This window comes from Rhinolophus hipposideros (genome assembly GCF_964194185.1).
Source record: "Rhinolophus hipposideros genome assembly, chromosome: 15".
NCBI classification, from domain to species: Eukaryota; Metazoa; Chordata; class Mammalia; order Chiroptera; family Rhinolophidae; genus Rhinolophus; species Rhinolophus hipposideros.
The window spans coordinates 56,070,008-56,137,462 of record NC_138061.1 but is presented as its reverse complement, the minus strand read 5'-3'; the positions used below and the strand labels follow the sequence as shown (position 1 = coordinate 56,137,462).

Genomic DNA, 67,455 nt, shown 5'->3' with positions numbered 1-67,455 from the left:
GGAAGAACATCTGGAAGAACATCTGTGTTGATGGCTAGCATTGATATACTCTTGCTCCAAGTCCACGTGGTGCATTTACGGGTGGTGATGTCATGCCTTCCATTCCCCACTCAGCCACCTGGATGTTTTCCATAATCAGGGCTCTGTCGAAGGCCTCTGTGAGCCATCTCAGTCTCAGGTCTGCATGGACTGGGACCGTGCCTCCATGCCCCAGGGCTGTGTGGAAATCAGATGGTGTTCCTACTTGCACGAGGAGGCAATCACATATTTGTCCCATCTGCAGAAAAGCCCCCACTTCTCTCAACTTCACATCTTTGAATGCTCTTCCTCAATGCATATAATTCTTTTGTTGGACAAGAGAAGACTGTGGATTAAAACCCATAAATCCAGATGGGAATGAGCAGAAATACTGATTATTTCATGAATGGTAATTTTTAATCTAGTCCCTTGCCACATGTGTTTAGGGCCCAGCACAGAAATTATTCATCCTTCCTCAAAACTCAAAACAGCAAGAAGGAGAAGAATCTTTTCCCTGTTTTGTAGATAAACAGTCTAAGCCTCCAAAAATGGATGTTTTCTCATTTCTTGATAGGTTTATTTTTACTTTATAATTTTATTTGCTATTATTACTATATTATTTTATCACATTTAAGTTAATTATAGCTGATTTATAAGAAAACTATTGATTATTTTTTGTTGAGCTCATATCCAGCCATCTTTTTGGAATCTCATTTATGGCCTAATATTTCTAATATAATTGATTCTCTTATGTTTTATAAATATATGATTATATTTACAAATGACAGAAATTGTTGAACACACTCAATAATTCATGTCTTTTGGGGGCTCTGAATGTATAATGGGAAGACTTCTAATAATTCGCCATTGAAAATGTTGCTTGTTTTAGGTTTCTGATAGATACCTTTTTTTTTTTAAGGGGAACAGGACTTTTTTGGGGAACATTGTATTTCCAGGACTTTTTTTCCAAGTCAAGTTGTTGTCCTTTCAGTCTTAGTTGTGGAGGGTACAGCTCAGCTCCAGGTCCAGTTGCCGTTGCTAGTTGCAGGGGGCACAGCCCACCATCCCTTGCGGGACTTGAGGAATTGAATTGGCAGCCTTGTAATTGAGAGCCCACTGGCCCATGTGGGAATCGAACCGGCAGTCTTCGGAGTTAGGAGCACGGAGCTCCAACTGCCTGAGCCACCGGGCCGGACCCTCTGATAGATACCTTTTATCAAGCTAAAGAAGTTTCTTCTTTTTCCTAGTCTGCTGAGATTCATTTTAATCATAAATCTGTAATGAAATTTATCCGATGATTTTTTTTTAATTTCCTTAGTCTGTTTACCCCAAAATGGTGTCAAATGTGGATTGAGTCATTTACCATTCCTGGGTGCTGGCATCTGGAGCCCACAGGAGAGAACAAGAGTCTTTAAGTGCCTTATCTTTTAAGGTTGAAGAAATGCTGCAGAGACCCCACCATGGAACGTGAAGGAGGGGACTGACTGAGGGGACAGTTCAGTATGAGTGGTTTAATAATTCCCATGTCTTTGGTCAGTATAAGGAAGATGGAAGAGGAGAAAGGAGACTGAAGCGCTTGGGTAGAAATGATCCCTTCCTCTCCTCTCCGTGTGGGGTGGGAGAGAAGGCTGGTCTATTCTCCTCGTAAACTTTGCAGGTAGGGATACCCCAGTTACTTTGCCTTTCCCATTAAGTCCCCCAATGCAGGAATAGGGGGCCTATCTCTGTTCTATAATTGCTGAGGTACCTAACCAGCAGAGGGCCTGATCTTGCTAAGGCATGGGGTCATGGAGAAAGGGGAGAATACGACTGGGAGCAGGAATGTTTTGAGGGCAATGTGGATCTCCAACACTTGCATGGAGTTTCCCAAGGTCTGTATAAATGTCATTGTCATGGAAGCTAGCTGAGATTTAAACCCTACTCATGAGCAGGTTGCTCCCTGGAACACAGGGACTCGAAGAACGAGAGACTAAGAACTGAAATGTCCACTGACATGATGTTGAGGGTAAGGAATGTGCAGCTGAAGGCTTTTACAGAGTCCCTTGTCTGAAGAACCAGCTTCTGAGAGGGACTGTCAATTGTAATCAGTCATACAAAGGGCCCCAACAACCTATCAAGGTGGGCTGAGAAGCAGCAGTGTCCTCACTGACATGTGGTTCCTCCTGTGAGAAGGTACGGTCCACCCTTGGTGCCATCATTATTTCTACCCCCCACATATGCAAATAAGTAAGAGAGAAGGCCACTGCCCACCCTGCACTTCAAGAAGACACCTCTCTATGGCCAAGGTGGTGATGAATCAGAGATTAAGCTGAGATCTCAGTGACAAACAAAGGAGGACAATAATTATTCATTTGGGCTATGTTTTTATTCAACCCTAGAAAGTTTGCATCGCAGTGGTCTTGGAAGAAAATATATGAACAACTTTAAGACCTTGTATAGTTTTGAGAACAGAGTGAGTGTCAAGATTGCGTATGTCTGCATTCATATTTTTATACTTTTATATATTAAATTAGTTAATTACATGAGTTTGTTTGCTGTTTGTTTGGTTTTTTTCATGTTGAAGCATCTTTGCATTCCCAGGATATACCCTTCTTGGTCTAATGGCTGATACTCTCATCACACTTACTGTGCAGCAGGCACTATACTTGTATTAACCTATATCATCCTCATTAACCCTATTATGTAGATGCTATAATTATCCCCAGCCGACAAATAAGAATATCGATGCAGGGGCTGCCCGGTGGCTCAGGCGGTTAGAGCTCCATGCTCCTAACTCCGAAGGCTGACGGTTCGATTCCCACATGGGCCAGTGGGCTCTCAACCACAAGGTTGCCTGTTCAATTCCTTGAGTCCCACAAGGGATGGTGGGCTGCGCCCCCTGCAACTAGCAATGGCAACTGGACCTGCAGCTGAGCTGCGTCCTCCACAACTAAGACTGAAAGGACAACAATTTGACTTGGAGAAAAGTCCTGGAAGTGCACACTGTTTCCCAATAAAGTCCTGTTCCCCTTCCCCAATAAAATCTTAAAAAAAAAAAAAGAAAAGGAATATCGATGCAAATAGAATGAAAGTATTGGTCAAAGTTCAAGCAGCCATGTCATTGTAGAACTGTGCTGTGAATACAGGAAGGCGGATTCCAGAGACTGTGTTATGGACCATTCATGCATGGCTGGACTTTAATAGCTATTTGTTACTTCAGGTTTTCTGGTGGGTGAATGTCAGGTCCATGTCAGATACTTATTCTGATGTTACTGGTTGCCAGGAACATATCCTTCCCATGATTGGAAAAAGACAAGAAGAGGCCAGATTGAACCTGCAAGTACGTTTAAAGTGGCCGCTCCCCGCATGTCTCTTCACTGCCACACGGCCAAGCCAAATATGAAAGGAGTTGGGGTGTTTACTCCACATACTCTAGGGCAAAAGTCTGCAAAGTATCACGGCAAAGGACTAGGATGTAAAATTCTATGATAAGAAGAAGTTAAAGTGAGGAAACTAATTCAAACTATCATGGCCGCATTTGCCACATGTATTATTTTTGGCAAAGAACCAGTTTTTTAAGTTATTATTAGCTCTATAGTTATTACCTGACTCATTTCATTATGTAATTTTTATTTTATTTATATATTATTATTTCATTTCCTTGTTTGTTTATTTATTTCTTCCTTATTTATACTACCTTTTGAAAATATCAATTTATCTGTTTTGTAGTGTCCACAGTATTGAAAGTCTGCTTTTGAGGCTTCTCATATCAGTCAACTTTCCCTCCGCTTATTTTTCCTCCTGGGTTTAGTAATTTTACAAGGTGAACTTTGATTGATCTCCATCTGAGCAAATCCTGAGATGCCTGGGAAAAGAATAAGGTCCTCCATTGCTTTTACGTCCCCACAGTGCACTACGTTGCAATGAGCTGGGACACTTCAAAAAACAATTTTGTATCGTGGCATAAACAACAACATGTATCAGTAATAATCATAGTAAATCATAATAATAGCATACATTCAGACCCCAGATCTATGAGAAGACAGACTTGCAGACACGCCTGCTCAAGGGAGGGTCTTTTCCCCGCCAGAGTCCAGGCTTTCTTACAGGCACTTTGCTCACCGTGCACAACTCTTCCTCCTCCTGCCTTATAGCCTCTCCCTCCATCCCAGCCACTCTTCCTCTAAATCTGAGCATATATAGGGTCCTGGTTTTATGTACATCCTCCACTTTCCGATTTCCACCTTTCTGGGAACTCTGCCCATTTGCTGTATGGGTTTAATTCCCTTGTCCTCTGAACCTATGGGTCCTTGAAAATTGTGTTGATGGCATCAGGAAAGAGAGCCTGAGAGGTATCTTCTTTACAAGGGGCCCCTCATGGTGCCTAGCAAGCCCTTTCTCAACAGGAACCTGGGAGGGCTGCTGAGCAGGACATGGGAACTTGAATACACAGAACTGATGACTTTGAGAAGTCAAAACTCCAATCACACAGCAGAGTGAAAGACAAGTGGCCCGGTATTCACTCCCCACTAGGGAAAAAGCAAACCTCTTGAGTTGCTGGATGAGACCAAGTGTTTCAAAGAGTGAGTGTAAGTTATGAGGAGGACAGGATTCAAAAGCCACGTCAGGGACTTGAAAAAGGTCACTTGATGAGGCTCTGATGGTAAGAACTGGACAGCCCTGGAAACCCAGGCTTGGAGGAGCCACAGACTGCTCTGGTATTTGCCCAGCTCATGGTCTCTGCTTCTCTCTGCACTCTTTCATTGGGTCCTTCCCTTGTGCCCAGCCCTGGGTTGCTGGAAACAAGGTGGTGAGTCAAACGCAGCTCGTGCCCTGGAAAAGTAAAAACACTGGGCAAGTGGGCCCAGATGTTCGCTCTAGCTGGAGACAAATCGAGCAGGCAGCTTAGAGGACATGATGCTGGAGGAGTCGTTTGTTCCATTAATGTCTATTGAGCTTTGATTCTATTTCCAGCCACTCTTCTAGGTGGGGTACAGTAAGTGGGGAACAAGACCTCTGTTCTGATGAAGTTCTGTTCTAACGGAATAGGTTGGTCAATAAGTACGCAATCAAATAAAGAAGACATTGTTACATAGAGATCTATTATAGGCAGAGAATTCAGACAGAGAACTCCCATTTCATGATAGAGTGGCTGCTGAAAATTAAATCGTTAGAGGAAGCGCTTTTGCCAGAGATAACATTGGAGCTAAAAAGTGAATGACAACAAACAACGATGCAGAGACAGAGCTGCATGTCTTAGCTAGTGCAAATGACCACAGTCGGCCTTGAATGTCAGATATCTACAAATACTTCTCCCGGTGCCTAGCTAGCCCTGTGACATGCCCAAAGAAGATATTTGAGAAAAGTTCTGAATGAGAAGGAGAAATGAGGTGACTTCAGGTTGTCAGTGTTGTGTTGAGTCAACTACACAATAATAGAGGGGTGAACTAGTCAGAATGATGGATATAGAAGTAGGTCCTATGCATAGATCTATGTGAGAGTGTATGAGACCTGTGTTTTTTGGTAGAATGCCTATACATTTCTAGAAATTTCTATACATCTTCTAGAAATAAATATCTGCAGAGAGCTAGCCTGAGAATCTGCAATTCTGGAGGATCAATTGCCTGTCGCTAGAAATGGATGCATTCTAGGAGGCAGTAGAAGGAGGAGTCTAGGGCATTAAAGTTGAGAGCTGCCCAGTGTTATGCTGGAGAGCCCACCAGCAGCCATGGAAAACTGCCTGGCATACAGCAGTTCTAAAGATGGTGGGTTGTTTATTAACCTGGGGTTAAAGGCCAGTCCAGCACTGCCCTTGGTCCCCAGGCTAACAGGGCCTGACATTGCTGAGGAATCTGCCAGAGGCCTGGCTGGAGGACAGCTTCCCTGCTACAGCTTCTGTGCTCTGAGGAGGCCCTAGTAAGTCATTTCTGGAGGACAGAGATGGGTTCCTGGGCCAAGAGTCGGATTACTTGGCTTGATCCTGGTGAGATCCAGGCAAGGGCTTTGGTGGGCTGGTCAGGCCCACTCAGGGCCTCCGTGTTTCTTTGACCTGTGACATTTGCACCTTCCTCGACCCACTTGACCATCTGCAAACTGAAGGGTGGTCTTTTTAGCCACAGAGAAGAATAGCAGTTCTTAACAACAAGTTCAAGCTTGACCTTGGACTCAAGCATAATCAGGGAAGGGGAAAGGAAGAAGGAGAAGGAGGAGATAGAAAGAGGAAAAGTGGAGAAGAAAGTGATCCAGAAAGTTTCCCTCCAACTTACTACTTCCCATTGAGTCCTGGAGAATGGGAATGATTAAGGTAGCTCACAGGCCAGAGTAGGCAAGGGCAGATGAGTAGTTATGCAACAAGGGCCAACGACATTGGGATTAGTGGCCAGAGAAGAGCACAGGAAGAGGCCCATGGGGGCGGGGCTGCCAGGGCTTCCTGGAAGAGGGGCCAGCTTGAGAAAAGGCTGGAGAGGAATCTGACAGCTGGTTGGGGGCACAGAGCTGGGGAAGCCTCTAGGCAGCATGCAGAGAATCCTGTCAGAGAAGAAGCATGAACTGAAATCCTGCCAGGCCCAGAGGAAACAGATTTTTAGGAGCGTGGGTTCTGGCTAGCAGAAATGGCCTCTCAGTGGAAAATCGCAAACTAAGGGAAGGAGGCAAATTCAAGTGTCACGTGGCCAGGATCGATGACCAAAGATGGTCTCATTTGAGGGTCAGAGCCCTGCCTCAGGGCACTCTGAGTCGTGAGCCCCCCAGCAAGTGCCTGTCACAAAATAGAGACTTTATACAAAATGGCTGACAGGCTCTCAGGGAAACAGCTGTGGTCTGATGGTGGTTGGAGCCCCAGAGTATGAAACAGGGATTTTTTTTATGTAAAAATGAGTGAATGGATGTCATAAACTAGGTCCCACCAACAAATGGGCTTTGTGGGACCTGAGGTCACCTCCTAGAGTTTGAGTCTAGCTGTAGGGCCCAGAGGAAGGGAAAGAAGGAGGAAACTGAGGCTCACTTGGCTTTCAAGAAATGGAGGTGAGAAAGAGAGGAAGAAAGCTCACCTTGGCAATGAGTTTGTCTTTGTTCCAGGCCACCAGGAACAGGGCTAGTTTGTCATTTCCAGACCCTGTGGGCTGTCATGCATAGGGTCTGCCTAGCCCCCTAAGCCTTGTCCCCACAGGAGCACTGGAGGCCCCAGGAGAATGGGCCCCTATTACAGTCCTCCTGTATCTTCCTTTGTTTCAGCACTGATCTAACTCTAATACGTCTTACTTGTCTGTCTCCCTAGTAGCCTGGGGGTAGCTCAGAGCCAAGGTCTGTGAATTCCCCCCTGTGTCCACTGTCCTGAGCACAGGGTACAACACACTAGAGCTGGTAGAAACGTTGACTACACAAGATGAGATGGAATTATTTTCCTTGACTTTCTTCACGCTAAGGTAAGGACCATGTTCCGGTTTTCACTGCTTCCTGTTCTTCTGTGTGTGGTGACAGTGTCCTGCTCAGAAACAAAAACCTGTGACGATGCCCAGAAGACCTGTTCTGTGATTACCTGTGGCATCCCTGTCACCAATGGCACCCCAGGCAGAGATGGGAGAGATGGACCCAAGGGAGAAAAGGGAGAACCAGGTACAGGACAGGCTGGTCTGCCTTCTTGGGTCTTTTTACCCCCAAAAGGAGACTATTCCTATAGTAGGTCTAGCACAGAGCCAGGAGAAGGCTCACTTTCGTTACGACGGATGGTGAATCTCAGACTAAGTTTTGTATGCGTAAATGTCATTCTCTGCCAACCAAAGATGCTTCTGTGGTTCTTCAGGATCCCACATTTCCACACAGGAATTGGTGATGTGTGGTTGTCCACAGAGAAGGAGCTGGCCCTTGGGACAGGCTGTCCCTTGGGATGCAGGAAGATCTTTCTTCTCTGGGTCACCCGTAGTTCACTGGTGGTTTCTGGGGTCAATGTGAATCGCGTATTGAGCTTTTGGAGGAAGAGAACGAACGATAGCCACTGGGTCACATTTTTTCCGTCTTTCAACAGGACAAGGGCTCAGAGGTATACAGGGCCCTCCAGGGAAATTGGGGCCTCCGGGAAATGAAGGTCCTCGTGGGTTGCAAGGACCAAAGGGCCAAAAAGGAGATCGTGGAGACAGTTCAGGTAAGGCCCTCCCCCCAGCATGGTGTGGGCTGAGGGGACCCAGGGACCTGAGCACTCTAGGGCCAAGTGAAAGGCGACCCTTCTCCCGCTGCCCCACTGCCAGACGCTTACCTCCGCCTCCTGCCCCAGCACTCTTGTTCCTCTCAGTCTTACCTGGGGCCTGAGGGGACTCCCACGGGTGCCTGAGTGCAGACTTCCCAACCCTGCCGGGCACCCCCTCCACCGGCTTCTGCAGGAGATGGGCCCCTTCTTCAACTGGAACAGTCCAATGTGAGGTCCCGGCTGTCGGGTTTATGCGTATTGTCACAAGAGTGCCATGAAAACGGTCTGCCTCATAGAACCTCTGGATAACAGTGACCATCATAGCAATTTATTCAGGGTGAAATGAAGTAATTCAGTAACAACAAAAGAAAAATGGTGACTTCATATTAATATTTGTCCACTGGCCCAACAAAATAATGGAAACATTAAAGAGGTCGTCTAGAATAAGAAATGAAAGAGAATGATGAAGGGAAAAATGACTCGAGCCCATTCTCATAAATAATTATAATATTTCAATATTTAAGCAATATGTGAAGAAAAGGATCCAGAATTATAGTTTATAAGTCATTATTATTATTATTATTATTACTATTACTATTATTCATTTCAGAGTTATAATTCTCAAGAGTTATGAAGTATATCTGAGAAGGGAGAAATAGGTTATATTTTTTTCTTTTTGCTTCTTTTTGTTTTCTTATTTTTCTGGCATAAGTATACTTTTTAGTAAGCTATATTTTTTTCAAAATACCATGTCTCCAGTTTGGGGTCTTCTTCTCAATAAATGTCTTTCTCCCTATTGCTTTGTAGTAGCTGAGACTAAGCTGGCTAACTTAGAGAGCGAAATAAGGAATTTGAAGTCAGAACTGGACCACACCAAAAAGTGTAAGCCTTCTTTCTGCCCCATGTACACGTGGATCTCACCCTTTTCTTCAGGGCGCTCTAGGTTTTCGGGAGGGTGGAAGAGAACAAACATTTGTGAACACTTATTGTATAGCAGGGCCTGTGCTAGATTGGCACTTTCTCATAATATAGCTTCTCATTCAACCTCTCACCAACACTACGTGTGGGTATTATACCTATTTTATTTACAGGTGAGTCAACACAGGTCCAGGAATTGTAGATATTCACTCATTGGCACACAGCTGGGAAGTAGCAGGGGAAGCATTGCATGGAGGTCTGCTGGGTCCAGAATCTTTGCTCCTTTCTCAGCATCCACTGTTCTCAGATGGTTGCCCATACCTCTTTCTTGTCCTGGTGCCAAGCCTGAAGTGGGGCCCAAGCATGTTTCCCTATGTCCACCTGCACTGCGACAGTGTGTCACAGATGATTGTTTTGAGGCTGGAATGTCCCAGGAAAGGCCAGGCTCTCCTTCAGGGCCTTGCTCTACAGCAGATGAGTGCTTCCTGACTAGGAGCGGGCCTCAGGCGATTGAGAGGGGGCTGTTTTCCAGAGTCCTCAGTTCCCAGACAAGGGTGTTTTTCCCTACTGCCCTGAGCTGTGCTCTGAGCCAAGTCAACCTCAGCCACCATTTGTGATTTCAGTGCTGACCTTCTCCTTGGGAAGAAAGTCTGGGCAGAAGCTGTATGTGACCAATGGTGAAAAGATGCCTTTTTCCAAAGTGAAGGCTCTGTGTACTGAGCTCCAGGCCACTGTGGCCACCCCCAAGAATGCCGAAGAGAACAAAGCCATCCAAGATGTGGCCAAGGACAATGCTTTCCTGGGCATTACAGATGAGGCAACTGAAGGCACATTTATGTATGTGACAGGAGGGAGACTGGCCTACAGTAACTGGAAGGAGGGTGAGCCTAATGACTATAACTCAAAGGAGGATTGTGTGATCCTTCCAAAGGAAGGGCTCTGGAATGATGTCTCCTGCTCTTCCTCTTACCTGGCCGTCTGTGAATTCCCAGCCTGAAGAAGTAGGCTCCTCAGCCCGTTCCTTGACTCTCTGCTGAGTTCTCTGCTATTCTTAAGGAGAAGACAATGATGGTTTCCCTATGCCCAGTGTTGTCTCATTCTTTCATGGGAATCAAAGAAAAATGAAGGGGATGTATTTGATTGTGGGCTGAAGAAGTGAGAAGAGGCCGATGGTGGGGCATGAGGGTTTCTGGTCCAGTTCATCTCACAGGACATGCTCTGTCTTGCATAAGAGCATAGCATGGGGTCACAGTCCACCATGGAACGGGCCAAGTCAAGCCCTTCCCTTTTTCAGTAAGGACACTGCAGCCCACCAAAGGGACGAGTGGGGGGCCATTTCTGTGTCAGAGTTAGCAGCAGGTCTCAGCCTCCAAAAGATCCAATTCCTTTTTGTTCAAGCATTGCCACTCCATGATGCCAAACTCTCCTGCCCTCAATTCCTTCCCACGGCTAGCCCAGCCCTGTTTATGACATGGATGTTGTATTTACTTGTTCATAAGCCTCACCAGAAAACCTTTCACCAACTGACTGTAACACCTGGCAATACCTAATGTTGATGTTAGAACGTCCAAACCAGTAGAGAATTTTTATAAAAATTTATTCGAGCCAAACTGAGGATACACCTGAGAGCAAGATCTCAACAGACAGAGAAAGCGCTTCTCAGAAAGACACTTGCAGCTTCTTTTATGCATTTGGAATTCGGGGAATGTAGGGAAGATTACATAAAGGTGGAAGAAAGCAAGGGGAGGACAAGATAGTGTGCTCTCTTAGTGTGGTTTCTCTTGAGAGGTCTGAAAAGAGGCATTTCAAAGATATGTCAACTAAATGCCCGGAAACAATGGACAGGGCTTGCTTAAGGCAAAGATAAACTTTTTACTAAAGAAGTGATAGGCCTGGAGCACGACTACCCACCATGACGTGCCCAGTTAGGAATTTATGATCCGATCACCCTGTGAAGTTACTTTCTGTAAACTTTTTTTTGTCCACACAAGCACAGGTAACAATGATTAATCCTAGGAATCCCCTCACCCTGCCCAAGTGGCTGTGGCCTCCTGAGAGTCACTGAGGTGACCTTGAGACAAAGGGCAGCCTTTCCTTCCTGCGCGCTTTTGGCAGACTGATTCGGTTCTGTGGCACATGCTAGCACCGCTGGGGAAAGCAAACGGTCAGGCAGGCTCCTGACCTCCCTCTCTGGAGGACACCAGTGGACTCAGTCCCTCCATGTTCCGTATCCCCTTCCTTTTGTGACATCCTTATCCCATCATAAGTCAACGGGTCCATTACTGGTAGAGGCAACAGGAAAAACTCCCCAAAGGTGAGTTGCACACCATGTGGGGCAAAATATGCAGCGTCATCCAGTCAGCAAATCACACCTCCCTCGGATGCTGTGTTGGCCCACAGTCTTGCCCACAACTGGGCATGATTTCTAGCCATCTCAGGATCAGTGGAGTGGAGATTCTATAGGGCCCTTGCAGCAAACTGGGAAAAGAGAGTGAATGCCAGCTCCAGCTCTATGCCATTCACAAAATGAGATAGGAAAATATTTCATGAATGGACCAAGGGCCACTTTACCTTAATGAAGTATTTTTGTGAAAATTAATTTTTTGTTGTATTTTTTCTTTGTATCTGAACTACCAGAGCGAGCACTTCATACTGAGTGCTTGATGAGTATTTGCTGAATGGGTACACCAAAATAATTCCCAAATGGATGAGCAGGTTGTATATTGAGAAATGTATATAGGGCAGCGCTCTCTCTCAGGTGAGCTCCTTCTGCTGGACGGTCAGGGCAGGGCCGACAGTTGGGCTGGGACATGCTAACGGCGCTGGGGCTGGTAGGGTGAGGGTGACAGGACCTTTGTCCTAGGTCTCCTGCACACCTCGACTGTCACATCACTGACCTTTAATCCCACGTGGCTCTTATTTAAGTACTGCCCTTGGGGGCAATTCAAAGAGTATTTTTGTGATGTAGAGCAGGACAATTCACTATTTTCAACTCAAATCCAGACTGCTTGCCAAAGGAGCAGGAAACTGCTTAAAATTTAGAGGCACATATGACACCATAAGTTATGACAAGTAGAAAAAGGAAAGACCAGAAACTTCAGAAGAAAAGAAGATACACATGAGATGACTCAAAACAAAACAATTACTGTAACCAAGCATGAAAATTACGCCTGAATTTTCTCATAGCCAAGTCAACCATGAGAAAATGAGCAGGTAACCATTATACAACTCTTTCTATTTTATGTAAGAGGGGCAGGGATCATGGTCTACCCTGAGAGGTATGTCTCCTTTGCTTATATTGTGCACAAAGAACAGTATCTTTAGCTGTAAAACTGAAGAAGACAAAGTCATGTGCTTCATGTGGATTGTTTCCCCGTATGTAATGATTGCCCCTCATCAGGAAAACATAATAAAAAGCTACAGGACAAGCTCAAATTCTTCCATTCCCCTCTCCAGCTTCTCCTTTGCTTGTTCTTCCCCAGATCTCACACCTGATCATCTTTTCAGAGCTCCTCTAGATGTACCCATTTGACACCATTCTTCCCTCAATCTAGAATTGAGGCAACCTCCTCCCTACATTCACTTCCCGATTCTGATCAGCAAGCAGTGGGGCCTATGCAAGTGAGTTTAAGAGAAGGAGATGTTAATCTGAAGATACAGGATTCTCATGAGAGATAAGATAGAAAGATAGAAACTGCAGTTCATCCAGGCTTTCCAAGACCTGAAACAAGAGGCAAATTATAGATTCAAGGTCACTCTCCAGATAGTCTCTCACTCTCTCAAGAACTGAGGGCAGGCAGTTTCCTTCAATCAAGGGACATACGATGATTGCCATCTCTTACACAGGGAGCCGTATGAAGCTAGGGTCTCCAAGAACAGACCTTTGGGACCTCAGGCAGCACATTCCCCTTGGGACTTCAGAAATGGGGATGACTCTGAGTGACCTCTTGAGCCATATCATTTCCCAGGATGTCTTTTGGAACAGAAACTGGCAGACATATCTGAGCTGCAATCTTCCTTTGCTGCCTCCTGCGAAGAGTAAGAACCTGAAGGTCATACCCCAGAGCATTGCTGGAAAGGCAGCTGGTGTTTAGAGCTCTGTGGAGCCCAGGCTCTGAGTCCAGGGTTCTGCCCAGGGGAGAACAAGGCCCAGGTCTGTGTGTGCCATGTTAGGGCTGACAGAGAGGCAGTTTGGTGGGTGGGAAATTCAGGATTTGGAAGTGTCTCCCTGACTAATACACTGAGTGGCATGCTGGGTCCCTGGGCCTCCATCTCCCTATCTGTAAATTGGTCTGTCAAGTCTTCCCGCTTCTAAAGCTGGATGAATCAATGGTCACACACAGATTCAGGCCTGCAGGGCCCATTTCAGGAGCAAAAGCTGCAGGATCTCAGAACTGTTTTCAGTTTTTGTTACCAGTTTTTGTTTTCAGTTTTGTCAAGTTTGTCCAAGGTAATTGTGGCCTGAACACTTATCACCTATCTTCCAAGTCCATAGAAAGCCAGTCTGAGTAAGTTAGAATGGCAAATACACCTTGCTCTCGAGGTGGGAATTTTGAATTTAAATTGCGCCTGTAGGAGTATAGACACAGCCAATGTGATTTCCTTCCTCTGCCAGAGTGAACACAGGTACCAAAGCTCGCAACATTCAAAGCCCAGGCTCCGGCCTGGGTTCTGGATCCTGGAATTGCAGGCCTTGTTCCTGCAGGATAACCTTCCTTTGGAGTCCTGCAGCTTTGCTAATGTCACTTTTAGCCATGCCCAATCCAGAATATGGGGACTTCGGGTACCAGCTAAAGGCCTGGTATTCACATCCCTCATCCTCCTTCCTACCAGGACCAGCCTGCCTCCCTTCTCTGTGGCTGCCAGGGATCAACCAGCACCAGGGGACACAGTCAGACCCTGAACTACGAATATGTGCGTAACAGAGAGCCTCTGACCTGGAAGGTTGTTTGCTCACAATTGTGTAACTGATCTGTGCTTTGGAACCTGCCAGGAATCAGGGATTTTTTGATTTTTCATTAACCAGGAAGTGATCAAATGTCATCATGGGGCCTGGGCTGGAAATGTCAGGAAGTAGACTTTGTAATGTTGTCGTAGTGACCCTGGGTGTCAGAACGTGTGCTGGGAAGAGAGGAAGAGGAGGTCAGGGCAGGGGTCCATCTGGGAAGACATGCTTCCAACCCTGGTGGCAACCTGTGTACGGAGGAGACAGCGTCTCCAGCCATGGACCAGTGATTTGTCCAGGTCAACACGCGTGTCACGCTCAATAGAAGCTGGGTGCAAGTAGCCATTTATTAGCTAAATAAATGCCTTGGGTTAAGCTAGCCACTGCCAACCCATGGTCTGGCCTGTCGTGTCCTGCCAAGCAGAGTGTTTGTGCCACCTTGTGTGTATCTTCAGAGTAGTGACCAGCAGAATTGCCTGAAGGTTGGACAAAATCATAGGGTCTTGATTCCACAGTGGACCCAGTGCATCAAAATATCAGAAACCTGTCATCTTTGGGAGGCTCCTAGGTGATCAGATGTTGGGCCAGTTTGGGAAACCACTGCTCCAAAAACTAGTCACCATAGCTCCTTTCTGCCTGCTTCTCACTTCTGCAGGGAGGCCCTGCAGCCAGAAAGCCACAGCTTCTCCAACCTTGTGGCCCTTCATGAGGTCAAGGCGGTCCTGCTTAACTCTGTAGTATCAGACCCCAAATAATCTCCTTCAGCTGATCAGTGCCCCTGCTAGGAAAAAGCAACTGCTAACCCAAATTCTTCCCTCTGCATTTCCAGGGTCTTACTGTCTCCTGTGACTTCAGGCTGGGGTCTGGGCCTGGTACAGCTCTGGGGAGTGTCAGAGAAGATGAGGCCCTGGGCAGGGGAGACCCTGAGTGCAGAGTTGTGTGTACATGGATTTGAGGGTCTCTGTACATGTGTGAGTGTATCAGTTTCTATAGACCCAGTGCTTGAAATTCCCAGCATCCTGTTGTTAGGGAGCTCAGCCCCTATCGTTCCCCAGCCTGTGTCCAGGCCTCTCTCCCTGCACATCCCTTCCTGAGCAGCATTGGATTCGGGTGGTTCCAAAGGCTCTGGTATGTGGGTGGTTGGTCATGGACAAAAGGGTCCACAAGTGGCCCTGAGCTGTGTGCTGAGACCCCCTAGGGCTCAACAGAGATTGAGCAATGGATAATATGATACCCTCCTATGCCAGTTCTTGGCTCATATGTCACCATTTTCCTTCCTTCTAAAGTCCTTACCTGACCACTGAATCTAAGGTTGCCCCAACCCTAGTCACCATCACAAAATCCTGTTTTATTTTCTTATTAGCAGTTATAGTCATCGGAAATCATCTTGACCATTCACTTGTTTAAGTTATGTCAGGGTGGCAAAGTCCTTAAGAGGACTCCAGAGCCAGACTCGCTCCACCACTTTGCCGCTGTGTGGCCCTAAGCAATTCACACACTGTCTGTGCTTTAGTCCCCTTCTTGGTAAAATTGGGCCACTCACAGTGCCCACCTCACAGGACTGATACAAGTAAGGCACCCGGGACAGCGCCGGCCTGCAGTAAGTGCCGTGCAGGCATTCGCTCTCACTGTCATTGTGATTAGGATGACAAGACCATGCCATTCACCTCTGCAGTCCCTAGAAAAGGACTGGGAATCACTTCACATTGAACAACTGGTGACTGAATAAATGAATGAATGAATGAATGACAGTCTCCTCCAAAATGTGTGACCTGCCTCCTTTCTCTGGAGGTTGGCTCAGCTCCAAGCTGGATTCAAGAGAGAAGCAGCTAGACTTATTTTGGAGTATGGCTCTAGGTACAGCTTCTTTTCTCCGGTAATTGGGTTTAGTTGTGCAGCAGGAGCCGTGACCTCATGCTGCCCTCTGCTGGCTGTCTCTGAGGAAAGGCAAACTCAGACACAGTGACAGCCAGGGGGGCCGTGGTGTCCCATGAGCCCCTTGTCTGCAACTTCAGCTGTTCCTGCTTTCCTCCTCTCCCCTTCTGCTCTGGCTGTACACTCACTTGGAATGCCTTTTCTAAATGTCCCTACCCTGTAAGGCCAGATCCAGACTCACGCTCCCACCGGGTGATCAGACAGCCCTCATTGTCCAGCAAGCCCTGGTACTAGCAGAATTCTCTGCTCCTTATCTGTGTGTCTGTCTCATTTCCAAACCCTCACTCTGAGCTCTTCAGGGCAAGACCCACGTGCCACCTCCCCCCACACACTTTGTCTGCCCCCCTCAGATCTCTGTGTCCAGGACAATTTCAGAATCCCTACAAGGACAGGATTGGGCCTGTGGAAGCCAGGGTGTGGGCATCTCCTTGGGCTTCCCTCTGTGCGCTTTCGGTGTCTCTCTCTGAAATCCAATCAGAATCAAGCCCCAACCCCCTCCGTCCCCCCAACACTCTGTCCCTCAGCAGGGAGAGATTCTGGACTTTTCTCTGAATCAAGTTTTTTGGAGGACATTACTGTTTACTTGTGATCTTTGTGGTGACCCTACATTCTCCCAAAAGTTCAGGCTGAGGGCCTGCTCAAGAGACTGCCTTGGAACCCATGAAGGTACCAGGAGAGGGCCCAGCCCACAGAAGGATGGGGGACCCCTTCCGGTCTCAAATGGAGATGACACTGTTGTCCCACCAGCTGTCAATCTATTATAACTCTGCCTTTGGGCTTCCTGTAAGCTCAGCTGATGGAAGCACCAGGATTCTTGCAGAGGTCCCAGAAGGTACCTTCGCTTGGTTCACTGAGGAAGCTCAGGGCGTGCTCCTGGTTGGGTTCCCTCAGGTCCTGCATAGCAGTGCCCTCTTAAGCCAAGAACAGCAAACACTAGCACACATGTTGCCCCTTTTTGCCCCCACATCACTTGCAGACATAGCTAATCAACTACCTCCTACCCAGACTGGATAAGACCCTGGAAGCCATTGTAACTCTGCAGGTATAACCAAGGGATTTAAGATAATGTGCAGGAAAAAATCTTATTGTCCAACCCTGCCTGGTTCTTCGACAAGTGCAGCTTCCTGTTCATATGAGGACCCATGGCCTTGGCAATCATGGAAGTATTCTCAGATCCCATATGGAGAGTTGCACATGTGCCCTTTTCCCCAGCGAGAACATCCTCTGCAGAGCAAACCTTGCCCACCTGAGCTGACCCTTTCAGTTCCTGGGCGATCATCTCCCCTGACACTGATGAGGTCTGATTCCCGAGCACCCCAAGGGCAGGAATCAGAAAAGGGGGTGTGCATTTTGGATTCACTATGTAAAAGGGATCTGAAGAGTCCAGAGGTGGAACCGTCACTGGGTCTGAGAAGCAGGATGGCTGCGTGCATCAGAGATGGCCTAACATCACACTCGATGCTCATGCTTCCATTTTATTTTTTAATTTTAAATAATGAAAGTAAAGCATATTTTCCTTTGAGAATGGTTTTAATTCTAGCCCATAGATTTTGGGATATTTATTGCTGTTTAACTTGAGTTTCTTTAATTACTATTAACATTGTACATTTTTCATCTTTCAAAACTATTTCTTATAAATTTTCTGGCCATCAGTTTTCTTATAAATTTTCTCTTCTCATTCTTGTCCCATTTTTCCTTAGACATTCATCATTTTCTTATTGATTTATCTGTGATGTACTTTGCAAATAAATCAGCATTTTAATTTTAATCTGATGCTGTTTTACTTTTTGGCAGAGAAGTTTTACATATTTGTGTGTGTGTGTGTGTGTGTGTAGGCAAAAGAATGAAACTGGACTGCTATCTGTCACCATGTACCAAAATTAATTCAAAATGGATCAAAGACTTAAGCCTAAGACCTGACACAATAAACTGCATAGAAGAAAACGTAGGTACTAAACTTATGGACCTTGGGTTCAAAGAGCATTTTATGAATTTGACTCCAAAGTTAATGGAAGTAAAAGCTAAAATAAACAAATGGGACTATATGAAACTTAAAAGCTTCTGCACAGCAAAAGAAACCATTGACAAAATAAAGAGGCAACAGACTGAGTGGGAGAAGATTTTCGCAAACAGTGCCTCCGATAAGGGGCTAATAACCAAAATATACAAGGAACTCATGAAACTCAACAACAAAAAAACAAACAACCCAATTGAAAAATGGGCAGAGGACCTGAAGAGACATTTCTCCAAAGAGGATATACAAATGGCAAATAGACATATGAAAAAGTATTTAACATCACTAATCATCAGAGAAGTGCAAATAAAAACCACAATGAGATATCACCTCACCCCAGTCAGAATGACTATCATCAACAAGACAAATAGTAACAAGTGTTGGAGAGGCTGTGGAGAAAAAGGAACCCTCATACACTGTTGGTGGGAATGTAGACTGGTGCAGCCGTTATGGAAGGCAGGGTGGAGGTTCCCTAAAAAATTACGAATAGAATTACCATATGACCCAGTAATCCCTCTCCTGGTTATCTACCCAAAAAATTTGAAAACATTTATACATAAAGACACATGTGCTCCAATGTTCATTGCAGCTTTGTTTACGGTGGCCAAGACATGGAAACAACCAAAATGTCCTTCGGTAGATGAATGGATGAAGAAGTTGTGGGTACATATACACAATGGAATACTATTCGGCAGTAAGAAAAGATGATATAGGAACATTCGTGACAACATGGATGGATCTTGAGAATATAATGCTAAGCGAAATAAGTCAGACAGAAAAAGCAGAGAACCCTATGATTTCACTGATATGTGGTATATAAACCAAAAACAACAAAAGAACAAGACAAACAAATGAGAAACAAAAACTCATAGACACAGATAGTAATTTAGTGGTTACCAGAGGGTAAGGGAGTGGGGGGAGGGTGATGAGGGTAAAGGGGATCAAATATATGGTGATGGAAGGAGAACTGACTCTGGGTGGTGAACACACAATGGGATTTATAGATGATGTAATTATGTAATTTCACTAACAATTGTCACCCCAATAAATAAATAAAAAATGTATCAATATTATTGTTTTGGGTTTTCTTCTCTGATATTATTTTTGGTATCTCTTCTCTCCTCCAAAACTACATAAATCGGTACTTATATTCTCTTCTGATTTTGAATTTTATGTGTAACGAAAAGAATCTGATGTTATTTTTCCTCTAAATGCCTAACCATTTAACTGAGCATTATTAATTGAACAATTCATTATTTTCCTATAATCTTGGTAATCTATTTTTACCATGCATAGATGATGTATATTGTATATATACATACTTGGGCCTGTTTTTGGTGGCTTTTACATTGTACTGTCTATTCCTGTAATACACTGTTATAATTATGCTAGTTGTATAAAACCCTTTAACACAATATGACCAAGTCCATTCTCATTATGCTTTTAAAGTAATTTTTCTGACTGGTCTAGGCTGTTTCTCATAAAACCTTTTTCACAGCCTCACTCATTTGGGGGATTGAGTTTCTGGGGATTTTACATGCCTCTCATCCTCTTCCTATCCTCTCAAGTCCTCTGTAGCCAGGGGCAGGCATCCAAGGCTTGCTCAAAACCCAGAACCAATGGTACCTTTCCTTTCCTGCCCTGATCCAGCCCTCTGGTCACATAATGTATTTGCTTGACCTGAAGTTGTCATCTGACTTTTCGGCCCTGGCCTGGCCCCAGCTACTTAACACCCGAAATGAAGTATTCAGGAAATTAATAAAAGTGCAGAAAGGCTAGCAGTGAGGTCACAGTACTATTTCCTCAGATCTAAGGACCTGGAAACATCTTGAAAACACTTTATTCAGCCCTACAAATAGACTTAGAAGTAGAAATTAAGGATTTCATTCACTCAACTCTTTCATTTATTCACTCTATCTACTTACTAAATAAATATGGAAAGTGCCATTTTGCTCAGGTAGGGCCCTCATGAGTCCCCCTGTGGCTCAAAGTTGTTTGAGCCACGCAGCCTGAGAGAGACTGTATTGCTTAAGTAAATGGCAGTCAAACAGGTTAATATTCAAAATGTATCTGGTAAGATTGGGCTACATATGCTGCAGAGACAAGGCCCAAATCTCACTCAAGGTTCCAGGTAGACCCACCCAAGTGATCTCCAAGGGCAGTTGTTTGTCATGCATTTGCTCAGGTTTCCAGAATGCTGGATTATACAATACCTTTGTATCACCAATGCTTCTGTTATCACCGTGACAGCAGAAAATAGGGCACTTCAGAAATGCAATGGCCCTTACCTGCTCCCACCCAGAAGTGACACAGGTCGCAGGTCTGCCTTCATAAGGTCTCTCTTATTGAAATGTTGACAAAAAAAAACAGTAATATCTACCACAAGATACCTGCTATTAGCCATATAGAGGACTAATTGTCACAATTAGCTTAAACAATAATGTGTGTCTTGGTGTTTGAGTAGGTTGGTGATTGCACAAGGAGATAGAGCTCTATTCTCCTGGGTAAAAGATTTTATAATCATCTGCTCATTCTGAATCTACTTGTTGGTCACCTCTATTGTGTGCAGGAACATAATTCTACAGTTTATCTCTAGGGACATGTATCGCTATAGCATCAATGAGGGCACAACCAGCCCACCATCTGTACCTGGTGCCCGGATAAATACTTGACTTATAAATTAATATTTTGTTCCCTGTAATAGATACCTGCTTTCTTGGCTCTAGTATATAAAACAAAGGTAACTTGAAAAGGTCAAGCACAACGTTAAACTTGAATTAAGGAAATCCGGAAGGTAAGAGTGATTGAGAATACCCTGAACTTAAGCAACCTACTTGTCAGTGTTTTATATCAAGGGAATTCAGAGCAAAGACAGACTCCTAAAAGAGCAAACATCAGAGGGCTCCCCACTGTCTGTTCATTTTGGGAAGTGGGCTGGTTTAGGAGGGTTGAGAACCAGGAGGGACTTTAAGAATATACTGTTAAAATGAACAGGGGCTTCCCTATAAAATTGCTTTGGTCGTCACCCTCCAGACATGGAAGGATCCCAATCTGCTCTCATGATGTCACCTGGCATTGTGAGAGTCGTAACATCTGAGAATGTTAGAGTCACACAATCCTGGCTTCACTTGGCACCAAGGTCCCCAAACTAGAGGCCACAGCTACTATGGTCGGGGTGGGCTGATAGTGTTTAAGATCTGTGTTGACCTGAGCTCATGAATGTTAGTGCAGGAGAGGCCGCCATGCTCAAGAATGGGGTAAGACCTGAATTTTCTGAACTACTTGTCTCAGTCCCTTGCTTTAGTAGGGCTGTGTCTACAGAGGCCACATGACCTTCCTTACTTGTTTCTGTGCTGGAGAACAAACCAGATCCCATGACGCAGGTAGCTCTGAAGCTCCTTCCTCGGGCTTGGGGGCTCAACATTCCCAGTCTTCAACACCCCAGGAGGTGTTTGTTCTTCCTACTGAGTCACATAGGCTGCCACTCTTTTCTTCCCTCTTGTCAAGAAATAGGTTTGACTTAAGTACTGGTATGGCTGGTGGTCACTTTTAGAGGGTCTGCCCAGACCACCATGATCTTGCATGGGTCGCAGTGGCCACACTGTCCTATGTGGTCAACCCCCCAGGTTTAGTTGATTGGACCAGAGATAGGCATCTGAGACAGCTAGATTCGTTTCTACAGGAATTTTGAATTGGTATCAAGTAACAGGTTCTGATCTTTGTGTGACACATAATTCCCTATGCTCAGGCCCTCAAGAAACCGGAAGGAGAAGAAAGTGGTGTGTAGAGGACGAGAAGAGGTGTGGATACACAGATGTAGAAGCAGGGAGACAGCACTGCGTTGCCTTTGCAACCCATCTTTCTTGAGGCAATTCATAACTTTGTTCTTAGAAAAAAATGCTCCTGTTTGGCTTAAAGCAGATCCAGTTTTGTTTTGTTTTGTTTTGTAGTGAAAAAGCCCTTTCTAAGGTCCCTGGTTGAATATGTCCACGTGTGGCCTCTGTACTGAAGACTGTTTGCTCACTATTGCATAACAACCTTATAGTTCAGAAGCTTCCGGAAATTGGGGATTTTTTTTCAGTTAATAGGAAAAAGATCATAGCAGAGAGCTGGAGCTATGTGCGGCTTTTTGTTTTCAGACATGCTGTCCTATATGCAGGAGTGTTGGGAAGAGGGCTGGGGTTTGTGGGTTCTGTTCAGGAGGAGCCAGAAAGGGTAGTCCTCCTGGTCCCTGGGAAAAAAGGAAAGAGTGGTAGGTTTCTTGTCTGGGGGAGGGAAGCATATGTGTTGTCCCCTCCTCTGAGCCTGTGGTTCATCCAGGTGTCATTCCGATTTCTTAAGCACAGGTGCTATTCAAATAATTTTTGCCGCAGTATGTCAATAAACCAAGTAACATACAGAGGCCTTTAGCCTAAAAATGTATAGACCAAAAGTATAAACTTAGGGGTCAGATGACCTTTTTCATGATGAGCTGCTGCACTGATACCACCCATGGTCTTGGGCAAGTCCCCTCCCCTCTCTGTATCTTGGTTTCCATATCTGTAAAATGAGGACAATTCGACTCAATTATCGCAGAGTGGGGAATAAACATTCCTGGCAAGAGGAGGGTTGGGGATGGATTTGAGCATGGCTGGACACCCTCTGTGCCTGAGATTTCAGATGGAATTAGGATTGTGAAGATGGTGCTCCCTCCCATGAGCCAAGAGACAGTCATATTGACGTGGTTAGAAAGAGACCCTGAGTGCGCGAGGATGAGGTGTCTCCTGGCCATAAAGCCACGCAGTCTGGCTGGGGAGGCAGGTGACCTGCCAGGTCGTCCCACTCTGCAGTGCAGCATTCAGGGCTCAGGCAGCCCCTGAGGCCTCCCAGCGCTGGGGCTCCAGCTGCAATGGCTAGAGGAGTCTGGGGCTCAGGGAGAGGTCCTGAGCAGCGATATACACGTGTGAGCCACCGGTAGAAGGAATCTGAAGCCGTGGACAGAATGAGCTCAGCCCTGGAATGAGGTGAGAAGAGAAGAGAGGAGGACCGAGAGTGAAGGCTTCAGCACATCACTATTAAGTGGTCAAAAAGAGAAGGAGGGACAAGCAAACGGAGCTGAGGAGCAGCCATAGGATAAAAGCCAGCAAGATTGTCCTGGAAGCCAAGAAGAGGATTGATGAAGAGGGAGCTTACTAGCTGGGTCAAATGTGGCTGATAATTCGAGGATGAGAAGGGCTGAGGAAGAGCCATTGGATTTTGAAACAAGGTGGTCTTGGAGACCTAATTGGATCCTTTGCAACTGGGAAAACAGGCTGGCCCTTTTCTCCTCTGACAGGGCTGCCAGTGCGTGAAGCTAGTTCTGCATTTTATTCTGAGAGAGGCATTCCATAGGAGCGCTAGCTCTGGCCTCAGCTAGCTCTGGCCTCCACGGCTGTGGAGAAGCCTTGGGCAGCAGAGGTGTCAGCTTTTTATTGTGATGTTGGCAGTACAGAGGTGTGGGCTCCGACTCAGCCAGGCTCCTGGGTCACAATTGCCCTGCCCACCTCAGGGGGCTCAGAACTCGCAGACCACAAGGCGGTTTTCACTGCACTTCTTGTCGTTCCACTTGCCGTTGGTGTAGAGCTCCACACATAGCTCTGCCCCTTTATCGTTGTTGGGCTCCCCTGGGGCCCAGTTTGAGTAGACCAGGGGCTGCCCCGTGGGGTAGGTGAACTTGCCATTTTTGTTGGTCATGCCTAGGAACACATTCTTGTTCTGAGCTATGGCCAGCTGCTGCACGGCCTCATTCTCGGCTGCAGAACGTGGGGAAGCCACCTCTCCCCCAGCCCGTCGGCATATCTGCTGTGCTTCCGAAAACGTTTTTTCAAAGCCTCCTGTCTTGAAGATCTTCTCCCCAACACTTCGGCCGTCGGGAAACATCTCCACTAGGAGAAGAAAAGAGTCAGGTTGGGGTTGTGGCATCACCTGGCCAGAACTTAGGGGCTCTGAGACCTTTGTCCTCCAACTGGAGCGCTCAGGCCTCCCATACTGGGTATCGTGGCACCAGATAGGACAAAAGCGGGACACTTGGTTCCAGAGCGGCCCCGGCTCCACGACGCGTCCTGTGAGGTGGTACTGAGGTCTCTAGTTACAGATGAGAACACTGGACTCAGAGAAGTTAAGTAAGAGGCCCAATGTCACGTAATTATCAAAAGTAGAGTTAGCAACTAAACCTTGTTTGATCTGACACTGAAGTTTGGACGTGCTCTGTCTATTTCACCCTCGTGGCATGCCAGAATCAGCTTTCCAATTATGGGGTAGAATTGCACTGAGTTTGGCCAGGGAAAGGGCACCGTGCAGGCTGGGGCAGTCTCTGAGAGTAGGGACAACACAGCCCAGGGCCCATTCTGATCTCACTCTGACCCCTTCATAACAGCAGGGTGTGTGGGGTTGTCAGAGAGGGTCTGTGCTGTTGCGGGGTGAAGGAAAGGGGAGGAGAGGGTGGGCCACCTGAGATGAAAATGTGCTGATCTCTGCGCTGGGCACAGCCCAAGGCTGGCCTCTCGGTGTACCTGTGGGGAGGGCAACACCTGTCATCCTCCCCCAGAGCGCTGGGTGAGAAGATGCAGGTGTGCAGGGCAGTGGTGGGCACGGGCGGGATCAGTGCTGGACAGCTCTGTCTGTCCGTCAAGCCAGCTGTTCAGCCCCATCCTAGCAGGGACAGTCCAGGTGGGCCAGGGAAAGTCACTTCTCTTTTCAGATCTTCCAATTCCTCATTTCTAAGGTGGGGTACACTTTATAAAAGCATCACCTGTGTGACATGTCAACTATCCCTTTTTATTCCACCTCATTCCCCATCCTTTAGATTTCAGGGCTCATGCATGGACATTTTCAGGGCTCCATAGAGGGCTCTAGCCTCACAGGGCTAGTTAGGAGCCCAGGCTGCACCCTGACTCACTTCTCTTCTCCTCTCAGCTTCAATAAGGGCTCAGAAGGCAGATTCTCCACATGCCCGGGAGGGCACTCAGAGCAAACCCGGACAAGGTCAGTGCAAGAGTCCATGTGCCATTACTGGGCTTGTGGCCTGCACCTGAGTCGGCACACATGTGCACACATGAACAGGGCCCTGTGTCCATCGAAGGTACAGGGAGTACTTGAAGTCCACCTGGATGTGTGTGAATGTTCTGTATGTGCCCGCATCTGTGTGTGTGCTCATGTCTGTAGATGGCATGCAGTGAGTGCCTATGTAAGTACACGTGTGGCAGGGGCATGTGCACAAGTTCTCCCGTGTTTGCATCACTGTGCATATGGAGTGACTGAATACGTATGCAAATATGTTTGTGGATGGAGGAAGACACGCCAAATTCTTGAAATTCCTCTCATCCTTGGTACTTAGGTACTGCAGTGGCTTAAGTACTTAGGAGCCAACTCTATGTCTCACCCAGACAAGCCCCTTTACGCCTTCCTCCTGCAGAAACTCTTCTATTTTTGGATCAATGAGATTTGCTGACTGATGTGACTCAAAGCTGACGTGGGGGGGGAGGGGGATTAGGGACTGAGGTAGATTCCCAAAGGCACAGGGCACTCGGGCACGTGCTCCTGCAGGCCTCTGACTGCTCAGCATTCCAGAGTTAGGGAAGAATCTCTACTTTGAACACCCAGGATGGGGCAGGGGGTGTCCAGCACTAATTAGAGCCCAGAGGCAGCCCGTCCCCTGCCAGACCCCGGGCATGTCTCAGGTGAGACTCTCGGCCACACACCGAAATCAGGCCCCCACAAGCCTTGAACCTGAAGGGCAGCGTCCCAGCCCAGCTCTCAGACCAGTGTCTGGAGTCTCAGCTCCCATGGGCTGGGCAATTGTACACCTGGCCCCACAGATCAGAAATGCATCCTGGGTGACTGGGTGTCCCCATATCTGTCACAGGGACCAGCACAGGGTTGGCAGGAGTGAAGGTGTGCTGAACTGCGTTGAGCTCGGGGCATTGACCTGGCTCAGGTGACAGGTGGCTGTAATGTCAGGGTTGTTCCGGAACCTGATAGCCCCAACCATGCTTCCTCCAGCCCACTGAACTGGCGATCGGGCCGTATCCTGCCACTTGTCCCTTGCACCTACCTCCAGGCCCTGGAGCATGTGGCTGCAGTGCTCTGTCCCATCCTTATCCTTAGCCCCACACCAGCTCCAGGTCTAGGCCTAAACATGGTCCCAATTCACACAATCCCAGGCCTTGGCCCAGCCAACCCCATACCAAGGTTCAGATGCAGTCTGGGGCTTAGCCTCTGTCTGATTCAAGTTCAGGTCCAGGAACTCACCTTTCTTGTATTGAGACAAGGTACTCTGGAGGTGTTGTATCTGTGTCTGCAAGGATGCCACCTGCTGCCTCAGAGCAGTGATGTCTGCAGGAAAGAAAGGCCGAGTGAAGGCACAGCCGGGGATAGGCCTACAGCCTGGGCCTCAAAGGGAAGGGCTGCAGGCACACTGGGAGTGGGGGTAAGGAACTGGGGCTGACCCCCAGAAAGCCCACATCTGCTGAAACAACTGGTCCCTGTGCCCATGGGATGTGCCCTGTGCCCACGTGGTTCTGCTGTGAACAAACTGCCCCCTGAGCAGATCCTTGCACCCTACTGACACTGAAAGATGACATTTTCACTCCAAATTCTGAAAATCTGATAACACTTCCTGTGGAGTGGAGAGACAGGAATACACATTTCTCAAGTACTTCCCATCCATTGGTTTGTTCGATGCTCAAAGCTATCTGATGGGTTGTGAAGGGAGATGTGCTTGTCCCCATGATCAAATGGAAAAACTGCTCAAGGTTGCCCTCCACTGAGTAAGAGAGTCTAAAACCAGAGCCTTCCAGCTTGTTAGTCTCTCCTGCTTTCACACACTCCTGTAATTAGTGGGGCTGACACCAAGAGGAGGGCCCGCCCTGAGCTGAAGAGGGCCCTCCCCTCCTGGCCCTCCCCACCGTGGTGGGGGCTCCCAGAGCTAGGGAAGCCTACCTTACCTGGAAGTCCACTCTCTCCCTTTGCTCCTTTGTCTCCAGGAGCACCTCTGTCCCCCTTTGGTCCTGGGGTGCCGCTGGCCCCTGGAGGTCCCTGTGGACCTATGGCTCCAGCAGGCCCTGAAAATGGAGAAGAGTTGGGTGAGCTCTGTGTACATTTTCCAGCATTTTCACCTTCTCTGTATGTGGACTGTGCTATTGCCTGGCAATACACCCGCCCCATATGCAGTCTGTTCCCAGAACCCAGCCACGCACCGTCTCTGCGCACTGACCATCCCCATCCCCCAGCAACCAACCTTCCTTGTACAGACTATCCCTGTTCCTCACTTCACACTCTTCCTAGATACAGCGCTCCCCGAGTCCATCGATGTACCCTCCTTGCGTATGCTCACCCTACCACCCGTTAATGTCAGCTCTGACCTAATGGGTGGGGTGACGGTGGAGGGGTAGGCGTTAGCAGCTCCAGGTGGACACAGGAAAACTGAAGCCCCACCCCAGCTTCTTCCATCACTCACCTGCTGTCCCCGCAATTCCAGGGACTCCACGCTCACCAGGGGCACCTCTCTCTCCCTTAAGACCTGTGGGGCCTCTTGCTCCTGCAGAGCCTTCCATGCCTGGGGCACCCACTTCTCCTGAGGAAGGAACAAATTGGGACAAATGCTGCTGAGAGTGTGAGCAGTATGTGTCGTTCCCTCAGTAGTGGAGCTTTTCATCCACAGCTCCAGGGTGAGAGAGAGAACTGGGGAGACTGTGCTCCTTACGGCCTGGGGCTCCTCCATGGAGGCTAAGAGAAAAAAAGTACCGTCAGTGTGGGACTGTCGGGGGAAAGGGCCATAGCGTGGTGTATCGAGTGCTGATGGTCTGGGCATTTCCTCGCACCATAAGCATGCCTTAGGTCACATCAGGGACTACCACTGCCATTCTTCCTGTCTCTCTCCCAGACCAGCCACATACCAACCACCTACCTTTGGGTCCAGCCTCTCCTCTTGGGCCTGGTTTGCCTTGAGGTCCGACATTCCCCTGCATTCCTGCGGGACCCTCTCTTCCCGCTGGACCAGGGGAACCTGGAGGTCCTGGAGGTCCTAAGGAAAAGGACCAGCCCAGTCAGTGACACTCACTCTTCCTGGAAGTGGGAGTGCATGAAAAGATGAGAGCAATAATAGAAGCTTGAGAGGCAGAATCATCCTAGAGATGAAGCCCGACAGTATTTCCAGCCTTCCCCAAAATAACCCAGTGCCACCTTCAGAACAACCTTCTTCCTTCTTCCTTAGATGAGACATGTGCATGCCTATTGGCATCTCTTAGTGGCAGCAGTACCACTTGCAGACATTGCATTCCATGCCCAGCTGCTCACCACGTGGTCCAATGTCTCCCTTTGGTCCAGGTTCTCCAACAGAACCATTATCTCCTTTGGGCCCAGCTGGGCCACGTGATCCAGGCAACCCCATTCGCCCTGCAGGTCCTGGCAAACCTGTAGCAGCAGAAGAAATGGTCATAAACCTGGGCCTCAGGCACCCTGACATCCCTTCAGGGTTCTACAGGGTGTAGACATTCTACCTTCACACTCCCCAGTCCACGGGTGATTCTGGATATGGGCGTCCACATCCCCATTTTATAAGGAAACAGGTTTGCCAGAGTTAGAGGCGGCTTCAAGCCATGACCTGTCTGACTTTCCATGCATTGCACCTTCCCCTGCCCCAAGGCCGCAGCATTTAGGGCAGGAAATCTGACAGGATTTACCCTGGATCATGAACTCGTTGCTCTCCTCTTCCTAGAACCAAAATTTATATAAGAAATGACACCTGACACTAATCATCAGGGAAATGCAAGTCAAACTCATGAGATTTCACCTCGCACTTGTTAGAATGGCGATCATAAAAAAGACAAGAGATAACAAGCGTTGACAAGGATATGCAGAAAAAGGAACACTGTGTGCTATTGGTGGGAATGTAAATTGGTACAGCTGTTATGCAGATGAGTACAGAAAATACTCATCTCAAAAAATTAAAAATAGAATTACCGTACAATCCAGCAATTTCCCTTTTGGGTATTTATCCAAAGGAAACAAAAACACTAATTCAAAAAGGTATCTTCACCCCATGTTCATTGCAACATTATTTAGCATAGCAAGAGATGGAAGCAACCTAAGTGTCTATGATGGATGAATGGAAAAAGAAGATGTGATATGTATACATATATACCAGGGGTGCCAAAAAAATGTATACACATTTTAAGAGATGTTACTTATGCTCAAGCAGTAGTTTGCCATCATCAGAAGTGTCTGGACGCTGATGTAACCATTTTGAGCACCTCTTGTAATGGCTGAAGTCAAACATGACTTATATTCATCTTTTTTTATCGGTATATATTGACTATTACAATCAATACAATTTTTTCCTTTCTTAAAATGTATATACACTTTTTTGGCACCGTGTGCATGTGTGTGTGTGTGTGTGTGTGTGTGTGTGTGTGTGTTGCAATATTATTCAGCCGTTAAAAAGAAGAAAATCCAAGGCTGGCCAGATGGCTCAGTTGGTTAGAGCACGAGCTCTTAACAACAAGGTTGCCGGTTCAATTTCCACATGGGATGGTGGGCTGTGCCCTCTACAACTACGATTGAACACAGCAACTGTACTTGGAGCTGAGCTACGCCCTCCACAACTAGATTGAAGGACAACTACTTGGAGTTGATGGGCCCTGGAGAAACACACTGTCCCCCAATATTCCCCAATAAAAAATTTAAAAAAGAAGTAGAAAATCCTACCATTAGCAACAATATGGATGGACCTTGAGGGCATTATGCTAAGTGAAATAAGCCAGACAAAGAAGGACAAATACCATATGATCTCACATATATGTGGATTCTGAAAAAACAAAACAAGAAACTCGAACTCATAGATACAGAGATCAGATTATTGGTGGTTTCAAGAGGTGGGAGCTGAGGGGTAGGTGAAATGAGTGAAGGTGGTCAAAAAGTACAAACTTCAAATTGCAAAATAAATATGTCCTGGGGTAACGTACAGAATGGTGTATTGTATATTTGAAAGTTGCCAAGAGAATACATCTTAAAGGCTCTCATCAAAAGGAAAAATAAATCGTAGCTATGTTTGGTGATGGATGTTAACTAAACTTATTGTGGTGATTGTTTCACAATATACACAAATATTGAATCATTATGTTGTATACCTGAAACTAATATCATGTTATATGTCAATTATACCTCAATGAAAAAAAAGGAAAAGCTCTGTAACATGCTTTTCAAACTATAGAAAACAGCCCAAATTGTATCACTAAGTGATAAAAGTATGTTATAAATACTATGTTCAATATAATTCTGTTTCATAAATATGTACATACATTGTAGGGTGTGTGTACATGTAATACACATTGGAAAAATCACAGGAAAGGCATACACAAAAGTATTAACAGTTGTTTTTCCTAAGTGGCACAATTAAGGCACTTTAAATTGTCTTCTTTTTGTCTATTAGTGACCACATATTATTTTCTACTGCAAAATAACCAAACATTTAAAAAAAGGCATGTTACCTCAAGAAAGGCTGCCTCAGCCTGAAATTACAGAAGATTTACCCAAAAAAGACTAAAAAAAGCAAATAAATGGCTATCAATATTTAAGAATTTTACACTCAATTCTGTGAGTTTGGTTATTCTTTTTTTTTTTTTTTGAGGTGAAATTCATGTAACATAAAACTAACATTTTTAAAATATACAGTTCAATGGCATTTAGCACCTTCACAACGTTATACAACTACCACCTCTATTTAGTTCAAAAACATTTCATTGCCCCAAAAGCAAACCTCATAGCCATTAAGCAGTCACTCCCTATCCCCTTCCTTCCCCTCAACCCCCGGCTATCACTATTCTGCTGTCTCTGTTACGTATTCTGGATATTTCATATCAATGGGATCATGCAATATATGACCTTTCGTGTCTGGCTTTTTTAACTTGGAGTGACATTCTTAAGGTGTATCCACTATATGGCATGTCTCAGCACTTCATTCCTTGGCATGGATGAACAATGTACCGCTGTGTGGACAGACCACATTTCGTTTATCCATTCATCAGTTGATGGACATTTGGCTTGTTTCCATCTTTTGGCTGTTGTGAATAAAGCTACTATAAACATTCATGTGCAAAAAAAAAAGAAAAGAAGGGAAATGACACCTGACAGGGAGTGCCCACTGGCTATTCATTCACTTATTTGTCCATTTGCTCATTATTGCATGTCTCTGTTCACTAAGAAACCAACTATGGAACATAACTTTATGCTTAGCACTGAACAAGATGAAAAGGTTAGCACCAGGTCCTGTTCTGCAAGGGATTTGTAGCAGGATATTAAACATAAGTGAGGAAGACGAAGCATGAGAAGCCCGTCATCCCATCACAGCACCCCAACCCTAGCACACACACCTATACTCAGAGCTGTTTTCCTAAAGGAAGAAATGCGACTTCAAGGGTGAGGAGGATGTAGAGAGACTTGTAGAGGAGACGTCACATTTCAGACATGGAACCCATGTTTCCAGGGCAAGAGAGGCCAGGCCTGCCTGGGGCAAGAATGTGCTGGTGATGGGGGGAGAACTGGTGCCTTTGAGAGGTTCTGTGCTGTGCGCTGTGTCCTGATTTGGGTTAGGATCCTCACTAGGAATGAAATGGAAGCACAGAGGGTGACAGGATGAGCCCCACATCCATACGCAACAGTGTACTATGCTAGGGGTAGACATGCCCTGACCCCAGGCTGAGCCTCACTTGGGCTCCATCCTGGCCAGGATGGAGCCACGTAGAAGGGCCAAAGGGAAAATCCACTCCCTGGAAGGGGGAGTTGGAGGTTGCCCATCCCTGACACACAACGGTGAAGGCCATGAGAGCACTGGGATGGGGGAAAGAACACCTTCAACAACAAGCGCCTGTACCTCCCAAAGCACCAGTCTGGTACCCTAGTATTCCCCCAAAGATCTCTCCTAAACCCTAATGCCACCTGAATTGAAGCTTTACGGACCAGCAGTTTGGCCAATCTTAGTTGTACCAAAATTTCTCCTCGCCTTACATCTCCAATTCATTCATTCCATAAGGAGTCACTGAGCTTCTACTATGTGTAAGGCACTGTCTTAAATGGGATACAGTAGTGAGAGAAACAGAGAACAAATCAAGTCCCTTCCTCACGGAGCATAAACTCCACGGCATAGAAACAGATAATACAAATTAAAACGTATGCCATTTGGTTTATTAGATCAGAATAAGAGTCACAGAGGAAAGATAGCATAGAGAGTGTTGGTGCGGGTGTCTTCTAAGTGGGGAGGTGATCAGAGAAGGACTCACAGAGCACGTGGTCTGCTAGTCAAGCTGGGAGGGTGAGAAACAAGCACAGCGACCTCTATGGGAAGAGCAGTGGCAGGACCCTGAGCCGGCAGGGGGCAGAGCGCCGTGAGGGGCCAGGGCAAAGCCAGTGCGGAGATGAGGAGAAGGAGGTGAGATCAGAGAAGTAAGCAAGGGTAGAGAGGGGCCCTGGGGGCTGCAATGAGGGGTGTGGCTTTACTCCTGACGCTACTGTCTCACCAAATCCTTCTGAGCAGGAATCTTGGAGGTGCTGAGGAGTACGGGAATCGTCTCTGGAAATACAATCCCCCAAAGCAGGGTCCATGTCTTACTGGCCCTCCAGGACACGTCCGGGCATCACCACAGTGACCGTGGCACCAGCCTCCACCTCTATTCAAGGGTCTCTCTTCTCAGGCCCATCTGTCCTTTACAGCAGGTCCTTGGGACCATGTGCTTCAGAATCTGCAGGGGAGGTTGTCACAAGAGCAGACTCTCCCACCCAGACCTACTTGGGTCACGGTTCTGAGGATGTTCCAAGCTCTTCAGTAAATTCTCTGACCCAAAACAGTAGAGTGACTAAAGTGCCTGGAATTCAGGAGCCAGTGTGGAGCCTGGTCTGCCGGCCCTACTGTGGGCTATTCTCTCTCCAATCGCCAACCAGGAGAGAGCTGGGATTCTCTGAGAGCTGGCACCTGGAATACCACCCTTCTTCTGAGTCCACTTCCAGGCAGTCTTCCCAAGCCCCACCCCATTTCTGCTGGGAGACACTTTCTGTCTGTAAAGGACAGATAGACACTTGTTTGCTTGTCCTTCGTCCTACAAAGCCTGGCAATGTTCCCTATTCCTTCCAGAAACTAATGTTGTTAGTTTCCTTCCTCCTTCTACCAAAATACAAATTCCAGAAAGAGAAAGACCACAGTGGATCCCACGATAGGCCCAGCCCAATCCCACGGTGGTCTCTTCATCCTTGTCACTGGTTCATTGAATTCTCCTTTCTTGCCAATGAGACCCAGATCCTCCCCTGTGGAGCAGTACTACTTGGATAATACCCTTAATAACAGTACCTTTGGAAAGCTCAGAAGAATTCACCTGACGGGTGCAATAGGAAGACGCAACTTTATCCTGAAGTCTCAACAAAGGATAAAGCCTTGGCTCAGTTATTTGTCACTGTGTAGGAGACATTATTTTCACTACAGATGATCCAACTGAGATTCAGGGACACTGAGTGATTTGTCTCAGAGGGGATCGTGCTGTGGAGATGGAGCTAGCAACCAAGCAGACTGTCTGATGCAGAATTCTACGTCCTTTTTACTCTCCTGACTGGGTGTCATTTAGCCTCCCTGCATCACAATTTTCTTACCTGTCAAATGAGATTAATATGTTCCTTATAAGTAGGATTCAATGAATTACTCAAGAGAATGCCCAAACACAGGGCTAAACAAAGAAATGTGAGCTCCTGCTCCTGCTCTCCTTAATGTACTAGTGTTTAGGGCAAACCCTTATGATCAGGCTTGAGTCTGGGGCCACAGAGCCTCATCCTTTCCTACCCTTCATGCAGTAGAGTTTAATTAGATATTTAAAATATTTAACACCCTGCACAGGAACCATCTAATCAAAATGTACAACTGTTACGTGCCAGACCATGGTTCTAAAGGGCTCCAAATACCAGTCATTTACCCATTCTTGGGATGGAAAAAAAAATCAGAAAATCCTAGGGGAGGAATCAGGGCAGCTGGGTGACAGAGGCAGGCACCTGGGGGCTCAGAGCAGTCACTCATTTGTCAACTGGTAAAGCAGTGTTTTAGGTAGACTGAATGTCTGGGGGATTCCTCCTTCCCAAGGAAGTAGGTTTCCATCTCCAAGTCTTTCACAGAAGAATATCCAGAGTTAGTGGGTCAGTTACAATTCCAATGCCCACCCCTTCCCACCAGGACAAACCCATGGTCCCAGCTCTACCTGGATCCCCCTTCTCGCCCCGAGGGCCTTCTCTGCCATCCCGTCCATCACGACCAGGCAGGCCATTCTGCACGGGGCTACACATGACCAGGGTGCAGGCATCAGTCATTATTTTCTGGGACTCGTTCTTCACTTCCACAATCTGTGACCTCAGAGGTCCTATGAGCAGGATCAGCATGAAGAGGGGGAGGAGAATCATGGCCTAGGCAGTGAACAGAAAGAGAAAAACATGCTCTTGGTTCTGCAACATGGGTTAGGGCTTGGTCCAGCTGCTGGATGTCAGGAGAGGCACTTCCCTACCTCCTCTCCCCTCCTGTGGGGTGAGAGCAGCAGGACTCCGAAGGCAATTTAGGGACAAGGTGGGCATACAGTCTGGCATGGAAGAGCATGAGTTACCTAGGTGGAACTCTGATGGGTTCACAGCCTCATCTAATCATTCTCAAATGCACCATTTTGTCTCTTCTAGTGCCTTCCCTTGGACACTGCCATCAACACAGTGGCTAGGATGTAGAAGTCCTCACCAAGGCCATTTGTCATATCAGAAGGATTCACTGAGTGCCTTTGGGCAGGACCTTTCCCCTCTTTGAACTTCCCTCTCCCTGTCTGTATCTTTAAAGTGGTTGACTTAGCTCCAACAAAGCAAACCCATGCCTCTCACTTGTTGCCCTGGATAGACTAGCATTGGTGGTCTGCAGTGCTGGTCTGAAAAGGAGCCAGAGTCCTGAATGCTGAGTAACATTTGTCCTGAGCACAAGATGGGTACGTGGTTGCATGTTTGCCAGGAGATTTGTCATTCCTGGACTAGACGCTGTCTCCAAGGAGAAAGTTCCAGATGGAACCCAGGTGAAAGTTCTCAGAGATACTAAATTAGCAGCTGGAGAGAAGCTGGGACACCTAGAGTCCTGCCCAGATTACCTGAGAGGACTTGGAAGAGAGGTCTTATGGAGGAGGGGGCATGTGAGATGGGCTCAGTCAGGGTAAATGTAGAAAGAACAGATGTCCAATAGGGTACCCAGTTACCATCTGAGACGGACTTCGGAATTAAGTGAGACTGGTGAATGTGGGAGCCTGGTCACTCCCAGTGTTGGACTTCTTTCCTCTCTGAGAGAAACTGTAAAGTTATAACAATGGAAAGAGCTCACAGGAGTTGCAGAGGCTGGGAACAAAGTCCAAGGGACCTGTGCAAAGGAGAAGGGGGTTGCCAGGTAGGCTGAGGTGGTGGCAGGGGAGGGACTTCCTAGACAAAGAAGTGCCCTTTTCTCCAGTTTCTGGTGATTCTGGGCAATGGGGGACCTTATTTTGCACTAGCCTCTTTCCATTTTGAATTTATGAGGTGTGATCCAACAAGACAGTGAATGTTTAAATTTTAAAAAATTTATTACAGCAAAAGACACATTGTCATTAATCCCCCTCAAAAAACTCCCCTTCACTTCAAACACACTTATCCCATCGTTCTTGCCACTTTCTGAAGTAGTTCTGGAAGGTCCTCTTTTGTGAGTGTGTTTAGTTGCCCTGTCATGGCTGCCTCCATGTCCTGAATCATTTTGACTTTGGGCAAGAGCCAGAAGTCACACGGTGCCAGATCCGGTGAATAAGGTGATGAGGACACACCGTAATGTTTTTATTTGACAGAAATTGCCATATGCCAGAAGCAACGTGTGACACAGAGTGTTGTCATGATGGAGGATGATTTACAGCACACTTTAAAACACACCTTCTCTCAACCATAGCTCACACCCGACTGACTGCACTGAACAAGTTGAAACTTGTCACACACTGTGACTAAGGTTCCATGTGCCGCTTCCCATAGTGAAGATCCCTGCCTTTGCTTGGATGGCACTTGGCAGCAGCGTTCACTGTATGATCACAACGGAAAGGCTCCGTGTCACACATTGCTCCTGGTACAGCAATTTCTGTCAAATAAAACATTACGGTGTGTTCTCATCCACCTTATTCATTGAATCTGGCACCGTGCAACTTCTGGCTCTTCCCCAAAGTCAAAATGGCCATGAAAGTAAACGTTTTGAATTGATTCAGGACATCAAAGCAGCCACGACAGTGCAACTAAAGACACTCACAAAAGAAGACTTTTAAGAACTGCTTCAGAAAGTGGCAAGAATGATGGATTGTGTTAGAAGTAAAGGGAGTATTTTGAGGGGGGTTAATGGCAATGTGTCTTTTATTGTAATGCATTTTTTAAAAATGTAAACATACACCTTACTTTTTGATCACATCTAGTACCACTTCCTCGGACATCGTGGAAGTTTCTAGAAACACCCAGGCGAGCTCACAGGCCAGCAGCAGCTGCCTCGCTGCACTTGCTGTGGCAGAGGTTCAGTCATGAGCACTGAAGGACACAGGCCAGAGCAAGTGCATTGTTCCCTGGTCGCCGCTGCCTCAATTCTGGGGCCCGGCACCCAAAGCTGGGGAACAATAAAAAGCAATACATACTATGCCCAACAGCTCAAGATAGTACACAAGGCACCACAATCCATTGTAGCATGAAGAGGCCTTGGAGAGAGCTAACTTACGTGTTTTCGGAACTAAGATTCAGATGAGTCATCTTAGCTGGGGCTATAGAAGGAGTGGGCAGAGCCAAAGCCCCTCAATTCACATAGTGTTCAGCTTATGCCAAGCTTTCAGACTAAGATTTCGTTGATAAAAACAAAACAAACTCGTTTGAAGACTGGTTGGAAAAATCAGTGACCTAGTCTAATAAGTATAGGTTTTAAGTAAAACTTTGAGGCTAATAGAAAAGCATGTTTATCCATGTCCCACAGGCAGTTGGTACCAGGATGGGCTTAGAACCCAGGGCTGTGAATGTCTGGTCTGTTTCTCCTCCACCGCACTTCTTCCTGAAGATATAGCAGATGGAGAGGAACCAAGAGAGAGAAGGAATTGCATTTCCCACTGAGGCTTCCAGACAATGGCATCTGGGATCTGGGTGGGTATCACATCCTATCATCCACCCTCTCTCAACCCAGAGAGCAAAGGAAGCAGAGTAATGGGCAGAAGAATGCTCCTTATTACCCCGCTATGCCCCCCACCTCCCACACCCATACCTCCTAGACCAGAACAGCTACATAGACCCTTCCTTCCTCAACACCAGTAAAATATACCACCAATAGTGGAGCAGGCGGCTATGCACTGGACATTGGGAAAACAAAATGAGAGGCAAGGACAGACACACTCACCGCTGCTTCTTCTAAGACTCCAGGATCTCCAGGCAAATTAGCCTTTCCTTGGCAGGCACTGTCTATTTATGCTGCCCTGTAATCTGAGCCACCTGTCCTGGTCTTCTGAAGAACTCTTTAAGGGCAGTTTTCTTCCTTATTGACTCAGTTACTCTCACCCCCACCCCCCCCCGGGGTTCTGGAAACCTGCCACTGATATTCCTAACACTATACATATTATCGCCTTAGATTAACAGAGTACCTCAGTCCATGGTCTTATCTGCATCTCACTGCTGCTCTGTGCATTGAGGGGCATCACCAGTGTCCACGTTTTACAGACATCCAGGAACCCAAGGCACTGAGAAGACCAGCAAGTTGCACAATGACTTGCACCGATTGCAAAAGCAACCTGCTACTACAGATTTCAAGAGCCATGCCTGCTATGCCCGCTTTTCTTCCTCCTTCACCCCAACATTACCACCCAGCTCCTGGGAAAGAGCTGGGAGCTTCTTGGCATTTCTGGGCAGGGCTGGGGCTGGTGGAGGGGCTGCAGAGGCAGCAGCCTGTGGGGGACATGGCTGGGGAGCTACCACCTGGCAGAGGTCACTCTTTTGTTTCCTGCGCCAGATCTTGGAGAGCTCTCCACTTGCCTTTTGTGGGATGGACTTCCCTTCACTTCCTTGCCCTCATCTCTCTACCTCCTTAAGTACTGTTGGTCCTGTGTATTGCTCTAATGACCACTTTGCACCCCTGAGCTGCTCATACACTATTGCAGGCATCCCCAGGGCAACTCTGAACTTCCGGTGACGGTGGGGCAGCTGCCTGCCCTACCATCCTTGCTGGCATGCTTGCTTCTAGATCCCTGGGACTTCATCTCTTGCAATAACCCTTTGCTCGGGTCCACGTAACAGCAGCCCCAGGCCTCCAATCCTTTCCTTTGCCCATCCCTTTGGTGGTGCTTCCTTCCTCCCTGCTTTTGATGCTTCTTGTGGCATCTTGTGTATACTGTCGAATATGTAATGCCAGATTTCCTCAGCTAGTAGGAAAAGGTCTTCTGTTTCCCACATTGCAATTTTGGAAGCCGGATCCCTAATGAGAAGGCTATGTCATTATTGACACAGAGGCATCCCCATTCTAGGATGTTCATGAGCCACGTAGAGATCAAGACCAGCATGGAGGCTGAAGTAAACCATTGCTCTCCCCTCCCCACAAAGCCTGCATATCAAGTCTTAAATGGTGAGCACAGTGGCTTTCACGCAGAGGACCACTAGACCACCCTATCTTCCCAAGGTAAGGTCCTGGATGACCACACAGTTGCTTTGGGAGCTGGACACTGATGCTACTGCAGCCTCAGTGATATCTGCAGACCCCGGTGGACTTCATTAGCTGCACCTTTGTCAGAGCTAAGCTGTGGCCTCTGATATCTGGCTTACTGGCTGCTCAGCCACATCGCTGTTGAAACTCCCAGCTCTGCGGGCCCATTACATGTCTTATTTCATTGTTAGACCATAATGGGAATTTTGGACGCTAGTCCAAAGACAATGGGATTCAAGACAATAGTTCTAGACTCCCCACCTTAGTCTGATTTACTTTGACACTTGGCCTATGACCTTGACTTCAATTCTTGACCCACGGGTGGCACAGTATTGTTGTTCTCAGTTCCTCTCCCTGATTTATGGACCTTGATGCCTCTGTTTCTGGCTTGATAACTCCCTCTGACTTCTAAGCTTATCCAGTTTTCTTGGAGAATTTCTGGTCTCTATTCATGGCCTGGACTATGGGCCTGAAACCCAATCCAGACCTTCACCTGAGTTTGAACTGAGCCAGTGTATCCTAGCTGTGTGTTTAATGATTGGACAAGGAAATGGAAATGGATATACGGCATGATGAAAACCTGTTCAGCCTGACTTCTTGGAAATAGATATCTCAATCTACATGTTCTAAAATCAACAATAGTTGCGTTAACACTAATCCACTCCTTTTCACTACCCTTGATGGAAATTTCACTGAATTGCATACTGACGTATCCATTTCTTATCCCCCAGCCATGAGAGAATCCCCAACAATTCTAGTCCAAGATGACCACGCCACCTCATTTTCAGTCATTCTATGCTATCTTCTTTTGTGATTTGTATTCTCATGTTCTTTCCCTGCCTCCTCAGTGAGACTATGAGGTCATTTTCTAAACCACTTCGTTGATGTACGATTGACATACAAAAAGCTGCACATTTTTAACATAAAACAACTTGATGAGTATGAAATAAGTATACACCTGTGAAACCCACATGACAACCAAGCTGTAAACATGTCTATCATCTCCAAATTTTTATTTTAATGTTTTTATGGTAAGAACACTGAAGATGTACCTTCTTAGCGAATGTTAACTATACAATCTTAACTGTTAACTGTAGGCCCTATGCTATACACGCCTCCAGAACTTATCCATCTTGCATAACTGAAACTTTGAACCCTTTGAACAATACCTCTCCCTTTCCTCCTCTACTCAGCCCCTAGGAACCACTGTGTACTCTCTGATTTTATTTATCACAGATTTGTGAATTTATCAATCTAGGATTCATAAATCACAGTTTTATGAATTTGACCGTTACAGAGTTATCATAAAAGTGAGATCAGGAAGTATTTGTCCTTCTGTGTCTGGCTTATTTAACTTGGCATGATGTCCTCCAGTCCGTTCATGTTGTTAATGGCAGAATTGCCTTCCCTTTTTAAACCTGAATAATTGTTATACATATAAAAAACATGACATATATATATATATATATATATATATATATATATATATAACATTTTCTTTTTTATCCAGCTTTATTGAAGTACTGCATAATTGAGAAATATGATTGTAATATATTTTAAATGTACAATGTGATGATCCGATACATACATTGTGAAAGGATTCCTATAATCAAATTAATTAACACAAACATTGCCTCACATCATTACTAGTTTTGTTTTTGTGAGCATACTTAAGATCTACTCTCAGCAAATTTTTCAATTATAAAACATATTATTAAATATAGTCACCATGTTGTATATTAGAGCCTTAGAACTTACTCATTTTATAACTCATTTTATTTACTCATTTTATAAAGGTGTGTCCCCTTTAACCAATCTCTCCCCTTTTATCTCACCCCCAGGCCCTGGCAACAACCATTCTACTCTCTATGGTTCAGCTTTTTTCTTTGTTCTAGATTACACATATAAGTGATACCATTTAGTATTTGTTTTTCTCTCCCTGGCTTATTTCACTTAGCCTGATGCCCTCCAGTTTCATTCATGTGGTCACAAATGGCAGAATTTCCTTTTCTATGTCTGTATATTATACATAACATATACAAATTTATATATATATATGCAGCCCATATTTTCTTTATCTGTTCATCTGTCAGAGGACATTTAGGTTGCTCCCATATCTTGCCTATTAAGAATGATGCTGCAATGATCATGGAAGTGCAGATATCTCTTCAGGATATTTGGACATATATACAGGTTGGATTGTTGGATAATATAGGAGTCCTATTTTTTTAATTTTTTAAGGAACTTCCATACTGGTTTCCATATGGCTGTGCCAATTACATTCCCACAAACAGTATACAAAGTTCCCTTTCTCCATCTCCTCACCAATATTTGCTATTTCTTATCTTTTTTTATTGGGGAAAGAGAACAGGACTTTATTGGTGAACAGTGTGTACTTCCAGGACTTTTTTCCATGTCAAGTTGTTGTCCTTTCAATCTTAGTTGTGGATGGTGCAGCTCAGCTCCAGGTCTAATTGCCGTTTCTAGTTGCAGGGGGCGCAGCCCACCATCCCTTGTGGGAGTCGAGGAATTGAACTGGCAACCTTGTGGTTGAGAGGATGCTCTCCAACCAACTGAGCCATCCAGGAGCTCAGCGGCAGCTCAGCTCTAGGTGCCGTGTTCAATTTTAGTTGCAGGGGGCACTGCCCACCATCCCTTGTGGGAGTCGAGGAATTGAACTGGCAACCTTGTGGTTGAGAGCCCACTGGCTCATGTGGGAATCAAACGGCAGCCTTCGGAGTTAGGAGCACAGAGCTCTAACTGCCTGAGTCACGGGGCTGGCCCTTCTTATCTTTTTTAAAAAATATTTTTCCAATTTTATCAAGTAATACTTGAGAAATTGTATATATTTAAAGTGTAAGATGTAATGCTTTGGTATAATATGTATTGTAAATGATTATCAAGATTAAGATAATTAACACATCTATCACCTCACATAGTTAACTCTTTTTTGTGTGTGAAAACACTTAAGATCTACCCTCAGCAAATTTCAAAGTACATAATACTTTATTTATAACCATAGTCACCATGCTGTACATTAGATCCTCAAAACATATTCGTCTTTTCTTTTAGTACTAACAGGTAAAAGACCTAGTTTTAAATTTGTGAGGCAACAATGAGATTCATGACCTCCAGGGTAGGAAAGGACTTCTTTAGTCCAACAAAAAGCCACACACTCTAAAGGAAAAGACTGATAGAAAAAAGCTCAGCTTGGTTAATAATTGAATAAGTACAAATAAACCAGCACACACCCATATGATAACCAACAATTTAAATGTATGAAGGTGGGGGGGGGGAGAATAATAAAAATTAAAGAATATAGAAAGTCAGCCTCAGGTTAGTATAAGCATCAGTTGTTAGAACCACTTTGGAAGTGATTTTATTATTTACAATCAAATTGAAAGTTCACATAACCTTCAACACAGCAATCAAATAAAGGACACTTGAAAACAGTAGGAGGTTTTGTAATGAGTTCACATGAATGGCTTTAAAGAAACAGGATTCAACTACATGCTGTCTACAAAAGATTCATTTTAGATCTAAGGACATACCTAGACTGAAAGTGAAAGATGAAAAGAGACATTTCATGCAAATGGTAACCAAAAGAGAGCAAGGAGGGCTATACTAGTATCAGGCAAAATGTACTTTAAGTTGAAAACTGTTATAAGAGACAAAGAAGGACATTATATAATGATAAAAGGGTCAATTCACCAAGGAGAAATAACAAGTCTTAACAAACTCAAGAATATTGAAATCATACAAAGTACATTTTCTGATTAAAATGGAATTAATCTAGAAATCAATAGCAGAAGGAAAACTGAAAAATGCACAAATCTGTGGAAATAGATTTTAACTCTTAAACAACCAATGGGGGGGGGTAGGGAGGAAGATAGCTGGTAGGCTCAGTTGGTTAGAGCATGGAGCTACTTTCACCAAGGTTGCCAGTTCAATCCTACATGGGCCACTGTGAGCTGCGCCCTCCTTAAAAACAAAACAACAACAACAACAACAACAACAACAACAACAACAACAAAAAATGGGTCAAAGAAATTACAAGATAAATTAGAAAATACCTTGAGACAAATGAAAATGAGAAACATAACACCAACACTAATGAGAGGCAGTGCTGAGAGCAGTGCTAAGAGAGACGTTTTTGCTATAAATTAGTACATTTAAAAAGATCCTAAATCAACAATCTAACTTTACATCTCAAGTGACTAGAAAAAGAACAAACTAAACCCAATCTGAGAAGATGAAGACTAGAGCAAAGATAAACAAAATAGAAAATAGGAAACAAATTAAAATATCAACAAAACTGAAAGTTGATTTTTTGAAAGGATCTATAAAATTGAGAAATCCTTGGCTAGATTAATGAAGGAAAAAAGATTCAAATAAAAATCAGAAATGAGAGCATTACAACTAATGCTATAGAGATAACAATTATTATAATACTATGAACAATTGTATACCAACAAATTGGATAAGCTAGAAGAAATGGATACGTTTCTAGAATCACACAATCTACCAAGACTGAATCATGAAGAAAAAGAAAATCTGAGCAGACCAATAACAAATAAGGAAATTATTGACTCAATCAAAAACCTCCCAATAAAGAAAAGCCCAGGACCAGATAGCTTTGCTGAAGAATTCTACTGAACATTTTAAGAAGAATCAAAGCCAATTTTTCTCAAGCTCTTCCAAAAAATTGAAGAGAACACTTCCAAACTCATTTTATGAGGCCAGCATTACCATGATGCCAAAGCCAGACAAAAATACTCTAAGAAAGCTACAGAACAATATCCTTGATGAATATTGATGCAAAAATCCTTAACAAAATACTAGCAAACCAAATTCAACAGTGTACTAAAAGGTTTATACACCATGACAAAGTGGGATTTATACCTGGTATGCAAGGATGTCTCGACATACCAAAAAAAAAAAAAAAAATTCAATGTAATATACCACATTAACAGAAAGAATAAAAACCATATTATCATTGATGCCGACAAAGCATTTGAAAAATTTCAGCACTCGCTCATAATAAAAACATTCAACAAACTAGGAGTAGAAGGAAACTACCTGCACATAAACAACCCATAGTTAACTGAAAGTTTTTTCTCTAAGATCAGGAACAAGGCAAGAATGTCTGTTTTCACCAGTTCTACTCAACATAGTACTGGAAGTCCTTCCCAGAGCAATTAAGTAAGAAAAAGAAATAAAAGGCATCGAAATCAGAAAGGAAGAAGTAAAATTATCTCTGTTCACAGATGAATGGTATAATCTCATATGTAGAAAAACCTAAAGATTACACACACACACATACCTGTTAGAACTAATTAACAAATTCAACAAAGTTGCAGGATACAAAATCAACACACAAAAATCAATTGCATTTCAATGCACTAACAATGAACAATCCAAAAAGAAAATTAAGAAAACAATTCCATTTACAATAGCATCAAAAAAATAAGATTGTTATGAATAAACCTAACCAATTTGTTATGAATAAACCTAACCAAGGAGGTTAAAGACCTATGCACTTAAAATTACCAAACATTGCTGAACGAAATTAAAGAAGACACAAATAAATAGAAAGCTATCCATGGATTGAAAGACTAAATAGTGTTAGGACGTCCATACTACCCAAGTGATCTACAGATTCAATGCAAACCCTATAAAAATCCCAATGGTGTTGTTTTTGCAGAAATAGAAAAATTCATATGAAAATTCATTTGAAATCTCATGGGACCCTGAATAGCCAAAACAATCTTGAAAAAGAAAAACAAATTGGAGATCTCACACTTCCTGATTTCAAAACTTACAACAAAGCTATAGTGATGAAAACTGCAGTGCATAAAAACAAACAAGTATACCAATGAAATAGAATAGAGAGCCCAGAAATAAACCCTCACATATATGTCAAATAGTTTTGACAAGGGTGCCAAGACCACTCAATGGAGAAAGAATAGTCTTTTCAACAAATGGTGCTGGTAAAACGGGAATGATATTGGACCTTACACATACACAAAAAATAACTCAAAATGGATTAAAGATCTAAATGTAAGAACTAAAACTATAAAATTGCTGGGAGAAAACAGGGCAAAATCTTCATGATATTAGGTTTGGCAATGATTTCTTGGATATGACACCAAAAGCACAGGCGACAAAAGAAAAAAATAAGTTGGACTACATCAAAATTTTAAACTACATCAAAAGACACAATCAACAGCTTGAAAAGGCAACCTATGGAATGGGAGAAAATATCTACATAGCGTATCTGATAAGGGGTTAATATCCAGGATATAAACAGAACCCCACAATTCAACAACACTAGAACAACCAACTTGATTTTCTTTTCTTTTCTCTTTTTCTGGAGGAGCCCTATGCACCAAGAAAAACAGCAGAATGGAAATCAAAATACCATTGTATTTACAGCTGAGCGAGTAGCAGAAAGCCCTCAGGTTTAATCGAAACTGACCTATATCATGGAACCTGGAGGCAAGTTCAAGATCATCTAAAAAGAGAGAACGTGAGTGAACAAGAAATTCAGAAGAGATCCTAGAAAAAGAAAAGAAAAATAGAGCAAGGTAGTTGGATTTACCAACCAACTTGATTTTTAAAATTGGCAAAGAACTTGAATAAATATTTCTCCAAAGAAGGTATACAAATGGCTATTAAGCACATGAAAAGATGTCTAATATTACTAATTATTAGGAAAACACAAATCCACCATGAGATGGATTACGATGGCTATTATTAAAAAATAGAAAAAAACTAGTGTTGGCAAGAATGTGAAAAATTGGCATTCGTGTGCACTGTTGGTGGGACTCCAACCATAGGGTGTTTTTATAGGATGTAACTACTATGAAAAACAGCATGGCAGTTTCTCAAAAATTAAAAATAGAATTACCATAAGACCTGCAATTCCACTTTGGGGCATATGCCCAAAAGAAGTGAAAGCAGGGACTTGAACAGAAACGTGTATGCCCATGTTCATAGCAGCATTATTCACAGTAGCCAATTGATGGAAGCAACCCAAGTCTCCATCAGTGGATGAATGGACAAACAAAATGTGGTAATACATACAACGGAATATTATTCAGCCTGAAAAAGAAAGAAAATTCTGACACATACTACAACACAGATAAACCTTGAGGATATTATGCTAAGTGAAATAAACCAGTCACAAAAAACAAATATTATATAATTCCACTTATCTAGAGTAGTCAAATTCATAGAGACAAAGTAGAATGGTGGTTGACAGGAGCTAAGAGGATAGGAGAATGAGGAGTTAGTGTTTAATGGGAACAAACTTTCAGTTTTGCAAGATGAAAAGAGTTCTGTGGATGGATGGTGATGATGGTAGCACAACGTGAATGTACCTAATGCCACTGAACTGTACACTTAAAAATGGTTAGGATGGAAATTTTCCTGTTATGTGTGTTTTACCACAATAAAATAATCCAAGAAAATATTCCAAAAATAGAAGACCTCAATATAGACACTGAATGAATTCACAGTGTACTAGAGAAAACTGATTCAAAATGATAAACTCCAAGATATATCCTGGTAAAACTATTTCACTAAAGATAAAATTTCCTCAGGGCCTTCAGGAAAGGAAAAAAAAAAAAGAATGACTTACAAGCAAGGGAATTAGAAAATCAGCTTTATCAAGAACATATACATTAAGGCAACATCAGTGCAGAATTTAAGAAGTTTAAGGACAGAATATGTGAACAAAAGATACTGTGAGTCAAACTGTGGGAATCAGCCTCCTTCCTTATCTGAGACCCTGGCAGATACAGCGCAGAGAATCGCATGCCTGGCCTGAAGGTTAGACATGACCTCCTGCGTCTGCCTCTTTCCGTTCATGCCCTTGGGTCTTCCATCTTCTGCTACTTCCTAAGGTAAAAGGTAAATAATAACTTCCCTACTCCCCTACATGGAAATTATGACCCTTGGAGCAAATAATTTATGGGGGAGCCCTCTCTCTCCAAGGGGTGAAATCACATGTTCATGGTCACAAGAAATGAAAAAGGTTTGTCCTAGAAAGGTGAATTTTGCAAAACTGAGGCTTCTTTGCCTAATTGCCTCCTGACCTTTTCTGATGATTGTGGGGTTGGGCTCAGCAAAAATGAGATTAACATTTGCTGAGGGTTAATTAGTCTCATTTGTGCAAGGATCACTCCATACTGTCTGCACTTCCTAATCTTCATTGAGGAAACATTTAGGGGAACAGGAAGGAAATTACCATTATTTGTGTTCACAGGACATGCTTTGCCCACATAGTAGCTAATCTAATCTTCAAACGCCAGCACATTAAAGCATCTGAGTCTTATTACAGGTTGTAAGCTATTCACACTGGGCAACCCCCTCACTGCCGACTGAGAGGCTCTGAATCTGTCTCCTCGCTCGCAAAATGAAGAGGAGCTCTTAACAAAGTGGATTTAGAAATTCCAGGATAATTTTTTCCCTTTAAACAGTCCTTATTCTTTGTCAACTGCTTTGGGATTACTTCAGACCTGGTTAGGGAAGCCACGGTCTTTTTCCACAATACTGAGTTGAAATGAGTAGAGACACAGCGGGGTCACGTGTCTTCCATATCCCAGTCTTGGAAAGTTCCAAATTATTTCTGAATTTCACGGAATAGCAAATCATTTGTGAACTAGGAAAAAAAATTCCAGGGCCACTTCAACAATCTTCCAGTATAGCGCTTTTCATTTGCGGAAGGTTTTTGTTTTGTTTTCTTTTACTTTTTAATCCTGTTAATTTAAAAACATACACAAAAGTAGCAGAGAAAAGTATAATGAACCTGATGATTCTATCACTCAACTCTAATATATAGCAATACATGGCTAATCTTATTTCATTCACCTACCCAGCCCACTCATCTCAACACCCCCCTTTTTATTCTGAAGTGAATTCCAGACATATTGTTTCACCCAAAAATGCTTCCCTATACAGTAAGTTCTCACTTAAAGTTGTCAATAGGTTTTGTGACTGTCAGTGAAACTATGTTTAAGGAAGCCAATTTTAACATAGACTAATTGATATAAACAAGAATTAAGTTCCTACAGCATCTCATCAACTTTATAACCAAACTACGTTGAATGAAATGATACTATTCGAGGAGCTTATGTATATCTCTAAACTATAAGAACTCTTTTTTCTTTTTTAACTTTTTTATGCATTTTAAGTGTGTTTTTCCAGGACCCATCAGCTCCAAGTCAAGTAGTTGTTTCAATCTGGTTGTGGAGGGCGCAGCTCACAGTGGCGCATGTGGGAATCGAACAGACAACCTTGTTGTTAAGAGCACCAGAGTCTAACCAACTGAGCTAACTGGCCGCCCCAGAACTCTTTCTTTTAACCAATTCCATATTATTGGAGATTTATTTAGGTTGGTGCTACTTTTTCTCCCCTGTGCCCAGTTTTATTGAAATATAATTGATTAAAAAATCCCTTTAGCCAAAAACATACAATGGAGAAAAGACAGCCTCTTCAATAAATGGTGCTGGGAGAATTGGATAGTCATGTGTGAAAGAATGAAATTGGACTGCTATCTGTCACCATGTACCAAAATTAACTCAAAATGGATCAAAGACCTAAACATAACCCTGAAACAATAAACTGCATAGAAGAAAACATAGGTACTAAACTTATGGACCTTGGGTTCAAAGAGGATTTTATAAATCTGACTCCAAAGGCAAGGGAAATAAAAGCAACAATAAGTGAATGGGACTATATCAAACTTAAAAGCTTCTGCACAGCAAAAAAAACCATTGACAAAATAAAGAGGCAACCAACTGAATAGGAGAAGATTTTTGCAAACAGTGCCTCCGAAAAGGGGCTAATACCCAAAATGTATAAGAAAGTCATACAACTCAACAATAACAAAAACAAACAATCCAATTAAAAAATGGGCAGAAAACCTGAATAGACATTTCTCAAGAAAAAGTTTTAAACTACAAGAAAATAACATTTTGCTGTCCTGAAAATCTGAATGAATAAGATCCCTTAAGAGCACAGACATATTTTAGTGTCCTCTACCTCCCTGAATATTCTACAATGGAAAGAGTGGAAGAAGCATTTCAAGTAGCCATCAAAAATAACAGATGATTTGGCTGACCCTACCTCACACCCTTTACCCCTTCTTGGAAATATTTTCAAAATTAAAATTAACTCAATTTATTAGCATAAAAAAAATCCCTTTAAATGTAAACAAAAGTTCATTTTTTAATTCCTGAGCCCCTCAGAAAATCCTACTGCCCAATTCCACTCTACAGAAGCCACAGACAATTACATCAGTGACACAAATTCTCCCCAGCCTATAAACCTGCTCTATTAAGAAATGAAAGCTGTGGGGACAGAGTCCTAGAGAGCAGTTTCCAGGCTCTCGGCCTCACGTGGAAAGGTGCTGGCTCGGGTAGTAGATGGTCATCAGCTGTGACTAGTTGTCCATCTGCTGTAACCAGTGAGCCACTGGTCACTGATATAACTGCTGTGGCTGAGCTAGCAAGAGCAGATTGCAGTTAGCAAGGAGTTGGTTGGTTGGCAGAGAAGCAGAAAGCAGATTGTGGATTGTGTGGCTCCTGCTTCCTGTGTCTCCAACCCAGGCGCCAGCGAGAATGTAGTGGTATGACTCCCGTACCTATGGCTCCGTGGGTGTTCCTTTTTGGCCTCACCACATCCTGCGTTCTTGTGTGGGAAGCAGGATTAGAGTCCCTGCGTGATAAAAGCGCAAACCCCTACAAAACTCTAGCACATCAGATGGGCTGCATCCTACCAGAGAAACTCACCGTTGGAAGCCATGTTGACTCTCTAGTCTGGGGTCGTTCTGAGTGATAAAGTCATTACCCCTGGAATAGCATTAACATACCCTGCAAGTGCCCACCCCAGACACACCTCCCCCACCCCCACACACTACTCTTGATCACTTTACCTAATCCATCTTTTCAAAACCTAGCTTTCATTCATTGAGCACCAAATGAATATAATTTTCGTATTTAATCCCCATAACACCCTTATAAAGTAGGTACTATTTTATCCCCACATAACTTGAGGACACTGGAGCACAGTGGTTTAGACCACAGGGTGAGGCGCTGACCTCATGCTTGTCACTATCACCTTATGTTGTAGACGACAGGCAACCGTGAGGACAGCTCTGTCAGGGCCACAGATGATCCACATTACTTGATACATCATGACTAAGAAATAGATTGAAAGTAGGAGAGACCAGAAACTAATACTGAATAAGAATTATGGACATTAGATCATTTGCAAATTTACCTTATCCCTAAAACAGTCCTTTGAGATAACCCAAATCTCCATTTTACAGATAAGGAAACTGTAGCCCTGTGGGGACAGAGCCAGGAGTGCAGTTTCCAGGCTCTCGCCCATCATGTGGAAAGGTACTCACTTGGGTAGTAAATGGCCACCAACTGTGATTCAATGGCCATCAGCTATGGCTAGTTGGCCGTCAGCTGAAACCAGTGAGCCATTGGCCACTACTATAACTACCATGGCTACGTGTCATGCGGGGCGGCCTATGGGGTCTCATCTGCCACTCCCCACATAAGAACGCAGGACACGGTGAGGCCAAACAGGAACACCCACGGAGCCATGCCACTATACCACTATAGTCATACCACTATATTCCCGCTGGCGTCTGGGTTGGAGGCACAGGAAGCAGGAGCCACACTGTCCACAACCCACTATCCTAACTGCAATCTGCACTTGCCAGCCACCATCTTCTTGCTAGCGTAGCCATGGCAGTTATATTAGTGGCCAATGGCTCACTGATTACAGCTGATGGCCAACTAGCTACAACTGATGGCCATCTACTACCTGAGCCAGCACCCCTCCACGTGAGGCCGAGAGCCTGGAAACTGCTCTCTGGGGATCTGTCCCCACACTACGCTAGCAGAAAATGGGGGCTAGCAAGAAGATGGTGACTGAGCTAGCAAAAGCAGATTGCAGTTAGCATGGTGGATTGCAGCCAGCAAGTGAGGTTGGTTGGCAGAGAGAAGTGAACGGCAGGTTGCAGATAGTGTGGCTCCTGCTTCCTGTGTCTCCAACCCAGCTGCCGCGAGAACATAGTGGTATGACTCCCCTATCTATGGCTCCGTGGGTGTTCCTTTTTGGCCTCACCATATCCTGCGTTCTTAAGTGGGGAGCGGGACCAGAGACCCCACATGACACCCTGCATGACAAACCCTTTGGAGTTTTTTTCACAACTGTGGGACTTTTTACCTTCCCATTTGTGGGAGAAGGGTTTTTTATGCTCCACATATGGAAAATACAACACATGCTTGACAGCTATTTCAGATGAATTCATCTGAATTCAGAGGGATCCACATGTCCCCTTTCTATGTAAACAAATTTATGTGACAGGCCCAAAGAAAAGATCATTCATATATTACCTTACTTAAATCTTGTAGTGGCCCTATGTGGATATATATTACTTACACTCATTATACGGATGTAGACACTGAAACACAGAGAAATTAACTAACTTGCCTGAGGTTAAACTCCAAGAAGAAAATGCCTAGAGGAACACAAAGCAGGTGAAAGTAAGGTTTTTGACTGGGGAAGTTAATGGCTGAGGTGAAGATGACAGGAGAGCCCATAATTCTGGTTTGATTCCAGCATAGATTATGCCTCACCCTTGAAAATGAAGGAAAACAAATGAGGAAAAGACTTGATGGGCAGATGAAATCATAGGAGGTCACGTTAATGAATGTTGAGTGTAGAGAGTCCTATGCTATCAGCTTGGGGTCAGAGGCCTCGATAGCTTAACAAGTCTTTTGGGCAGTACCAGGTGCTTTGAGGTAGTCGAGAGAGGGGAATATTTGCAGAGCTGGAGTTTGGAAATGAAAGGAGCAGAGTAAACCAAAATAAGGTTGAACCTAAACTAATTTCACTAGCTTTTTATTCCCCCACAGTAATTCAAAATTCAGATATGCTTTTTTGGTTTTGTTTTTTTCTCAGTACATTTAATTCACACTAGGTGGTGACCTTTGTTCTTCCTCTTTCAAGCTGTTTTCAAAAACCATTTTTACCAGACCTTCACTTCCTTGCTTTACATTCTTTTCTCAACTCCGGTCAGTCTTGCCTCTGTTCCCACTCCATTGTCTAGACGTCACTGGCAAAAGTCCACAAATCAGCCCTCAAATTGCCCAGTCTTATGGTTAACCTTTCTCCCTAAGTCACCAAACTTTTATTATTTTCTTGAAAACTCGTACTTCAGAGTCTTTATATTAAGCTTGGCTTCAAGGGATACAGACTAAGCCCTTTATGCATTTTAATAATACTTCATAACAGTAAGAGCCCGGTATATACCAGATGCGTAGTGAGCCCTGTGATAACAGTTGTGAACAGTATAATTTAGCCTCTGCTCTCAGAAAACCAACATGACGTGAACTTTAAGAAGTGCTTAACTCCGGACAATCATCGGCAAGAAAAAGTTAGAACTTCCTAGAATACCTAACAGGGAGTTTCATGACCTGGTTACCACTTCCCTTTTAGCTTCACCTTTGAGACTGTGCTCTCCTGTAAACTCTTAGCTCCAATTAGGCTATGCCATTTCCAGGTACTGAGATACTCTCTGCCCTCCTGGTCCATACGTCTGCTTCAGGGGCTACAAAGAAGAGTTCCAGGTGACTTTAGAAGAAAATCATTTAGTCAAAAGCAAGCTGATCAACACGGCAATTTGATTAAAATGATCTGGTTAAAAAGAAAAAGGCGGGCCAGCCCGGTGGCTCAGGTAGTTGGAGCGCAGTGCTCCTAAGGACAAGATGGACAGTTCAATTCCCACATGGGCCAGTGAGCTGCACCCTCTACAGCTAAAATTGTGAACAACAGCTCTCTCTGGAGCTGGGTTGGCATGAGCTGCCGTGAGCAGCCGGAGGTTGGCGTGAGCAGGAAGAGGTTGGCGTGGGCTGCTGCAGGCCACCGCGGGCTGCTGTGGACTACCCTGTGCCACCATGAGCAGCTGGCAGCTGGCAAGAGCTGCTATGAGCTGCCGTGAGCGGCCAACTGACAAAAGGTGACCCAACCCCTGGGGAGGGTGGTAGGGAGCAAGGCTCATAATAATACCAGCATGGGCCAGGGAGCTGTGTCCTACACAACTAGACTGAGAAACAATGGCTTCAACCAGAGTGGGGGGGGAGGCCGAAGAAGGCGGGAAAGAAAAAAAAGGCAGCAATAACAACAGGTGAGTTTAAGAATTTGATGTTTTGTAGTTTTTGTTTTGCTTTAAGTGTTTTTCTCTGAGTCCCTCCCACCCCTCCAAGAATTTTGCAATATGTCCTCCACGTTTTGGACTCCATGAATTTCTTTATTCATTTTCTCCATTGTGATGTTAAAAGTTATACTTAAATGCCCCCCATATATGGTTAGTCCTCAGTTTGTCTACTTCAAAAATATAACATTTTCCTTCTATACAGATGTTTGAAACAGAATATTTCTTTCATTCATTCATTTATGCAATAAATATTTTTAAACCCCTTCCATGTGCTATAATTGTTCTATGCAGAGATTAGCAATACCACGTCTATTATATCCAAATTTGGGTCGTTTTTTCCTTGTTTTTTATTTTTACAAAGATGTTGCATTTTCCTCTACATGATAACTCTTTTCTTTTTTTCTCTCTTTTTCTCTCTGATGTATATGTTCAATGGAAAACTATTAGGCATTTTCACTTCCTTCCATCCCTTCCTGTAGGGACCTGGCTGGCCCACAGGCAAATGACAGTCAAGGTCTCCTGGCGTCTTGGGACGCTGTGTACATGAGAGCAGGCCTCCAAGGCCTGCCAGATGATTTCTCCCACGAAATGCTCTTTGTTTGCTGGACCTATATAACCTTGACTCTTCTCTGCCTGCATGCGGATCACTACCCCTCCGGCTGGCCACCACCAGAGACTCTCCCCGGTCTGTAAGTTTCAATAAACCTATGTCTCGCACTCAGCCACCTGGTACGTTCTTTGGGCTTGCGGCTTCTCAGGCACAAGTCCTGGAACAACATAGACTCAGTCCAAACACACCCTACACTGAAATATTGGTTATTCATGGGAAGTCGATCTCTTTTGAATTGTATGCAATATGCAGCAGTATTCTATAAGAGTAAAATTATTCATGCAAGCATTAGAATGTCTGGGAGGCACAAGCTTGCCTCCTATGTCATAAGGCACAAGCTTAGTGGGGGTAAACCAAGACCACTAAGTGTCCCCTCTATGGCTGAAGCACCCTATGAGAGCCCCCAAACTAGCACTGGAAGTCAACACCTGGATCTGTGGGAGTAAAATAAGGGTTTTCTTTTTCACAGCTATCTCTAATCCTAATACAACATACGTACTACCTGAGAAATTGGCTAAAACACCTTTAAACATTCTAAAAGTCAATAAAACAGGAAATGACATGTTAAAGGAATCACAAAATATAAACAGTAAAGTCACCCAAGGACCAAAAGTAAACATGTCTGACAACGCTATTTAACATCCCTACTGAAGCATTAAAGCCACACTCCATCGATTTGATGATTTTGGCAAACAGATGATTTAGCAAACTGGTTTTGTACACGTTGGTTTTGTTGAGATGATTTTATGTTATTGCTCATTCAATGACTTGTATTTTCTCAAACTGAATTTTACTGATCGGTTAGTCCTTTTCTCCCATATCACAGCACTTAGTTCACTAACGTGTAACAACAGTAAGAAGAATAGCTAAATTTATCTTTACTTTATGCCACCTCTAAAGTAATCACTTCTCAAACACACACAAAAAAATCAGTGCCCTAAAATCCTGCACAAAATCTAATCATCATCATAATTTGAAGATTTTTAGGCGGAACACCCTGCTTCCTGCCGAGTTTCACGCCTACTGGATTATCTCTGCCCCTTTCATTCATTTGTTCATTTAATGCACTGAGGACATTTGTCTGTAACCCCTGAATGCAGGATCTCATACTCTAAGGTCAAAAGGGTCTGTGCACTAAACATTAGGTTATACTGTCTCTAGTCAATCCCTATTGATTTGCCTGTCATCAGAACTACATTGTGCCCAACCTGAAGCCTGGACTGCGTTTGTCTTATTCACTGTTGTATCTCCGGGTCCTAGCAGTGCACCTGACACTAAATGGGTCCTCAGAAATATTTTTGAATATTTGAATGAGTGACCGAACCTTTGCTCCTTTCCTATACTACTTTACCAGCCTTTCGCCTTCCCTGCTTCCAATTTTACCTCCATCCAACATACATCAGACATTTTCACTCCACTGATTAAAAAAGAAAAGAAAAACTCTTCACTGACACTCACGTTGGCAAAGGGAGCAAATCAAAACTCCTTAGTCTGACACCTAATGCCATTCATGACCAGGACACTACCTGCCTTTTCAGCCTCAACTTCCTTCACTAATTTTCAATGTTCCTTCTTGCAACAATCATCATCATTTGAAGATTTTTAGGCAGCGCTATCCATATTTTCATAAATTTGTTTAGATTGCTCTCCTCCCACACGCATGATCCTAGAAAAGTGTGGGGTTTTTTGCTGCTGCAGCACATGCCCATCCCACGCTAGTCATTAGAACTTCCCTAGGGGGACTATTATCTCTACCTCATAATACAGTATTATTTTTTTGTGTGAGTAGAGGGTAGAATTCAAAATATTTTTTTTCCAAACAGATAACCAATCATCCTAAAATAATTTAACAAATAGTTCATTCTTTCCTCCTTCATTTGAAATGTTGGCTGTATCATAAAATAAATGCTTGGGTGTGTGAAAGATCTGCTTCTGGAGTATCATTTTCCATTGACTTGTGTGTCAAATACCAAATGCTTTTATAGTTCTTCATAGTGTCTGATACCTTGTAGGCCAAGACAGAAATCTTATTTTTGCTCTATTTTGCAAATTCCAAACTGCCATTAAGGTTGAACATCTTTCCATGTTTTTTGGCCATTCGAGCTTCCTCTTTTAAGGATGTTCCATCCGTATCTTTTACTCATTTGTCTATTACATATACCGAAGAATTCCTTTTTCCAAGTCCCTCAACTTTATGGTGCCTTTCATAAAAATGAAGTTTTAAATTCAGATGCAGTTAAATTTTCAATCTTTCCCCTCTATGGCGTTTAATTTTAATAGCTTGCTAAGTTTCTTTCCCCTCTGTCGAGGGCTGTAAAACTCTTCTTCCGTACTTTCTTCCTTGTTTTCAATGTTTAGCTGATTAACCCATGCAGAGGGGAGAGAGATCACGTACGATGGGGTGAGCGACTTCTCTGCCCATCCAGAGGGATGGCAATGGGATGCCTAGAGGGTAAAGCATTTCGCCGCCCCTGCCCCACGTGGACAGGGTGCTGGATGGGAGAGGAGAAGTGAAGGCGCGGACAGGGTAGGTTACCCAGCCTAAGCCTACGCCAACAGCGGCTGGCAGACCTCGGCTCACGCCCAGGCAATGCGTCCACGGCCCGTCGTCACCGCTGCGCCCCACGGAGCGAGACGACGGCTCACGACGAGGAGGAGCAGGATTTCTCCGCGCACGGCCCAGCTGAAGTTCAACAACCAGGCTCGCGGTTATTAGACCAGCGCGCAAAGCTCCGCGCGAGTCCGACACCTGTATCTTAAAGCCGGGCAAGCGGCACTGCAGGGGGTGTCCTTTGCAAGGCGACGTCCCGCCCACGGCTCAGCGCGCGTCGCTCTCGGCTCCGGGAACCCGAGGCCTACCCCCGCCCCGCGGGGGGAGAACGCGAGACGCGCAGCCTGGGCCCCGCCCCCTCCGCGCGAAGGGCGCCCGCGGCGATGGGGTCCGCCGGCGGCGACAAGGACTACTTCCGGAGGGGCAGTCTGCTCTGGTTCGCCGTCATCACGCTCTCCTTCGGCTACTACACGGTAAAGGCAGGGAGGGGGCCAGCACTCGCGCCCCCCAGCGAGGACGGGTCGCGCAGGCGCAACGCCAGCCCCCGCGCGCTCTGAGTCGCGGGAGGGGACGAGACCCAGGGAGATGCGGTCGCGTGGGTCGGCCCGCGCCTGTCGCCTGTGCCCCAAGTCCTGAGAAACCGGCTCCTCAGGCTCTCCCTGCGTGGGGGCGGGCACGGCTCCCCGCCCCACTGCGCTGCGTCCACTCTCAAGATGGTGGCGGCGAAGTCGGAGGCCGGCGGGGCTGCTGCCGCCTACTTCCGCACAGCCGGACCCCGGCCCGCGCTCGTCACCGCGCTGGCGCTGGCATACTGCGCGGTGAGGCGTCGCAGGGGCGGGGCGTCGCAGGGGCGGGGCGTCTGTGTGGGCCCGCCGGGCCCTCGTAGGGCGGGGGGCGCGGGGCGCGGGGGGCGACGTCTGGCGCTGGTGCGTGCGCGTGCGCCGCTGGCGATTGCCTAGGTTACGCGTGTAAACGGAAGTCCGGTGGCCTCGCGGGCCAGATTCTGCTTCCAGTGTTTGTGCCCTTGGGTTCTCGCCCCTCCACGGTTCCCGCGACTTAACCGAGTCTGAGTAGAGCTCACCCAGGAGACACAGCCAAGCTGACAGACTTTTGTGGGCCTTCCAAATCAGGATAGGGCTCCCGAAGCAGAATGTTTAGAATTGCTTGGAAAACGGGGATAAACCTAAAGGATGGGTAGGACTTAATGGGGAAGGGATAGAGAGGATATAAATGTTAAGGCGCAGATGTGGAATCAACAAGGTAGAGGATTCTCTACTGAGAGGAGGAGCTACTGTTCCGGCTCACAGACTTCGTTGAAAGGGTAACGGGAAAGACTCCCGGGCAAGTAGGGGGACTAAGTTGGTGTCATTTTGAACGCAGGCAAAGCTATTTAAATAGTTGCCTCGGAGATCCTGGAGATTGGGAAATAGAAGTGTATCTGTCCTGTCCACAGAGTCGTTGGTCGTTGTGAAATCTGGCCTGATTGCCTTTGTCCTGATTGCCCCATATATAAAATGGAAGAGTTGAGCTGAAAAAGTGCATTTCTGTTCTGTGACTCTGCGTCTCTGATTAGTTAGAATATAGAGGGAGGAAAGCTTCAGTGACTCCAGATTGGGATATTGTGGAGTTGGTAGATGCCGCCCCTCCCATTCCCCTTGGTTGTGGAACATGCAGTGATATTTTATGCTATATTTAAATGTTAGGTGTGGAACAACACAATGAGAGAGATAATACTGTTCTTGGCTGAGATCTGATCTGAATGGGACAACAAGTTTTGGACCTATTGGGTCTTAATTATTCTCAGAAAAGCCTAAACTGACACAGGTTACAACACAGAGACTGAGAAAAGTACTTGCTATTAGCACTTCACGAACCTGATCTCACTTATTTTCCAATTTTGTGCAGTGGATCAGTCCCAGCTTTAGAGGTAGAAAAAGTGAAAGAAGAGAAGGGGATTCTGAATTAAATGGGGGTTTGGCTCAAGCCGTAGTTTCTGCAGTAAAGAAGCTAGCCAGGGCACATAAACTCTTAAAATTTGTTAATAACTTATATAAAATAGCGTTTTGGGTAGAATCCATTCATTAAGAATAGAAGTCGTCCAACCTGCGCATTGAGTCTGAAAACCACAGTTTCCTCAGCATAAATCTCCCGCCAGATATAGCTTTTAGAAAATAGAACTTGAAAGTGGAAGCCCAGATAACTTAGTTCAGAGTTTCTTTGGTCTGTTCTTATTCTTATAGAATCAGGATTATTTCATAGCCTCTCTCAAAAACAAACATTTTCTGATTTAAGTGACCTAATAGGTATTCTGTGCCTCTGGTTCTCTTTCAGTGGGTTGTCTTCTGGCCTCAGAGTATTCCTTATCAGAGCCTAGGGCCCCTGGGCTCCTTCACGCAGTACTTGGTGGACCATCATCATACCCTCCTACACAATGGGTAAGGACAGCTGCAGAATGGGCAGTGGACACTGCCGCTCTCGTCTCACTGTAGACCTGGGAGGCCTGCACTTGCCTTTATATATCTAAGAGTGGTTGGTGCTAGTTCACATTCAAGCACCTTTCTTTTTGAGGTTTCTGTGTTAGATTTCATCAGCAGATAACCATCACCTTAAACTAGATTGACCTTTGTTTCAGGTATTGGATTGCTTGGCTGATTCACATTGGAGAGTCATTGTATGCCATGGTATTGTGCAAGTAAGTGTTTTTAATAGGTCTTTGTCCACTTTTCTCTTGGTATCTGATATAAGTTGAGAGGAGCCACATTTAAATAATTCATGCACTTGTAGGCTGAGAGCACCCCCTGGGTAGAGTTGACTCCCCACGCCTAATACGGAACCTAGCCCAAAGGAGTACCCAATAAATATTTAATGAATGAATTCATTTCATTTGTGTTAGTTAATCAGTTATTTAGTTACTTAATTCAGATGATTGTTCTTATTTTTTTAAAAAATATTCTCTGCCTAGTCCCAACTAGAACAAAAGGTTAGGAGGCTGACATCTAGTTTGAAAAAGAGTTGAGGCCAGTGATTCTCAATTCTAGTTTCACAAATGAGTCGCCTGAGGAGCTTTTTCAAAATACGCAAGGCTGGTTTCCAGACCCACAGGTCCTGATCCGGTAGGCCTTGCTTTAGAAGTGGGAATGTGTTATTTTTACAAGCTCCACAGATGATTCTGGGGTGCAGTGCAAGTTAGAAACCCCTTGACTAGATGCTACTCGCAGAGGCCAGTGTAGGTGAATACCATGCGAGAGTGCTAGAAAGAGTCTCTTGACATTTGTACCTTATGTGGCATACACAGAAAGTGTGGTGTAATGAAAGAGTTGGTTATCGTAATGCCAAATTGCTTTGCATTTTTTTCTGGTCAAGATTAACTGTCACCTCTATTGTTACATTGCTTCTAAAAATGGAAAATAAGGTACTTTATTACTAAAAGGTGTTTTAATAAAAGTAATTAATGTATATTGGGTGTACAGTATGCCAGACACTGCTAAGTGCTTTAAATAGAGTATGTTACTCTATCTTCTGGTTGATTAAACAAGCTGGACTTTCCAGGAGAGGAGCAGAAAGCAGCTTTGTTCTTTCTCACCCCTCTCCAAGTACCCTGTTTCCCCGAAAATAAGACCTAGCTGGACAATCAGCTCTATGTCTTTTGGAACAAAAGCCAGTCTTATATAATATAAGACCCGGTCTTATAGGAAAATAAGACCGGGTCTTATATAAATTTTTGCTCCAAAAGACATATTAGAGCTGATTGTCCGGCTAGGTCTTATTTTTGGGGAAACACGGTAAATTCACCCTGTGGGTTGTTGTCTGCCTCCCACCCCAGCCCTGGATGAAATCTTAAGCAGTTCCATAGGTTTTCCTGTGCTATTATCCAATCTAGTCCAATCTATTCATTGAAACTGTAAACTTAACCTAATTCGGGAAGTCTGTTCTCATCCGGCGGGGACTCTGGAGCCTGCTGTGGGGAAGAGAGCACATTTAATGTCTTCTCTCTCATTCCACCTTTTTTCCCCGACTCACTAGCAGCTGCTTGTGGCCCCTTGGGATGGTGAGAGTGGTTAGGGGAAACAGGGTACAGCCTGGCCTTGTGAACAGGCAGCTGGGTGCTGGGGAGGCTGCATCCCCAGTGTTGGCTCTTCTCTCCAGAAGTGGATTTGGGGGAAACCACCCATCACTAGGGACCTCCCTTCTGCACTTCCCCTGAGGACGCTTCCTCCAGCATGCCACGTGCAGTTTCCCCTCAGGATCAGTGATTGGGGTGGGGGGAAGCTCCTTTATTGAGGTCTTTTCTACCCTTCGGTTAGGCCTCTGGGGTGGGGTCCCTTTTACACCCACCATGCCAGTGCTCTTCCACAGGATCTGTATGGCTCACAATAACAGCTTTTCTTGTCCCTCCACGGGATAAACCAATACAGCCCATGTGCAGTTCCCAATACAGCCATGTGTCTTTGCTCTCCCATCAGGCAAGCAGACCAGTCTTTAAACTTTTGAAACAGATGTGATTCCCTTCCCCCAAATTCCAGAGGACTCATGTCAAGCTCTCCAACTGGTTCTGTTGAAGCTCTTCTTTGGACTTGACTTGTGATAGGAAATGCCGCAGCATTAGTCATTTACGAAAATGACCTCTTTCCAATGTCCTCTTCAGCCTCTCAGTGAAATCTCAGCTTGGAGGTGTGTGGTCCAGCCCCTCAACTTACACTGTTGGACTTCTTGACACCTGTTTTGTTACTGGCATTTGGAGCCTCTAATGAAAACCAAATGACTCAAATTTAATATCCTGCTATCCAGTTTTTGAAGGGCAGAGGGCGAGCAGGCGTGTAGAGGTTAGGTCACTATTATCATGTCCTTGAAATCATTTCTTTATGGTCTAACATGTTGCAGTATAACATTGGTCACTATAAAACAGAATCAATATTCCTTTTGAATTACAAACGAATAAATTTAAGTGAGTGATCACTACACAAAGACACGTAGTACATTTGTAACCTCCCAAATCCCACTATGCCAGCAGCAGAAAGGAACTGGTGAATTCCATTTAACCAGAGATAAGATTGGACTATATGTTTAACTTTATGGCCACCATAATATATCTATATATACATATAGATATAAAATATGCCTATTTTTCCATGTCTGTACCTATAAGATTACTCATTCATTTTATTACTGCATAGTATTTTGTCCTATGGATGTGCCTTAATTATTTACATATTTAACAAATTCCCTTCTGATGGGCTTTTAAGTCTAATTTTTACTATTATAAGTAGCACTGTGAACATGAATCTCTCATACATCCTGGCCCACTTTGATATGTATCTCATTTTTTTATTTGCTGGTAGAATGTATGAATGTAGTCGATTTTTATCTATTGACCTTACATCCAGTGGCCTTGCTAAATTCATTTGTGAATTCTAATAGTTCATCTGTCGATTTTTTTATTTTCTAGGTATAGAATTGTGTCTAGAAAGAAAGGCAGTTTTATTTCTTCCTTTCAATTCTGTGTATCCTTTAATTATGTGTCTTTCTTATTGCACTGGCTAGTGCTTCCAGCACCGTGTTTACCAGAAGTGGTGAGAGTAGGCATACTTGCCTTACTCTTGATCAAAGGGAAAGCTTTCAACATTTTGCATCTTGTGTGTTTTTCTCGAGTTGTGTAGATCTCATCTAGCGGAATAAGGAAGTTCCATTCTATTTCTAAGTTTGCTGAGAACCTTGATTCAGTATGGATGTTGAAATTTATCAATGGTTATGCATTACTTAAGATGATCGTAGAATTTTTCTCCTTGAATTTGTTAGTGTGGAAAGTTACAGTTGATGGGTCCACTTATAGGCGAATTTTTTTCAGTGAATACAGTCGGCCCTCCATATCCACGGGTTTTGCGTCCATGGAGTCAACCAACTGCTAATTGAAAATAGCATCTTCAGTCCACAGTTGAGAATCTGCAGATGTGGAGGGCTGACTGTGTGCATTGTTCTACATCATTTTATATAAGGGACTGGAGCATTCTTTGATTTTTTTTTCATATCTGCAGGGGGTCCTGGAATCAATCCCTTGCAGATACTAAGGGCTTGGCTGTACTTAAGTTTTGGGGGAGTCAAAAAGTTAAACGCAGATTTTCAATTGTGTGGAGGGTCACTGCCCGTAGCCCCCTGGAACATTGAACATTGACCCTTGAACATTGTTGAAGGGTCAACTGTATATCGTTTTTACCTATGTTGTATTTAAATTTTGTTTTAAGTTAAAAGTCATCCACATGAGGCTTATTTATGTACAGATGAGACTGTAAAACTCTATTCACTTCAATTGAGTCATTTTCTTTTGAGCTTTGTTTTAAGCAGTTGAGTTACAGGTGTTTATTATTACTATATGCCAGGCCCTTTCCTAAGCATTTTGTGTATATTATTTTATAAATCATCTCAAAACTTGACGAGATAAATATTATTATTCCTATTTTTTCAGACAAGGAAACTCGTTCTGAGAGAGAGTGAGTGCTTTGCCCAAGGTCACAGCTGTCCATGCTGGGATTTACTTTGGTCTATCTTTAAAACACTTGCTCTAAAGCCATACCACTGCTTTTTTAACCCTATCCGCTCATCAAAATCACGCAAGAAACAGTTTTATAATACAATGTTCCGGGCAGTAGCCAGACTGCTTCTCAGGGACGAGTGTGCCATTCTAAATGCACACACAAAAAGTGAAAATAAATGAATTAACCATTCGTGTTAAGAAACTGGAAGAAAATGGCAAAATAAACTCAATGAAAGTAGATAGAAGCAGGATTTTTTAAAAAAATTGAAGACAATAACTCTTCTGAGGACATAACATTCAAATTCTGGTGGTTAAATTTTTCTTTTCGTTTTTTAGGTCTAAAGGCATCACGGATGGTCGGGCTCAACTCCTCTGGTTCCTGCAGACTTTCCTCTTTGGGATAGCCTCCCTCTCCATCTTGATTGCTTACCGACCAAAACGCCAAAAACGAACTTAAAGAAGATACACAAAAGCTTTCTCTACTCTTTGATATCCAATCTCACCTTTTTTGGGGGGAGTGGGGGGGGTGCTGTATTTATTCCATCTTTCTATTTTCTAGAAAATTAAGATCCTCTAGTTATTCATTATATCATATGCTCTGGTTGAACTTTAGTAGATAACAGGAAACGATTTTAGCTTTTCAAATCTTCACACTAACCTATTTGGCAGAGGGCTTTCAGCTACCTTCCTGGGCTGTGTTGGTGCTCTGTCCCTGTCATCTGTTTTAAGCCATCTACTAAATTTGCTTGTTGGTAAACCTTTGCTCCCACCTTCTGACTAAAACACGGTAACCTTCCCACCATCATCTTAGCTCTCCTTTCCCAAAATTTTTTCTACCTTTCTGGACCCAGGTGGAGTGACCCGTCCACCACACATCAATTCCACCCACATTTATTATTAGCACCTGTGAGGCAGGGTCTTATCCTCTCAAACTTCCATTTCTCACACTGCCGAGAAAGACGAGGAAGATAAGCAAGTGCCTGGAGTGGGGTGAGCTGAACATTTACATACAGGCACAAAGGAAGCGCTGACACCCAGGAGGAGAGGACTGGGGAATGCCTTTCCTGATCCTACCAGCCAGAGTGGTCCTTCCCTCCACACGGCCCCTGGGACAAAGTGCTGTAGTGTACAGGGCTCTGGTGGCCACTGCTGGATTGCTGCTTCAAGCCAGCACCACATCTCAGACAGCTTTATTTTTCCTCTAGCACCTGCCCGTGGCCTTGCACACAGGTGCTCTATCAGTGTTTACTGAACAAAGGAGGGAAACTCTGATTTCACTTTCTAGGATCATTCCAATTTTTATGTGAAAACTGCAGAACCCACTCAGGGTACCCTCATCTCAAAGAAAAGCAGGGGCCAGCTCACGAATGGTAGCACCAGGTTTCTTTGGGTTCCCTGGTGGGATACCTGTATCTTTTTCACACTTTCCTATTCTTGGTCTCTTTCTCCAGACTCTGTAGATGCCTCCCTCCGGCTTTGTCTTACTCCAACTCAGACATTCCTGTCCTAGGGATTCCAGCCCATGGGTGATTGAGCTGGTTACTCTCTCTCCCATTTACCTCATTATACCTTATTACTACTGATTGGTTGGGGCAGGAGGTTCGTTGACTGTCCCCTGACCCTGGTAGAATGACTGTCACCTCTAGGAACCATGAGGACTCCTTTCCTGGAGAACCACCTGCTTTGCTTGTTCACTAGGGACTAGAACTTTTCCTTCCATGATGCAATAGGGCGTGTTAGTTTCTTAAGCAAAATTTATGAGAAACAACCCCCTCCCGGTAAAAAGAGGCCCCAAGGAAAAGCACAATCCTGAAAGATTATGGACTAGAATTGTTTCTGGTGGAGATCAATTTCTACAAATCTCAGTCTTTCTCTGTTTCTCTTCTGATGAAGGGATTGCTTTTGGGTAAGGAAAAAGATTTTAGAGTTAAACATCATGGAAGTCCAACCCAGATTTTTTTAAAAGTATGGTCCTCTCCAAGGGAAATAATGACAATAATATTAATGGTTCCAGGAAGAATATGGCCGATTATTGAATGAAATTGATTAACTTGAATAAAATGCTATGAATTGTCTCTTCAATCAATGCTGTTTTTGTATGTCAGTTTGAATATATTGCCACACATCTGATTCTTTTCTCAAATAGACACTATTATGGAACTGTTAGTCCAGTTTAGATGCCAAGGATTTTTTGTTCACTGATAAATGCAGAATGCCCTAGCTGTGGGGCATACACTCCTCATGCTTATAGAGCTGCCCGCAGCCCACTCCACACACACAGAGCTACAGGTGGACATGAACGTCCCCTTTCATTGTAGGATTGTCCTCTAGTTTCCCTTTAAATTTCATTCAGCATTTGATACAGTCTCGCAGCAAGTGAGAGGAGTCGTCTTGACTCTATAAATGCCAGAAGTATAAAATCCTGTAATCTCAGTTGGGGTATGATCATGGCTTACAGCAAAAAGGAATCTTGAGGGAGCAAATGGTGCAGGTCATTCATTTTTATTGACCCATGAACTGCAGCCCATCAGGTAAAATAACATCACAGAGACAGCCCAGTCTCTAACTGATCGTGTGTGTCACCCCTCTGTCACAGCTCTTGGGTTTAGAAGTCTGTGAGGCAAGAAATAAACAGAAAAATGGAGACATCTTGGCTTCGTGTTGCATCACAGTGGTGATACCGTAAAAACATCTTTATGTTGAGTTTGGATGAGAAAAGGCCAGAGGCATTTTGGTGGAAGCAACCATGGAGGCCAAACAAACTGTTTTGTTTCCCACCTCTTTCCCCCACCCCAAAGATGTCAAGAGCATGTATAGTTTGGAAGAACAAAAAAGGTCCCATGGAAGAAAAACAACCAAAAAACTAATGATCTCACTACTTAAATAGTAACAGGCCAGATATATAAACTAACACTACTTTCCTATATTCAACGTGTTTGTGACTATGCAATCAGTCTAAACATGTTTCATAAGCCACGGTTTTAAAACAAGTCTTCGGTTTAAGAGGCTATATTCCTATTGAAGAGGTTATACATTTTGCTAAAGAGGTTCTTTAGCAAAACAACTTGCTGTTTGAGAGCTGGTCTTTACATGGGGAGCCTGAAAACACAGAAGTTGGAGAACCTGCATTGAGGTTAAAGAACAAAGTGCAGTCAAGTTTTTATCTTTGCCCCAGCCCTTCCTGGAGCCTTATTAATCAAAGCTCTTAGCAGCAGCCTGGGTGGTAGGTTTTGGGAGGTCTTTGGGCAGTCGCTCTCTGTGGGCAATGTTGAACGTGCAGGAATGTCTGGAGACCCCATTCCTATCTCTAACTGCCTGCTTCATTTTCCCCTGAGAGGCGTGATCCCCATAAATCTCTATGGGAAGTTGAGGGACTGGAGGTCTCTTCTGTATCTACTTCCTGCTGAATGTGCTCGTTGTCCCTACCTATGGGGGATTCATGGGACTCTTGCCCTATCTGATCTCAGATGAGAAGAAAGGGTCTTGAGATCCATCTGGGAAGACCACATTGGCCTCTGTGGGAACAGAGCCAGGAGTGCAGTTTCCAGGCCTTCGGCCTCATGAGGAAAGGTGCTGGCTCAGATAGTAAATGGTCATCAACTGTGATTGCACGGCCATCAGCTGTGGCTAGTTGGCTGTCAGCTGTAACCAGTGAGCCATTGGCCACTAATATAACTGCTGTGGCTACGCTAGTAAAAAAAATGGGGGCTAGCAAGAAGATGGTGGCTGAGCTAGAAAACACGGATTGCAGTTAGCACAGTGGGCAGCAGATCGTGTGGCTCCTGCTTCCTGTGTCTCCAACCCAGCCGGCAGCGAGATTATAATGGTATGACTCCCCTACCTATGGCTCCGTAAGTGTTCCTTTTGGGCCTCACCATACCCTGTGTTCTTTTTTGGGGAGCGGCACTAGAGACCCCACATGACACCCCTGATGACAGCCTCCTTGGTCAGGGTGTACTGGAAGCCTTACCTTGTTGGGGCATCACTTTTATCCCAATGGCCCCTAGATGAAGAGTGATAGATTTTGGTTTATAGATGAAAAGCGCTGGCCCGAGGAGCAGGACTCACAGTCCATTTAGCTTCAGTTCAGGTGGTGGTATTTACCCAGGAGTTGGGTCTGGAATGGCCTGGGGAGAATGCTGGGCTACAATGATTACAATCAACAAGCTTAAGTCACAGGCTTCTAATAGTTATTTGAAGCAGGGAGTGAGAGACATTCTGTGATGCAGGCTAGGAGCAATAAACTGATTTTAAAAGTGATTAAGACCAGGGGCTAGGGAGCTAAGAAACTAGGGAAAAGGAGACTTAAATTTTCTATAGTGAGGGGGCTCTCCTGTATCAGAATGTTTGCCACACAAAGACCCAAATTAAAAACAATTTTGGAAGAAGTCCTCACATAATAAAAGGATAAAAAGGCAGGCAAAGCTGCAAGAGATATGGGGCAAAGGCATCAAAAATAAATAAATAAAAGGAGATAATGTTATCAAAAGAACCCTGAATTTAAATGATCTACCTTGTAGACAACTTCCATGGTGGTATATGGGGTGGTGAGGGTTGCAACAGGATAAGTTAACTGGGCATAAGAAAGGTTGAAGTAGTTGCCTTATGAATTTAAGAAAACAATTGGGATAAGTAAATATGAACTGAAGACTCAAGCACAAATGGACAAAAATGAATATATAATCGTTTTTATTTGAAAAATGTCAAACCTTCACGAAAGTCACAAAATTATAGACAGCATTCATGTACCTGTCATCTCCTAGGTTCACCAGTTGTTAACGTTTTGCCACGTTTGCTT

General features: G+C 44.5%; 4 protein-coding genes across 8 annotated transcripts in view; 3 read left to right on the top strand and 1 right to left on the bottom strand.

Annotated features, from left to right (window-relative positions):
• The window catches only part of LOC308508001 (pulmonary surfactant-associated protein A-like), a gene marked incomplete at its 5' end in the record, with an annotated part of 7,821 nt that extends 5,279 nt beyond the window's left edge, over window positions 1–2,542 (top strand). Inside the window, one exon of the mRNA XM_081074146.1 lies at window positions 1–2,542. This exon is cut by the window's left edge and continues 1,681 nt beyond it.
• Window positions 2,543–5,845: 3,303 nt separating this feature from the next.
• Window positions 5,846–11,688, top strand: LOC308508000 (mannose-binding protein A-like). The gene is made up of 5 exons (XM_081074145.1): window positions 5,846–5,913; window positions 7,422–7,611; window positions 8,021–8,137; window positions 8,987–9,061; window positions 9,721–11,688. The coding sequence occupies exons 2-5, from the start codon at window positions 7,431–7,433 to the stop codon at window positions 10,092–10,094; spliced, it is 747 nt and encodes a 248-aa protein (XP_080930271.1). The 5' UTR covers window positions 5,846–5,913; window positions 7,422–7,430; the 3' UTR covers window positions 10,095–11,688.
• Window positions 11,689–18,548: 6,860 nt separating this feature from the next.
• SFTPD (surfactant protein D) lies at window positions 18,549–38,107 on the bottom strand. Of its 2 annotated transcripts, none has more exons than XM_081074144.1 (8): window positions 37,433–38,107; window positions 34,239–34,440; window positions 28,306–28,422; window positions 27,917–28,033; window positions 27,467–27,583; window positions 26,955–27,071; window positions 26,260–26,343; window positions 18,549–23,894 (listed from the first exon to the last, which is right to left on the bottom strand). In XM_081074144.1, exons 2-8 carry the CDS (start codon window positions 34,435–34,437, stop codon window positions 23,524–23,526), a joined length of 1,122 nt encoding a protein of 373 aa, XP_080930270.1. In that variant the 5' UTR covers window positions 34,438–34,440; window positions 37,433–38,107; the 3' UTR covers window positions 18,549–23,523. The 2 variants fall into 2 exon arrangements, with proteins under 2 accessions (XP_080930270.1, XP_080930269.1); XM_081074143.1 differs by having other exon boundaries at window positions 37,674–37,870.
• Window positions 38,108–52,945: 14,838 nt separating this feature from the next.
• On the top strand, window positions 52,946–64,737 carry TMEM254 (transmembrane protein 254). 4 transcript variants are annotated; one of them, XM_081074298.1, is made up of 4 exons: window positions 52,946–56,946; window positions 58,460–58,563; window positions 58,761–58,820; window positions 62,994–64,737. In XM_081074298.1, exons 1-4 carry the CDS (start codon window positions 56,842–56,844, stop codon window positions 63,112–63,114), a joined length of 390 nt encoding a protein of 129 aa, XP_080930424.1. In that variant the 5' UTR covers window positions 52,946–56,841; the 3' UTR covers window positions 63,115–64,737. The 4 variants fall into 4 exon arrangements, with proteins under 4 accessions (XP_080930424.1, XP_080930426.1, XP_080930425.1 ...); XM_081074299.1 differs by having other exon boundaries at window positions 53,050–56,601; XM_081074300.1 differs by lacking the exon at window positions 58,761–58,820.
• The last annotated feature ends 2,718 nt before the right edge of the window (window positions 64,738–67,455 follow it).

Excerpts from the sequence above, each read along its gene's own strand:
- TMEM254 (XM_081074298.1), top strand. The coding sequence starts at position 56,842 with ATGGTGGCGGCGAAGTCGGAGGCCGGCGGGGCTGCTGCCGCCTACTTC. Across the intron at positions 56,947-58,459 it reads TGGCGCTGGCATACTGCGCG|TGGGTTGTCTTCTGGCCTCA; the intron begins GTGAGGCGTCGC and ends GTTCTCTTTCAG. Across the intron at positions 58,821-62,993 it reads TATGCCATGGTATTGTGCAA|GTCTAAAGGCATCACGGATG; the intron begins GTAAGTGTTTTT and ends TTCGTTTTTTAG.
- SFTPD (XM_081074143.1), bottom strand. The coding sequence starts at position 37,727 with ATGCCCCTCAATGCACAGAGCAGCAGTGAGATGCAGATAAGACCATGG. Across the intron at positions 27,584-27,916 it reads AGGAGAGGCTGGACCCAAAG|GAGAAGTGGGTGCCCCAGGC; the intron begins GTAGGTGGTTGG and ends TTCCTTCCTCAG. Across the intron at positions 23,895-26,259 it reads CTTGTCTCAATACAAGAAAG|TGGAGATGTTTCCCGACGGC; the intron begins GTGAGTTCCTGG and ends TTCTTCTCCTAG.
- LOC308508000 (XM_081074145.1), top strand. The coding sequence starts at position 7,431 with ATGTTCCGGTTTTCACTGCTTCCTGTTCTTCTGTGTGTGGTGACAGTG. Across the intron at positions 7,612-8,020 it reads GGGAGAAAAGGGAGAACCAG|GACAAGGGCTCAGAGGTATA; the intron begins GTACAGGACAGG and ends GTCTTTCAACAG. Across the intron at positions 9,062-9,720 it reads ACTGGACCACACCAAAAAGT|TGCTGACCTTCTCCTTGGGA; the intron begins GTAAGCCTTCTT and ends TTGTGATTTCAG.